The sequence below is a fragment of the Glandiceps talaboti genome, chromosome 1 (genome assembly GCF_964340395.1).
Source record: "Glandiceps talaboti chromosome 1, keGlaTala1.1, whole genome shotgun sequence".
NCBI classification, from domain to species: Eukaryota; Metazoa; Hemichordata; class Enteropneusta; family Spengelidae; genus Glandiceps; species Glandiceps talaboti.
The window spans coordinates 24,531,101-24,603,189 of NC_135549.1; the positions used below are offsets into that span (position 1 = coordinate 24,531,101).

General features: G+C 36.0%; 3 protein-coding genes across 3 annotated transcripts; all 3 read left to right on the plus strand.

The window, feature by feature from the left end:
• The first annotated feature begins 12,116 nt into the window (after positions 1–12,116).
• Positions 12,117–21,911, plus strand: LOC144434766 (uncharacterized). The gene is made up of 9 exons (XM_078123253.1): positions 12,117–12,209; positions 16,447–16,597; positions 17,069–17,238; positions 17,575–17,757; positions 18,812–19,000; positions 19,418–19,551; positions 20,077–20,305; positions 21,188–21,361; positions 21,822–21,911. The coding sequence occupies exons 1-9, from the start codon at positions 12,117–12,119 to the stop codon at positions 21,909–21,911; spliced, it is 1,413 nt and encodes a 470-aa protein (XP_077979379.1).
• Positions 21,912–32,514: 10,603 nt separating this feature from the next.
• Positions 32,515–43,360, plus strand: LOC144438187 (short transient receptor potential channel 4-like). Its single transcript, XM_078127230.1, has 9 exons — positions 32,515–32,790; positions 35,004–35,154; positions 35,432–35,601; positions 36,444–36,623; positions 37,735–38,474; positions 40,599–40,827; positions 41,545–41,718; positions 42,161–42,229; positions 42,789–43,360. Exons 1-9 carry the CDS (start codon positions 32,635–32,637, stop codon positions 42,876–42,878), a joined length of 1,959 nt encoding a protein of 652 aa, XP_077983356.1. The 5' UTR covers positions 32,515–32,634; the 3' UTR covers positions 42,879–43,360.
• A 16,267-nt stretch (positions 43,361–59,627) lies between these two features.
• On the plus strand, positions 59,628–70,293 carry LOC144434774 (short transient receptor potential channel 4-like). Its single transcript, XM_078123265.1, has 9 exons — positions 59,628–59,720; positions 61,269–61,419; positions 61,670–61,839; positions 62,140–62,322; positions 62,887–63,626; positions 64,147–64,375; positions 68,493–68,666; positions 69,272–69,337; positions 70,120–70,293. The coding sequence occupies exons 1-9, from the start codon at positions 59,628–59,630 to the stop codon at positions 70,291–70,293; spliced, it is 1,980 nt and encodes a 659-aa protein (XP_077979391.1).
• The last annotated feature ends 1,796 nt before the right edge of the window (positions 70,294–72,089 follow it).

Consider the following 72,089-nt stretch of genomic DNA (forward strand, 5'->3'; position numbering starts at 1 on the left):
ATGTATGTATGTATGTATGTATGTGTGTGTGTGTGTGCGTGTGTGTATGTATGTATGTATGTATGTATGTATGTACATGTATGTATGTATGTATGTATGTAGGTATGTATGTATGTATGTATGTATGTATGTGTATGTATATGCGTGCGCACGTGCTTGAGTGTTTTAATTGTATAATTTAAACAAATTGAATGATAATTGCCTGTCTACCTATCTATCAGACTTGGTACTGATGAGAGCCTTTTTTATAAATTGCCTGGAAATATTAACAATGGAGAAACGGACGAGGTCAAATACTGCAGTTGTTTCAAAGATGTCAGTAGCTGTACCCACGGAATTGAAGGAAAGCCAACTTTGGACACTAACACCATTGACATAACTGCATCTCTTGATGATCCTTCCGTTACACCTGTAAGGTACGAGTAATATAAATATAGATGATTGTCAATGTTAATTCATGGACGACACTAGTCTAGAATCAAAGGAGCAAGACTATCCTATAATCTCTTTCAAGAACTATCTCAGAATGACAATATGCAAGTGCCAGATTAACGGTTTTATGTTGAACTTACGAATAGCAATATAGGTCGATGTCAAGATATACTCAACTTTTGCATTACTTTAATATCTTTAATACTAGTGTCAATCGGTTTGTTTCGTTGATAATTTTTTAAGTGTAACTTGGGACTATATGTGTGATTTGTCAAGTAATAAAATATGTAACTAAAACATGTAATGAAAATTCATCTAAATATGCGAGTTCACATGAACACACTCTTTGTATACATGTGCAAAGGAGAAAGCGGAGAACTAGGGAAAACAGTGAAGACGTGTCTTGGTATCCATACACACCTGACCCAACTTTTGTACCGGCTAATGTGTCATGGCCGACACCAAGTGGCTTCACTGAACAGGAAGCACGTGAGTTATGCAAATTAGCTGTCACCAACTCATCAGCAGCTGAGGCATGCCGGGAATTTCCTGGTGTTGACATTTTTACTGGAGTTGAAGGTTGTGTAGAGGATGTTAAGGTAATTATTGATACAGTATTTTGCAAATAAAGAAAATTAAAATATAAGATGACCTACTGCAATTAATGTGTTGTATTGCCGACAATTGTAGTAAGCTGTAATAAACTAGTTATGAATTTACCTATTCGCATGGTAGTTGACTATAGGAATGACCCATGTCTGTGTCTGTCAGTCCATCTGTACTTCCACTGGTAGCCACATCTCAGTCACCCATAACTTAGTCTAGCCGTGGCCATTCCTCATCTCAATGGAATGTCAAGTCTGAAAATAACTTTTTCTAGACGTCCGGGCTAGCTCTTACTGCGAAATCCGTTCGCTTATTGTATCAGAAGAAAGCCCGAACGTCTAGCAGTAAGACTTAACTCAGTGTACCCAAACCTGGCATACATGTTAAACGCTATACAACACATATGAACGTTACTTAATTTTGTGACCTTGACATGTATGGCAAAGTGGCGGGCATATTTGTGATAAAATATGCATTTTGTTCTATACCTCAAAAGTTGCGTTCATACAAACACAATTTGAGTGTCCCTTCCCACAGCATCAATGTTTAGCTTTCTAATGAGATCTTTACTTCCATCTTTAAGGTCAAATCGAAATTTGCACAATAATTGTAGTAGTTTTGTTCATGAGGCCATCATTCAATTTTCTAGATCTATGTTATCAGAGGTAAGCTTTGCTACAAGATGCTATATATAACCCCTTTCCAGTGACCTACATAATCAGGGTCAAATAGCATTTTATCCATATATTTTAACTTTTCAATGTATAGATACAATTCAAGATTACACATCCATGCTTGTAGAGATGAGCATTCTATTAAGAAACTGATATTTGACCTTGAGTATCAATCTTCTGGCTCAAATAGCAATTTGATAAATAAAGTCGAAAAGTATTTTCCTCTATAGATGGTTTTTAACCCTCGGGCTGCTAGAAGGCTGACATTGTCCCAATACTGAATGTCTTGTACAGTAAATATTCATTTCCCAGTAGTGTGTTGGGTCATCAATTAATGTCCCTTTTTGACATTATGTACATGCTTTTAAGAATGATATTATGAATTATACGTTAATTGTAGGACCCTATCCTAGACACCAATTGGCAGTACAGTTTGTGTCTGGGGCTGTGTCTTCGATGAAGACTTGTTACTTTCACATTTGTACTCCCAATAGTTGCGTGTAAACTTAGAACTTTAAGAAGGTCGAAGCATATCAAGATATCTAGTATTGACTGTCCATGCTATGATTTAGTTATCAGATAGTATGGATTTCCTCGTCACTGTCATAAGTGAAATGCAAACTGCCTGTCAAGAACAAGTATTGAAGAATGTCGACCTTTATGAGATTGGTAAGAACGTATTTATATCCTTTGGTCTTGCTTTCCAAACATTTTTTGTCAACTTTGAATGTCACATTAGTTATATTATATCACCAAGCTGGCATTTGTTTCTTCACAATATTCAGGTGATAATGGCACTGTGATAGCGACTCCTCCAACATTCTTACAAGATTTAATCTGTCCAGGGGAGTGTAGTGTTAATGGTATATGTGTGAATGGAACATGCAATTGTGACGATGGTTAGTGCATTACGCTATGGACTTTATATGCATATAGTAATGGAACAAATATTGGGTGAAACTAATTTTTTTTGTAAACATGATCCCTAACATTCTGTTGGACAAAATGAGAATATTGCCGAAGTAACAAACCTGAGGAATATAAACTACACGTTTGTAGCATTAATTTTTGTATAATTATTTGCCAAGCTTGTTGTAGTTCCATTTTGCTAGTTACTAATTGACTCCAAAGTTCCAATTTAGATCCATGTGTATACCATTGGGATGACGAAGCTTAATACTAAAGCACGATTCCACACCACTTTATTTATTTATGTAGTATATTGAATATCAGGATTTTCAGGTTCAGACTGTTCTATTGACTCGTCAAAGCCTCCCGAAGTCTGGTTTGTATTAGGTGAAGAACAAGCAGTGTGTGATATTCGACAGGAAGATTGTACAACCATTAGTATGATTGGTGACAATTTCTTGGATTCAGAAGATCTGACATGTTACTACTTTGACGGGAATGTTAGTGGTCTAATGTTTTGATACTGATACTGAAGTGTAAATTTCTGTCACAAGGCTTAATATTTAAAGCCTCTCCACATACCTTGTAAATTTACACTTCAGTATCTTTAGACTTTCATTTACGTTATCTTTGTTTCTCCGGTATTCATATCCACCTGGTAATGTATGTTTTACTTAATACAATAAAGATTGAATGTAAAATATATACAGCTATGAATTTTCTACAATGTCATAATACCAAAGTAATCATTTCAGATGACTGGTGACTCGAGTAAGGAAGTTACTTATTACACAAAGGTTGGAGTGTCCATGAGGAGTTTCCGAGAAGTCTTTTGTGAGTTTGATGCTCCTATGGTGATTCCTGGAAATCCTGATCTGGTGAAAGGGGTAACTGTCAAACCAGTGGTGATGTTTATAAGTAACGATGATGGCCAGACTGTAAGTGAAGGGTTGCCATTGACAACCTATGATTCAAGATGCCAGGACTGCAATGATGATGGGGATTGTCAAATGAAGGTCAGTGAACTTCTCATAATACACTGTGAAATGCGAGATCGAAAACAGGATTTGTCGTGCTGTCGAGAGAAGCATTAACGGTTTGATATACTGATAAACACATATTCAATGTCGATGATGTGGTCTAGAACAAAATGTTTGGTTCCGGTTACCCGACCCACCCAGTTTTTCACTGCCTAACCTTTTTTTTTTTTACTTATTCGAGAAAAAAATAAAATCGCGAAAATTGTGAAGTCTCGCTAGAAATAGTGGATATTTAAAAAGATACATAAAAAATATATAAAATATACTTACCCCAACTATTCCAATATTGAGCGTAATCGGAACCACGCGCTTTTTATGTTAGGGCTAAATTTAATACTGTGAAACAACAGAAATGTCAGCGCAAATAGAGAATGATTTGCAAAGGTTGACTAAAAGATATGCCAAGATTTATGTGTGGTCGAATCGCACCACTAAATTTACTTGATCTGACGATTAACGTGGCCTTCTCCTTATCATTCATACAACAATACATTTCCCTATAAACTATTGCAGTTGAATTCGTGTGAAATTAATGGGCATTGTTTTGAAGACAAGGAGTTCCATCCAACAGACATGAAGAGACAATGTCAACCAGACATCGACAGATTTCACTGGACTCAAATAGTGGATGACAATGGTAAATATCTCTTGTTCATAAATGGGTTTCAAACATCACAGATTTCAAACATTTAATCTAGTACTTATTCATAAAAAAACTGATCCGACATTATGAATAGTATAGTATTAGAGATTTTTCATAGATAATTTTGCATTATTATCTCATTACTTTATTGCATGACACCTGTTTCACACTGAAAAAGAGATATGAATTTTACTTGTAGGTGGCAATGACCAAACTCCATACGTCATAATTGGAGTTTCGTGTGCCGTTGTTGTTGTATCACTGGTTATAATCCTATGCATAATCTATGTGTACTGGTCTCAAAAATGCAAGCGACATAGAAGTAAGGTACTGTAACCTTGTTTAATCTGTCCAGATAACGACATGTTACAATAGGGTTAAGAAGTCGTTAAAGGGTGTAAGGTTAACATGTTGAACTTGTCGTTAACAATGTATGAAGATGCATTAATTACAAAAGATGACCCATGTCCAACAACAACAACAACAACAACAACAACAACAACAACAACAAACAAACAAACAAACAAACAAACAAACAAACAAACAAACAAACCAGGAAAACGAACCCTGGTATGTGTTTCGGTTATAATATATATTTCTATGTGGTGATGTGATGGAAACAAAGATATCACAACTTGATAATAAATTGCATAGAAATAAAATTACATATATTACTTTGAGAGGAACAGAATATTTGCGAATAATTCCATCGTACGTGGAGTTAGTTCGTCGTCAGTTAATTGGCAAGTATTGAGCTTGATTATCATTAATGTTAGTGAAAACTGATTGACCTACATTGGTGCTCATGCTTGACCGAAAAATGAATGATTTATTCTAGGAAACGCTGAATCTCATTGGTACAGTTATTGTTACAATCTTGTACAACTTTTTTCTTTATTTTTCTTTACAGCTGATATAGAATTCCAAAAAAGGGGTCCACACCAAGATGTATCACATAAGAACGAATAAGGACACGTGTTATAGGGAAACATACACAACGTTTTAAATACAGCTTGATACTTATCCAGGAGTTTAATTTACTAAAGTAATAACTATTTTCAATCACATTAAGACTTGTAAGTTTAATCCAGAATGTCTACGATTAGACTTATGTACATGTTAAAAATTACCATAAAACAATAATATGTAAAGTAGACAGTGCAAGAACAATTCATGGTCCAAAACGCCAACTGTGGTTTACGACGTTGACGGTATGTAATAACTAACATAGTACCCATGGAAAAATACCTAATGATATACATCTATCACTAAAGTGTACCCAGCGCCATCTCGTTATCACATTCATAATTTTGTTTTCTTTTTAATTTTATCCTATTTTTAGTTCATCTCAATCAATCAATCAATCAATCAATCAATCAATCAATCAATCAATCATTTGAGTGACATGTACGTTTAGAATTCATTGTGTAAATAACTTTTTGTGTGAATAAAGTTTCATGTGAAAAATAAAAAAAATCTCTACTTTTATAATTTCCAATTCAAGAGACATGCTTTAATTTAAAGCACGTAATATTCTACGTTTTTTCGGCACATTATAGGTAACATATGAATATCAAATAAATAAGATGGATTTATGGACGATATAGATATAATTCTAAGTATATTCCTTGTGAGAGGAATTAAACTCTTTTGCGCATTGTCTATGAAGTCTTTGTAAAATCTTCAGTAGCTGTGGAGTGAAAACATACCGTCGTCGATATCGAATAAAAGTGTGTAATATACAATATATAATGTTTAAAACCGAAGAATAAAACTAATTGGTGAGGGTGTTTTATCTTATATCTCTCTTGTCTTGACCTGTCTTTCATTACATTGCTCCTTTGTTTCATCCTTGTAAATGTATGTAACATTGTGTATGTAGCCAAAGACAATCAAATCTTACTTGTCTGTGATGTAGCTCCCCACTTTTCGGATCGTGAACTTTTGCATTTATTTTTACTAAATATTGTTCATCTTTAGATACCCTCAAGACTAAGTGTTTACGCGCATACGGACTAAGTGTTCACACGCATACGGTGAAAAGTATGGAGGTCACCCTGTCCCTTCGTAGTAAATTTTAGAGGTTGATTACGTCCTTCTAAAGACTGTACATGTTTCCCACAATCCTATTTTGTCTGTGCTGCCCTCTATCTGGATGACAATACCCTATATTGGACCTTCGTTTGGTCCTGAAAATGGCAATTCAAAGACTCATCCTATGGAAGTACAGAATGTAACTTTATCGATCAACCTGATGTATTTTGCAGGTCAGATAGGTTGCGATATTCACGGAAATAATGTGTACAACAAGTACACTATTGCTGTAAGTGCATTCGGTGATAGGCATGAAAACCATAGAAAGGACGAACAATATACTAGATGTAAACTGAATCATGCCTTCTGTAGGACAAATTTCAGTACTTATATGCAAATAAAAATTATCAAAATGAAAAATTACAGAAGAAGCTATAATGCACTTTGTTTTCTTAATTGTATGCAAACAAGTATCAGAAATTTGAAGATTCCGTCCTCATACAAAATTCTGCGTAATTATCAAAGATATTTATAAGCAAATGACTCATTTAAACTAAAACCCACGCAAAGCTTTACTTACATACTTTAAAGGGGAACACCACACCAGGATATAGAAACATTTTCATAAACCGGGGTTTGAAGTCTTTTCATGATTTTACGTCACCTACAATTACTTGTCATTTCAGAAAAAAACAGCAAATTGATCTTGTGCATATATAGGGTATCTTTGCTATGGGCTATTGCATCGTGGGAGATAGTAGAAATGCATTACTCAATAGTTGAATATTGAATATTCACGACAGCTGTTTCACACTTTTCTTTTAAATTTTGTACTCATGAATATTTGAAATAGCAATTTTTGATCCTTTAGTCCCCAATGGAAAAACAACAACAACACTAAAAACATCATGAGCATAACATCACAATGAATAAAACTATATCATATTGGTTATCATTGTGCATAGTAGGACAATATACAGGGTGTAAGTATACAGCAGTGTTTGTCCACAAGAGAATCGATGTTTACGAAAAATATACACGTAAAATAAAAATAATTTGATTTAAAATTTTGTCATAAGTATAACATAGGTGTATGGATTGTAAGCTTAATTGAGAAGATGACAACACTGTCTTTTTTAGTGCACAGTAGAAATACCTGGTTTGTAAATGCCCTATAAAACAGCACCCTCACACCACACATACACCTGAAATATTATATTCTTCTACTTCATACTTGACTGACTTTCACTGGGTGTTTTCTTCGAACGTATATGCTGTGATACAAAAACCAGATGGTATAATGATGTTGAACGGAAACGGTACAACAGGACAGTCCATGTATTCCAACCAGATTTTTTTTTCGTACGAACTTCCACTCAACGTCGATGTTTTCCTGTGACACAATGAGAAGAATTCATTTACATGATATTTACATTTAAACGAGCTATAATTTATGTGTAAAATGTTAACTCACAGACTGAATTAAGTTCAACGCAAGCACTGAATATTGTAGAGCTGGAAGAAAAAACGAAGATATAAAAACTCAACGTCGATGTTTTCCTGTGACACAATGACAATTACGCACGATATTTATATTTTTAACAAGTGACAATTAAAATATAAATTCAGATTCAAATATATTAGTGTCAAGCCCTGATAGATAGTTTATATTTTAAACCCTGAAGAAGAAGAAAAGGAAAACAAATTCCCTAGTACATTTTATTGCGTATATAGTCAAACCAAGGGAAACTGCGAAATATTCTCAAATTTGTATTATTTTGGACATTAAAATTATTTCACTTTTTTTTTTCATTCTGTAAGCTGTGTTTTTCTTGCAATATAACATTTTTTGTTTTAAGTTATTTTCGTGAACTCATTTGTTATATTTCTTTTTTCTAGGAGAATTGTTCTTTGTTTTTGTACTCATTTTTTTGTTTTTAACCGGGTTTTGTTTTCTATTGAATGCAATGTGTTATAATTAGCTTTAAATAAACTTTTTAAATTTTATTATATTTTTTTTCACATGTGAGTGTCGATTTCAGGTTTTCTGTTGTTTTCAAAACGGTCTCTATATGTTGTTTAATTCTTCCTATCAGATGAACAGCCATTACAGATTGGAAGAACAGTTTTATATTGTCTTGTTAAGTTGGTGTCAGTTTCCGCATCCACTATTTCTTGCGAGACTTCACGATTTTCGCGATTTTATTATTATTTTTCTCGAATACTCGAATAAGAACGTTTAGGGTGTGTGAAAAAATAGTTGGAGTAGGATAACCAGATCCAAACAACTCTTTTTATTTGGCCTATGCGCAAATTCATAAAATAAGTTGAGTAGGGAAATAACTAAGGAAATAAACGATTTTGTCAATATGACACTACCATGTAAGATACAGTCGTTGGTGGCGCTCTCTCATAGGCAACATTTTGACGTACCATTTATTTTGGAGTATGTGTCTGACATGAGAGCTATCGACGAATTCAAAAACGTTAACACTATAACGATGACAGTACGAAAGAATACGCACAACGTCACTCTATCATCAGTAGTGGTAAAGGTTGTCGGAGTGACGTTGTAGTATATGACGTATTCATCATACGTCATATACTTGCCCGCCGGATGTACATTTAAAAATGACTTTCACCACTAACAGGTAAGCCTGATATTGGGTCTGACCAATAGACAACCATCAGTAACGACTGAATAATTGAACCAAAGCCAATAAGACGTAAAGGAGACTAAAAATGAAATGATACAAAATACCACATCAACATAAACGAATCACGGACAATAGAAAATATTACCTTCTGTTGGATTTTTTTTGGTGAATAAAAAGCCCGACCGTGCCTGACTTCACTAAAGCATACATATGAGACTATTGAAGGTTTAAAGGCCAATGATTCGATCTCACGTTTTTTTACATTAGCATAATGTTATAAGTGGCGTCATAAGGATTAGCTACGAATCTACGATCATTGTTTTGGTCTGGGCTAACCTTTCCTACAGATCTGCCAGGCAACTGTTTTTTTAATCACCTTAACTTTTAATTAAATCTTACTATATATGTAAGAACCGATAATAGTATCACCAACTACAGACAATGGTACATTTGTATATCAGAACGAATTTGATAAGATTCCGTTTTATACTATCAAATAAATATCGAACTTTACTAGGTTTTGAACGAAGGGGTGGGATAGGGTGGGGGTGGTGGTTAGAATTGTACTATTTGATGAAGACAAGGTGATGTCATTCATGGACTTTTGACGGTAACTGCTCGTGTAGCATGATATATTTGATTTACTCTACGGAGATATCATAACACTGTTCCTCGACATCATGATTTAATTTAATGACATTACTACGAGAGATTTCGTCTTAGCTTGCAAATGCTATTATAGTAATGTGACTAACCATCTAGACGCCAAGTCGTCATTCAACACTATTCAGCAACACCCAATGCTTAATAAACTGAACGCACTCAATGTACCGGCATATTTACAACTATGGATATTAGATTACCTCACTGAAAGATTACAATATGTTCGCACAATTTTTTTTTCTATTAGGCCTGATGAAGCCCCTACTATAGTACTAACAGCCCAATTAGTTGTCCTGTTACGGTTTACTTACAGCTTTTGAAATCTTAAACGCCGAGTGTTAATTTCATTGTAAATACTGAAGTGATATAGACATTTAGATTTGAAAAGTGTGTTAAAATTGATTTCCCAGTGCCTCAATTATATACTGTGAGAGACTAGGCTCATATCTCTAAATACTTAGTTTACATCGCGTATTTTGTTTTGAGGCAACCGTATACCGTAAGGCCCAATAAGAAAAATGTTTGGTTCTGGTTACCCAACCCCATCTAGTTTTTTCACGCAAACCCTACATTTTTTACGTATTCGAGAAAAAAAAATCGCGGAAATTGTGAAGTCTCGTCAGAAATAGTGGATGCGGAAACTGACATCAACTTAAAAAAGACAATATAAAACTGTTCTTCTAATCTGTAATGGTTGTACATCTGATGAGAAGAAACCAATAACACAGAGACCATATGGAAAACAACGGAAAACATAACTACCTGAACTAGAGACTCACATATGAAAAAAAAATATATATATAAAGTAAAAAATCTACCTACCCACCTATTCTAAAATTGAGCGTAATCGGAACCACTGTGCACAATGACAAACCTTTCTTTGTTTGGCCTAACGGCTACGGTAGTGATTGTGTTTTTTTTGTAATGCCACGCTTGTGCACAATGTCGTGTAAATGTTAACACTTACTTTGAAATGATTCAATTATTTTTGTATTGAACACGGATGTCTATAAATTACAAAATAAAAATGCACTTGACTTCGTACGTACGTATACCATTTTTGATTCAGAATTAATTTATTTCACCGAATTGTTTTACAAATATTGCACCGACTGAGATAAATCATGTATCCCACTATTAATCATTTCAAATTGTTGGAGATGACTGAACTGAAATATATATACTGACCGCAACAATCGAGCATTGCAACGGTACACGCTATACAACTCTTTACATTTCCTCGTCTAATTGCCATTTTGTCGATAGCGTGATTTTCTGAAATGCAAACAAATTCGCATCATATCTACCATTAATGTATTTGACAAATGAAAACAATTAGTGTCTGACTCAACCAATTAAATACTCAAAAAATAGTGCAGTAATTTTAGATGTATCGATTGATGAAATATTTACAGAATTATTTTACTTAAGGCAAATGTCCGTTTCCGATAACATGACGTCAAATGATAGGTAGGTCGGAATTTTCTTTTCTTTTTCCTTTAATTTTTTAAAAATTACTTCGAGCTCAAGATAAGATATTCGTCGGTCATAATACTTCCGTGAGAGTTTGATGAGGTCTAAACGCAGTAAATGAAGACAAAATTATAAATCTTAAACTATGGTTGGTCGTAAACACACTCTATGTTTTTTTTTATATTTAGGCTAGTCTAATAAACGCATGGTACAATGGTGTCGATCAAGAAATCGAATATTCTTTATTTTTATGAGCATGATCATGTGATGATGATGCATGTGATGCGCCTAGACTGAAAATTCTATTTTACGTGCCGAGAATTCCCGACTGTTTACCAGCCAAGTGTGACCACACCGTTGTTAAACATGAAGTATTTCAGCGAGGTGTGACCATCATAGTGGTGTTCACCGTTAGAAAATATGTCCAACGTTCCGCCAGGATTTAACTTACACAACTGTATAGAGTCAATTAATGAACACATTTCACGACTAAATCGACCGTGTGTATGATACAAAGCTCCAATGACCCTGACAAGGACGTGCGTACACAGCGATTTGTTACGAGATACTGCGACCACAGTAACGTGTGGACTACACCTCGTTCATACTCATTCTCAGTTACATTGACACACAAATCAAGTTGAGCGAAGCACTTGGTAAAGATTGTTACAAAGACCGACAAGGCTCTGTTGTTACGTCACACGAGTCCTTGTTGCCAGGGTAATGTATATACAAACGCGGTAGTGCAGTACATTGTACATTGTATGTCACCACTCATGCCGATCCGAGGCAACTGGTGCCAACTTCATCAATAGGCCGCACTCTTTTGTCCAGTCTATACAAATAAAGCTTTCCCTCTTCTATCACCCATTAAAAGCTTTCACTGTCACAACAAAGTCACTACAAGGGGACCATCCTCTTGTATTCTGTTGATATGGCTGTCCACAATCCGTCACCCCAGACAGGCCACAGCTCGAACGTCGAAATGCAGCGGATTACCACAAAAAGATCCGAAGAGGGCGAGTTTATACGACTGGTAGAAGAAGGTGAAGTTGAACAAGTGAAATCAACACTACAGGTAAGCCGAAAAACACGAAGATTTTGTTTTAATCTCTGTACACTTGTTACGTGAGAAGTTTGTTCACATACAACCATGGAAGTAGAACGCATACAACGGTCATGTGTGCTCATGACTCTGTGTTCTGTCATTGATACTGCAGTCCAGAATATTTTGTATTCGTCCGTTCATAGACATTTGAAAGACACTACGCTCTGCCAAGAACATAATTGTCTACGGTTCATTTTACTTCGATGTTCAACCAAATTGCAGTAATTCGTTGACGTGCAGTCACAGCACTGAAGGTCGAATGATAATTTATCTCAATATTTTGTATATCCATTGCATGCCGCAAACACACCTGTATCCGATCCGAAATCCGTGTATAAAGAGCGTATTTCAAAGTACGTACCTTTGTCATTCATCACAAATAGTTTGTGAAAACGTGCCAATGGCTGTTCGAGTGTAAATTTCAATAATGGGAGAAAAAACAACACTAGTCAAACCGTGTTGTTTCACAGGTACTGCTGCAGGTGATATCATTGTCATTCTATAAGAATGTTCATATCATGTTACGGGTATTGATGACTGGTATACAAAGAATACTGGAGATATATATTTTGAATGCTGGCAGCCACATGATTGAAACAGAAGAAATATATAATAATACTAAGGCAGTCCCGGACACGGTTTTGACACTTTGGTTCCCGGCATTGTTATAGGTATAGAAGGTAGACCATACAACTTGAAGCTTGTATGGGTAATATTCAAGAGCAACTTTGCCAGTAGGAGAACTCGGCCAGTTACAAATTTTTATCAGTTATACCACAAGAGGCGTAAAGAGGCATGTATTTTGACTGTGAGTATGAGTGTGTTGTTAGGTATCAAATTAACGTTCTGGTTGCATATACAAATTCTGATACCATCACTTTACCATCTAAAAGAAGTAAACCAAAAAAATATATAGTTTGCCTTCCATACTCTACTTTGTTCGTTTACGTTTTTGACTTTATATTGAACTAGTTGGCCGAGTTCCTGTGCTGGCCGATTTATCTTGATACCATATAGAATATCGTAATAGAGACGGCATTTTGATATCACTTTCAATGTTTTAGACAAAGACATCACACAAACTATCGTCACTCTATAAGTAGTAAGTTACGGTGGTGCTTTTGTATATTTTCCCGTCAGTACTTTCCAAACACAAACTTACAAGATTGGTGCAATCACAGCAATCCAAGGCCATGCCACCTTATCTAGCTGTCCGTCCATTCAAGTTGGTTTCTGTAGTGGTCTGAAATTTCACGAAATTGGACTTTTTGGGACAAAATACAGAAAATAAACCATAATCATTTCACATTATATCAAAGTACCCAGGACCTACACCGGGGTACAGTTTTAGAACATAATATTAATATTTATACCATACTTTCTCAAGTTAACGCCCTGGGTGGATCTAATTCCCCTAAACTGGGGAATTGGCAGTAACCGGCCTACCCTGACATGTCACCGCCAAGTAAAATGTAACAATTTCAGAAGGTAACGTAAATGTAGCCACACATCGTAATCGATCGTGATCACTCAATAATGACTGGCAACCATTGCTACGTAAAGTCTATGTACCAGTGTGTCATGGTTCATCGTATCAAAGTTTATTCTAACTGTCTGAGCTCAAAAGAAAAAGCACATAATCTTACACAACAAAACGTCTCGTAGGACTCAGGTATTTGCTATTAGTGGCCCCCAGCTTGGCTCCATAAATATACATTAGAGCACCTGTAGTGATAACGACAAAAAATACGTTACTCGTTCTGAAAAGAATGTTTGTTTCAAACGAAGTATTGCTAACTAATGAAAACACCCCCTAGGTACAAACAGTAACACTCGATTGGTTTCAAAATCGACGAAATACACATGACCAATCTTTGTCTTATGACCACGATTTTTGTGTACTCGTGTGCAATTCTATTTACTTCTTATTTTGTCATGCTGTTCTGTACAATTATACTTCATGGTATGGATGTGTTTTTGTAATAATTGAACCACGCCAATATACATGGAACACCGTTTGGGAAAATCACCCCAAACTCTCAATTCTATTAGGAATGGCATAAGGTTATGATATAATGTAAATGGCAGGACCATATAGTTGTCACCGAGGCCCGAGTGGCGTTCCGTCAATATACTCGTCTTTTAACGATAGTATGTATTTACTCGTATAGAAAAAGAAATTCACTATAGACGCGATATCAAAAGTAGAAAGTTTACGGCCGGCAAATGTGTTTGAAAAAACTCGGCCCAAAACCTACATCCTCGATCCCAGTTTATGATTCTTTACCCTCGATGACACATTCTTATTGAAAAGAATGCTGTGTTGTTTGATGACTCATTTTGCATATAGATCGATCGGTACTGAATCAAAGATTGCTAGGTGAGGAAAATTAACTGAAGAATCTGTGCAGTCAAAGTAGGTTTCTAATTTACAGAACTAATCCTCTGACTTTCGCTTTGTGTGCTTGCCATAACCTTTGGAAAAAATGTTTATCACGATGTCCTGTTCTACTATACTGTCGATGTCACTGCAGGCCAAGTTGTGTTATTAGGATCATGGTAGGCTATAACTAGTAAACAACAACAACAACAACAACAACAACAACAACGACGACGACGACGACGACGACGACGACATACTGCAATTACTAAACAGTTACTTTCAACACAGACAGTTGTCACGTTTTATAACTCAGTCCACAGTCCCTCTATCGATGTGTTCAGTCGTAACAATTAATACCACAATAGCTCAAGGTTAAGCTGTACTGGTCTATAATATTGTATTTCGTATTTTCAATTTACGACCCCTATTACTCATTTTATGTCCTTACACTCTGTGATGGTATGTCTAGATCTCAGACAATGGTCAACAGTGACTTACATCTATGACACGTCGTACCTGACCAACGCAGACATCGACCTTATGCCCACAGTCCCTGTATTTCTATCTTTAGATTTATAAAAGAGACTATACACTATGTTTTGCTTTAATAAGGATGTTGGATTTTAATCAGACAGGAACCGAAATTTCAGACAACATGGCATGTACGCTCAATAACGTGACACATCAAATACTTTTCATAAACATGGATTTTCTTTTGAAAGTTAATCACGTTTCAGACATGAACGATTGATAATTGAAGCGGTGATGGAGTTTGTTGGGTTCCCTAGGGTCGTAATATCCTAGTCCATTAAAAGTCCCCATACTCTTGTCTGTACCTGGTTTGATGAGTGTGATCACATAAAAGTAATTCTTACTTGTCTGTGGTGTGATTTCCCACATACTTTTCGAGGTTGGAGACGTTAGTTTACTTGTCACATGAGCAATGATGACATAGGACCGGGTCTGTTTGCACCAACGTCGTTTTCAAACAACAAACACCTATTGTTGACCTAATGAGCGTACACATTTACGTTGAAATTGTTAGCAGTGTGTGACAACTCATAGTCGGCAAACAAACTTAACTGTTCATGTCAACTTGTCAGAATAGCATATTTGACCATGGGCCCTCCACTATGATTTGACACTACAGCTTAACAAGTGTAACAAGTATCTTGGTGAAAAGATTTGAAAGGCTGAAGCATGCAATGAATACAAACAAAGAAACTAATTCAGATCCCCTGTCTGCCTGAACAGCTGGCTATATCGGACACTTGCAGTGCACGTGATAAGACATAATACACAAAGTTATGTGTACAGTGGTATATACACACAGAAACACACACGTTGCTAAATAAACGACAAACAATCACGTCAATTAGCATAAAACAATAATGTAACATGTTTACATCTTTTCACGCATTTGTTTGTTTCACTGTGTATTCACAATTATGTAGTTTTCAAGGCTGGACAGAGTAAATAGAACATCACAAAAGGATCACTCTAAATAAATAGATAAATAAATACATAATAAAACATAATTAACAATACTTTTTAGGTGGAATCTTACTGCATTAAAATAGCATTATTAACTACATTAATTGGCACGTGTTGGGCATTCTCATTGCCTACATCATCTAGTGCCGAATGTTGATTCAAATTCCAAGCAAATACCAAAATGTAGGCTACTAGAATTTCATGAAGTAAATATGAAATTTATTGTAATATATTTAAAAATCTAATAATTAATTTATTAAGGATAACAGCTTTCTATTCACCTCCATGTTCAGGTTGTCCTCTATCCCGTTACATTTTATTAATCAACAGGATGGACGTATAGACGTCAACTGCGTTTGTATCCGAAAAAGAAAACCAGTAACCGCACTTCAGATTGCAGCGAACAACAACAATTTTCAAATGGTGAAATTATTACACGAGAACGGGGCCCAGCCTCTGACGCATCCAAGAACTCCAAATGGTATGTCACCTGGTGTACAGCCAAACTGTTCTAATATTTCTAACACTCGCTCACAACATGCATGTCTAGAATTGATTTGACTGTAAACCATCGGATAGACGTAGAAGAATGCGCAACACTTTCAAGTTACTTTTCATCTTTTCAGAAAGAGAACCGTTAAACGTTGTAAATACACACAGACACACAAATATGTGATGCATGTGTTGCCTTGTGTCTCTCATGCTTTGATATGAGAAAGAGTTTCCTCACCCAAACCTGCCATTGCTTATACACACAGACTCACAAATACACACTCACAAATATGTTTTGCATGTGTTGCCTTGTGTCTCTCCTACTTTGATCTGAGAGAGAGAGAGAGAGAGAGAGAGAGAGAGAGAGAGAGAGAGAGAGAGAGAGAGAGAGAGAGAGAGAGAGAGAGAGAGAGAGAGAGATTCCTCACCCAAACCTGCCATTGCTTTCATTTAAATGTAGGTGGAGAAGAAGACGTTTCAGATGACGATCTACGATACAATATCTACAATGCTATCAGTAGTCCAGCATATTTAAGTATTTTACACAATGATCCGCCAGACGCAGCCATCGATCTCTCGGAGAGTCTACTCGAACTATCAGAAGCAAGAGAAATAGCTGACACTTCAAAGGTGGGTTAAGGGAAGGCAAAATATGTATTAAGAAAGTGTCTCCTCAGCATTACTATATAGTTTCAATGTGTTGTCTGGCTTATATTAGTCACACAGCAACAAATCCCGCCTATGTCTATGTTACCTGAATAGGACGAAACATGTTTGAAGATTACTTTGGCAGTGAAAACCCATGTGAAATTGAAAGTGTTTGAAATAACGTTAGCTATCGATAGCCTTCACGATACAGTTTTGTACAGTACGGTCTCTAACAGAAAAATTAATAATTCTTCAGCCAAAGGTATTATAGTAATGCCAAATCCATTTTCTCATATACATATATTACTTTGTTTGCAGAAGATATACCTTGATATAGCCAGTCGAATTAGAGCGTTTCTTGCAGAGATTCTGGATTGTTGTGACAACTCAGAAGAGGTCCTGACTTTACTGAATGGTAGGGGTCAAGGTGAAGAGGTCGAATCACATGACCACCAGAAATTTAGCCTGTTGAGGAAAGCTATTGACTTCGACGAGAAAGAGGTATGTGGGCTGATGTCGTTTGGTTATTCATACTATAATTTCAATTCAACGATTTCCTCTGCAAGACTGACTTAAACAAAATGTAGTATAAGCGCTATCGACCCTTAGCTAATAGTGTTCTTTCTATCAAATTCAGTGGCTTTGTATGAAGTCTGTCACGGCTCGCACCTTTTTGTCATGTTGTAAGAAGCCTTCTTCATTTAAAGTATCAGACACGTACACACTTATATGAGATTAAATGCCAATATTTTGTGGTGTTACAATCCTATGCGAGTGTAAGTCGTCATTCAGGATAAATATATTAACCAGAGTAATCTTTCGACCTACTCGAGGTTGTCTAGTACATCTCATCATGTAATACATGCATATTTTCAGAACATACAATATTTCTTTGACATTGATATCATTATCAACATTTTATATCATTCCAATTGATAATAAGTGTCAGAAATAGCTTTTAAAGCTGGATGAGATACAAGTTAATCTTGGTATACAACATGTGTTGAAGTGCATTGGGTCGCCAAAGGAAACGTAGCTTAAAAGTAAACGAACGTGAGGCCATGGAATTTTCATCTTAGTTATATATTTCTCATTTTAAAGGGGAATGCCCCAGAACAGTCTTTTCCACCAATCGTGTTTCTTGCGACCACTCTAAAATAGAGTAATGACAATTTTATAATCTGGCTTAGAATTGACTTGCTGTACACTTGGGCGAAGCATTATGGGAGGTAAATATTATTTGGAGCTTATTTTCTTTTCACAGTTTGACTCTGCTCTGTTTTGGCATTGCTTCAAGAGGTTTGGAGCTCCTATCTAAGTCCTAAGTTGCTTATTTAGTTCCTACAACACCTCTCCCAAAATGTACGTATACGGCAGGTTTCTTTCGAGTCAGAATTGCTCAGAATTTAGAGAGGTCTTGCTCGCGATGCAAGGTCGGTACAAATGTAGATTTGACTTGTCTAGGCTTCCTTAGCATGATGCAGGCAGATTTAACCAGCCATACTTTTGTTCGCTTTGATGCGTATAACCATTTTCTTTACATTTACAATTACAGTTTGTAGCCCATCGGAAATGTCAGAAAGTCGTCAAGAAAGAGTGGCTTCGAGGCCAACCAAACTGGCACACTAGGAACGGATTTCATTGGACAACGTTGTATGCAATCTATGGATTTCTCATATATGTCCTCGCTCTGCCGATTCTTTGTCTCATTTACATCATTGCACCGTGTTCACCGGTTGAGAAGGTTCTTGACACCCCAAAGGCGAAGTTCCTCACCCACATGTCATCGCATTTTTTGTTCATACTTTTCATTTTGATTGAAGACATCGTGCTGCATACTGACCCAACGGAAGATAAACATATTGTGAACGAAATTGTTCTTTGTTTGCTATTGGTCTATCTTTTATCTTTCGGATGGCTTCTATTCGTTCAGTGTTATATGTATGGGGTGAAGAAGTTCTTTACGGACATCAAGAACTTAATTGATGTGTTTAACGTGGTGATGTTGATAATGGACGTATCCATACATCTCGTCGACGAAGTGACTCAAAACGTTAATATATTCGTGAAGCTTTTCTTTGACACGGGGACATCGATCGCTCTAGTGCTTGTCTGTTTACGTTTCCTGCGATACTTCTACCTCAGTACGTTTATTGGACAGATGTTATTGTTATTAGTTGCTATGAGGACAGAAATCTATCGCTTTATGGTGATATACATTTACGTGGTTGGCACATTCACGTTTGGATTTTATTATCTTTACTATGAGCTGGTTGACAGTGGTTACTTCAGCAGGTAAGTCCGGTTTTGTTCGAACATCTACTTGGCGATTAGTACGAACACAGCATATTGCACCAGTGCAGATGCTAGTGGTAGTTTAAAATTGAACAAAGAGAGCGCTGTCCTGCATACACCCATTTGACTAGAGGCGAGAGTAAGAGATTGACGGTGATTGAAGCAGTGGATAGTACCTAGAGTACAATATCACCAAGTTTGATTCCTGTATATATTATTAATAATGCTCAAGTAACGTTATTGTTGTTTTATTTGTTACGTAATGAAAAATTGCTAGTCTCTGTTTCAACCAATCATATTCCTATGTACGTAATCATTAATGTTCCATTGATAAGATTATCCGAATGCGAGAACCTGGGATTGAATGGTTAAAAAGTCTTTAAACCAGTGATGGTTTTTGCATGTGTGCTTTGTTGAATAAGAACGCTGACTGACGGGCTTTTACTGATACAATCTAGCATCGTTTATGTTGATATGGTAACTTAAATACTTCATTTGATTGTAAGACTGTTCTATGTTTTACAGTATTGGTTCAATTGTTCAATCGTTATTGACGGTTGTCTATGGGTCGGATCCATCATCCAGCTTATCTGCGGAAATCACCGTCAACACTACATCCGGGGAAGTTCATGACGTATCTGTGGTAGTGGAGGTTATTGGCGTGACGTTGTATATATTCTTTGGTACTGTCATCATCATAGTGTTGTTAAATACGTCGATAGCGCTCATGTCAGATACATACTCCAAACTAAAGGTAGGTCAAAATGCAGTGCAGAGTGTGTTGTTAAATACGTCGATAGCGCTCATGTCAGATACATACTCCAAACTAAAGGTAGGTCAAAATGCAGTGCAGAGTGAGAGAGCGCCACCAACGACTAGTCTTACTGTCCTTGTATCATCGTGCTAAATTACTTTCGTGAAGTACCCAGGGGATGAGTGTTATAATATGAAAGTTTTAATTTCCTTTGCTACTTACTTACTTACTTACTTACTTACTTACTTACTTACTTACTTACTTACTTACTTACTTACTTACTTACTTACTTACTTACTTACTTACTTACTTACTTTACTTTACTTTACTTTGCTTATAAACGCGTTAAAACTTGCCTGCACAGTGCGTTAAAATTGCACCAAAATAAAATCCAAGTGCAAAAGATTATACACAGGAGTCATAATTTGATCATTTGAATATTTATCAAGTTTATCAGAAAAAACCCGTAAATACCTGATAGCCTAAAAAAGTAAAGAATCCATCAAATATGTGCATTAAGAAACCATGTTATAAAACGAAGTACACGTTAGTCTTTAAGGTACGCCATGGCGGGGCACTAGTCTACAGGCTAGAGAGGAGGCCGGTGAGGGCGGAACGACACGACGCATATATCTCGTATCTCGGATCTCGACGTGTTTCTGTCTAAGTACACGTATACAGAAGGAAAAACTGTTAAGAATATCCTTACGGTGTTGACGTATCAAAACAATTTATTACCGTTCTCCGTTTTGTCTTCCAGATCTACAATAGTCAGTGCTTGCGTTGAACTTTATTCAGTGTGTGATTTAACATTTTACACATACATTATCACTCGTTTAAATGTAAATATCATGTAAATGAATTCTTCTCATTGTGTCACAGGAAAACATCGACGTGGAGTGGAAGTTCGTACGAACAAAAATCTGGTTGGAATACATGGACTCCCCTGTTGTACCGCCTCCGTTCAACATCATTATACCATCCGTTTCTTGCATTAGGTATATTCATCGCAGAATACGTTCGAAGCAAACAGCGAAAGTTGGTCAACAAAAACAAGTAAGTCTTGTGTATATAAATTTGAACGTTTCATTTACGTGGTATGCTAATGGGAAGACTAGCTACATACAAGAGATAAAAGTTTTGATGCATCATAGTAAATATGAAACTGATTTTCATAATTAAAAAAATGATATTAGAGCTGGATCGTATCAGTATTTGTAAGAGTTATTGTTCATACCAAGTACCGTGCAAAATTGGTTTAGAGCTAAAAATAAATGGTTTTTCCAAAACTTTGTGTTGTGCAAAATTGACACGAGCTGTTTGACGCGTTTTCAAAATATATTTGTTATCAGGTAGAATCGTTCTTTTGCTATAATTTAATTCTGTATACGTTCTGAAGTTAAACCACCAAAGACTGCTGGTGAGATATATCGTCAAAAGCCGACATGTGTAACTTCTCGCTCTTTGTCGTCGAGAAACTACCTTTATCATCACGTCTTTCATGTTTTTTTTCTAGAAAAGTAACATGAATCTGACGCGATTTGAAGATGACGGTCCTTTCATTGACAGAAGCCTTGAATATGACAAGGTATGCTTATACATGTAATAAGGGGAGTAATAACATCGGAACTAACTATTTGCAAGTTGATAAGCGCCACTTCGATTTTAGTCAAAATTCCTTCGTCTATATCACATATTTCGAATACAGCCAAAAGAGGCAATATAAACTTCGACGTCATGGCGCAACCTTGTTGTTGTCAGGATATTATAAAGATATTAATGTTTTAGGCATTATGTCAGGAATATCATGATTATTCGAGTGGGATTTTGTCAGTTGTTATTTACCCACACACACACACACACACACACACACACATGCATACATACATACATACATACATACATATAGACAGACAGAAAGACAGACAGACAGACAGACAGACAGACAGAAAGACATACATATCAAATTATGTTTATTTCCGAAATACATTGAATCATTATGTACAGGTACAGTATTATTGGGTTCACACTGCATCTAGCAGGAAATATATCAAATTGCATTTGAACATGTTATCCACATCACAAGGCAGATATAGTGTGTTAGTTGTTATAATGCTTGCATCTTTTTCTCCAGATATTACAAGAACCAATTATTGAACTAATGCTGCAGTATTTTGCAATACAATTAGCGTTACTCTTATTAAAACCTACTTTCATAAGGCCACTTACAAATCTGTAGTGAACATTGCCAAGGCTTCCTAGTATTAATACGACAACTTCAGTACGAAACCCGTAGTTATTTATTTCCAGTGATAGTGGGAAGTATTTCTCAAACTTAGTGTCATAGCATTTCGAAATATGTGCATCGTATGGAATGGCAATTTCTATCAACCAAGTCTTTTTGCATTGTTTGTTGATGACAACAATGTCCGGACGTGTGTGTTGGTGCTGGAATGTTTCATTGTTAGAATCAAACAGCGTGGGTTTTATCAGAATGTCAGTGTATGTCTCATTATCAGCATTACTATCTAGGATTTTCTTGTAGATGATATCAACTATCCGGTTATGTCTTTGTTGATACAGCTTCTGGAATTGTGTGCAACCATTGAGTATATGGGATGCTGTTTCAGATGGATGTCGACATATTTTGCATGATTTTGTATATGTAGTTGGGTAGTACAGGTACATGAGGCTTTCACACTGGAGTAGCTGTAACCGTCCTCTCGCTACAAAGGATCTTAGTTTGTCGTCGGTGCTGTGGTTGTTCAGGTAGGCAGCTGGTAAGGAATGGTGGATCTTTCCCGCATCCCGAAGTACTCGCCCCTGTGATGACATTGCCTTGAGATTTGCTGCTTGTTGTTGTAATCTATTCTGTTTGTATGTGGAGTAGAAAGAACTTGCTGATTTGAATGTTAATGAAACCTCTTTGTCGATGTGCATTTCCAATACGTAGACGTCGTTTACTTTTAGCAGAGATATATTTTCCCGTTTGCACATTTCTAGTAAATTGACCCATTGTGATTTTGGCCAATTTACGCCGGAGTGTTTTACAAGGTTGCCTCTGTCATCAAGGGCAAATCCTGCAAAGCTATTGGTGTCGTTGTCTGTTGCTAGGGCAGCTTTTCGTTTCTGCATATGTAATGATAGTGATTGACGGGCTGCTTGAGCACGTTTTGGTCATCATTTTGAGAAGTGATAAATAGAAAGACAGGTGTTTGACATAGAACATGATATGTGGATTAATCAACCCCAATCCTCCTAGTGACTTTGGTGTGAAAAAGAATGATCTCGTTGACGACGAGTTCAGTTCAAGCCAGTGCCTAGCATAGACTACGACTGTGTCTTCGATTTCCTTCAGTTTCTTTTCTGTGAAATGTACATTTGGGTAGTAAAAGTTCAGTTTTGACATACCCATCACATTTACTGCAGATAGTTTCGCAGACGTTGGTAATATTGATGCGTCTATTTGGTTGATAGTGTCTTTAAATTCATTGATGAGTGTGTTAACTTGTTTGTTGTTGGTGGAATTTTCAATATTTATGTCATATCCAAGGTATGTGTATAGCTGGTTACGTTCTAATATTGGTATTGGTGCATTTTGGATTGTCACTTGCGTATTAAAAGTTGTGGCATTCCTTTTCCATACATACATACATACATACATACATACATACATACATACATACATACATACACAAGCTTATGTGTGTGTATAATATATATTGTATTCTGATAATATTTTCGTGTACAGAGATATATAAATCTTGAATCATACTTTTTCTCACAGCTGGTGAAAACCTTACTTCATCGGTACACGCTTGAAAAGGGTCACGTGCAAGATGACGACGAAGGACTATTTAACCCCAAGGCTGAACTCAAGAACTCTTATTCAAGTGAAACGAAAATACATACACTTGCTACCCAGGACCCAGACATAAATAAGGCGATTGGAAATACTTAAATTAAGTATACAGCATGTGGTACACATTCCAGATTTATAAGTATTGGTTGGATTCCATGCAATTCAGTTTTAACTGAAGAGGATGCTATACTAATATAGTGGACTGACAGTAGACATTTCGTACGTACAGTTCAAAGTCCGGCTTGAGGGATGGGGGGGGGGGGGGTAAAAACTAACAATTTTTAATCAGACCACACTTCTGTCGTCTTCCAGTACATGTAAGTAAGCTTACATCTGTGCATTTACATATTTATATTACACAAAGTCGTGAAGTTTAGAGTCAAATTATTTTCAATATTCGTATGTATTGTACATTCTATTTTTCGTATGGATACATGAAAGTATTGCTGCATGCATGTATACACTGCAACCAACACTTCGGTGGACATTAGGACGTTGAGGTTCTTCCTTATCAAAGTTGAGCATCAAAATATAGACAGTAATTTATGTACATAAAAATTGGTTCCATTGGATAGGATAGGACTGTATACACATATAGACGATGTCGAGTCTTAGTTAACAGTGAAATTCACGGTATCTTCTGTATATTGTGTGGTCTATGGCGTCACTGTTTATGAAATTGTATATTCACGACAACAAAGGTGAACCTTCTCGGAATACCTTTGTTTCATTAATCAAATCAATCAGTAATAATTTCCGTTAGAATGATAAAGATTATGTTTAACAACTTATTAGAAAATATGTTCAGTGTATTCAATGTATCAAACTAATATGACTTTTGTATTTCTGAATTCTTATATTGAAATGACAAGATTTCATATGATGAATGTCTTTAGCCCTTCGTCGGAAATTTGAAGTAACTCACGATGTTTCTCATTGTTTCACCTACGAAAACACACGGATTTCTTAATTTTGCTAGATGTTTAGGAATATGAGCAGAAATCTCAAGAAATCTTAAACACGATACACATGAACTATAATATCGAAAAGGTATACAGATACCCGATACATATAAGGTACATGACTTAGAAATCACTGACAATGAATGCAAGGTAAAATGGAATTGTGAAATGTAAGACCAATATCATTTAGTTCTCACATTAAAGCAAGACCCTATAACTTCGACGTGTTGGAACTACATTTTTCTATCTTTCCTGCAAGAAATATAATTAGAAACATGCTACCTGTTGGGTATTATTTCATGTTTTGGACTCACCTTTTGAAGTTGGTTAGTTTCTTGATTTGATATTACATATCGAATTAATGTATTAATTTTATCATTTACAGAAATTCAGTTTTGATTTTTTCTCAAAAATAAGCCTTTATGTAATTGTAATGCGATATGTGTGTATGAGAATTTATATATATATATATATATATATATATATATATATATATATATATATATATATATATATATATATATATATATATATATATATATGTGTGTGTGTGTGTGTGTGTGTTCATACGTAATTTACAATAAAAACATAATCAACTCTACAAATTGTATGTTGTATCATTTAGAAAGAATTCATTTTCCCTTCTAATAATACCATTCGTGAAATAACGACCACGCTGTATTTGTATCGGGTACAACAGCTTTTACAATTGAAACTCATCACCTATACGATTTTATTGTGATCGTTTCAATATAACGCTATTTTTCACAAACAAAAGGGGAAGTAAAGTGTTGATGTAAGCTTAATATATCTGTTGATGTAAGCTTAAACAATATTAAAAACTGCGCGGTACGACTGGCTGTGGTGATTATTAGAAATGTCGCATGGTGTGAAATAGATGCTGATTTAATACTAAACACTAAACAACTTTAATGTCTATGATTTACTAACCCTGAACTTGTCACTCTTCAATTTAAAGTCATGTGCTGTACGTACTTGTATTACAGATGACATATTCATAATTTTAGTAAATTACTTATTTTGACTATATTATTCGCTTCTGCGATTGAAAGGTCAGTAGACTTTCTCAAGGACATGAAATGTAGACTACAAGAGTATACTTTTTTTTCTTTTTCTTTTTTTTTTAATTTTTATTTTATTTACGTACAAAACAAAGAAGTACACAGCACACAAGGAAAAACAGAACGAAAAGAATATATAGAAAGGCTAGAGAAAATTTGACCTGCATCCAAAGAGTTTGATTTTGTGGAAAAAACAACAGCTAAACTTCAACTAATTACGTGTTCGTATTTACACAAAATTGGTGCAAAGGTAGCCACTTCATTTGATGGAAATTTACTTTATCATTTGCCCCAGCATTAAATAGTTCTATATTATATATGTTACAAAGTAATAAATCGAATTCCCTTAAGGATGGTTTCTGTTCCTTTAATTTTACCCAGTAGATATATTTCCGAATAACTAAAGAAACAAAATTTATAATCACTCTTTCTTGTGGGTCACCAAGAATCATACATAGCTTAGACGGAAATGACGACAAACTTAGCGAATTACCCATTACATTGATAACTTCGCCCCACAGGGCCTTAGTATCCTTACATTAAAAAAGGTGTTCCAACGTTTCTGGTTCTTCCTGACAAATCCCTCAAAGATATTTTGGGTACTTTGCTGGATTATAATGATAAAGTTGCTGATTTGTATAAAGAATATTATGTAAAAGCTTGAATTGGAATTCTCTTGACTTACTTTCATTGGAAACTTTAAAACTAAGCTCATACAACTTGTTTCAATTTAGGATAGTGAAAGTTAAACATACAAGAGTATACTTAAGTCTGCAAGGCAACAGGCTACATTTCACACATAACTAGAATTCATATAGATCATTTGTCAATGTTATTGGAAATAGGTATTAGGGCATGTCAACGCCCCTCTCAAAACTTAATATTGCCTGCAGTGATTATTCAGCCATACACAAGCGTTATGTAAATCTGGACGATAATGAAAAATAAAAGGGAGTTTAAACCTAGAGTAGAAGCAAGGGGGAACTTCCAAGGAGGCGAATGAACGAATTAACAGAGGCAAAGTGCTGTCATGCTTCTTAGTGTATACTTTCGTCTGGATATAAATCTGTGTTATGTCTGCTTGCTAATTCCTTTAAGTCCAAGTAATCCCGTGTACAAGTGGAGACATGAGAGAAATTCGAGTATAGTTACATGATCTGCCAGCTAGGTGCCGAAATCAAAATTGTAACATTGGTGGACAAACCGAACTTGGACAAGGACCATTATGTGCGTAAAACAAGTTTGAACTTTACGAAGAATTGCTGACAACCTAAAGAAGAAAGAAATATAACGTGAGTAACAAAATAACACTATATTTAAGTGAAAATGGATGAACTGAATCAACAGAACGTAACGAACATGAGTTTGATGATGTTATTAATGATCTGCGTTAAAGACTAAATACAAGAGATGTTGTTTCCGAACTAATTTCTCCAAAATACAGTGGGAATGAGAGTCTCGATTTCATGACCTGATAAATTTAATGCATATGTTTAGGAATATACTATTCGTGTAAAACACATGTGTTATCAATGCCAAAGGGATCAAATTGAGTTATTAAGTCGATCTATTCAAGGACTACATCCCCCGATTGTTTGTCACAGTAAACCTCATAATCGAGGGATGTAGTCCTTGAACAGGCATGCACATTTGCCAAGAGATTTGAAATTATCGACAGTTTGTCTGACACTAATGGAAATACTATATGGATTTCAAAAAGACAGCATGGGACAACTATAAACCTTTGACCTCAGTGAACTCCGAGGACAGTATACAATAAGGATGTATCGCCGTCAGACAGCTGCAACAGAGACTGGTGAATCAACAATCGCAACTGAAATGTTCATTAACTCAATGGGATGAACAGAAGGAATTCCTTAATGACATAGTCAGCGAGGAAAATATTTCTCACAATTATTTTCAATCTGACTCTAACTTTCATGAGCCATTTTGTTGTCTAGAATATTTTTGAATGTACATGTTATACTGACAGACAACAGCACAACACTTTAACGTCAGAAATTGTTTTAGTCGATAATCTACTACAAATTTAAATTCAAGACGAAAATGTCACAATTGTCGACAGTATTGTCATATTGCTAGTCAGTGACGATATAAGCAACCATATTAAGACCTCTAACGCTACTGTGAAGCATGCAGGAGGTATCAATACAAATACGCCATATCATGCACAATAAACCTTAAGTAATGGAAATTGATGACTGTACAGTGTCAAATAACAACATGATCAGTGTTGACATATACAACCACAAAATTTCAGTCACAGGTGCGTCACAGTTTCTACGAATGTGTTGAAATTGATATCGTTTACGAATTTCGAAATCACAACATCAATCTATAAATTTACATTCAGGTCATCAAATGCCAACTGTTGGAACTATAATTATAATTCAAGTCAGATGTGAGAGCCGTTGTATCAATATGCCAGTCCATCTAATTAGAAATTTACACAAGAATTTAATTATAGGGATGGAATTTTGACCAAACACAACGCTGTTACTGACATAGCCTGTCGAAAATTGTCACTTCCATTAAAGTAGAGAATATACATTTGCTATTGAGCACAGACCGGGTGCTGAAATTCCCCCATGCAGATTATCTATCAAGACGTGAAATGCAAAAGATTCCGATTTTAGTACATCTGATATAGACACAAGTCGGACCCATTCAAACTGTTAATGTGTCATTCCCTCAGTATCGACTGTGGATATATCCATCAATACTATCATACCTGAAATTACACATATACAAACAAAAAAAGCTGATGATTCTATAGTTGATATAAGGTATTTATATGGGAAATCTGATAGTAAGTGAAGTTGCAAGAAGCCAATAAAATAACTCTCAAAACTAGGAGATTAATTCTTCACTTAATGACTTTATATATGTTGATGACTTCGACATGCGGTTAGGACAGATATCGAAATTGCAAAGAGTAGACCGACATATAAAGCCTACTATGGCATATTTGGAGAATGGTAAACTGCCAAGCGATGATAAGACTTTTAGTATGCACGAAAATTAATTCAAGGAGACGCGAACTATGTGTTAATTAAAACAATGTAATGATACCATTATTGGTCAACCGCAGGAAAGTCGTCCTTAGAAGGTGAAAGGTTGTAGACAACATGTCGTGCCTAAGACATTACAACTTTACATCCTGAAGCGAATTCATGATGATGTCCCGGGGGACATTTAGGAACCTTAAGGACATTACATGTAATCAGGACAAAACACTATTGGGGTAAATTTACTCCTTATAGATGTCAGTTATTGCCGATTCCTGTTAATGGTTTAGTGGATCGCATTGATTTTGATTTCTTAGGTAAGTTAAAGACTACGAATCCTTGGAAACAGAAACATTCTGGTAGTCAGAGTGTCTTTCCAAATTTACATGGGCATTTGCTCTTCCGAATATTATCGACGTATTATTAGGATATATTTTGTATATATGAATATGTTAGCGATGTATACGTGGGCTGTATATCTCCAATCTGTGTTATTCGCATATAGGGAAACTTCAATCTTGATGAAACAGAGGCGGTTAAGAAAACGCGCTATGATGCAACAGTGAATACGGCACATAGTATATTTTCGTCATCCGGCCGTAAAGGTTGGATGCAGTCCAAAGTTCCACCATCCATTTCAAGGATCATTTCGTATTCAGGAACAACTTTCACCTACCGATTTGAAACTTCAATATATTGACAGTTCTAAGAAATACAAGAAGGCCATTCATGCAAATAGGTTAAAACATGCCTGTTTATGGTCTGACCGCCTTCTAAGTGGCAATACTAGTGGTATGTAAACTTCAGATGATGAAGGAGTTAGTCAAGGAGATGATACGATAGTAGCTAGACTTTGGCAAGAGAAAACAAAGTACAAACTACCATATACAATCAGACAGGGAATTGTATAGCATCACACAGTACCAGAGTGATCCGGAACAACAAAAACATCAATTGCAGACTACGGCTTTTAAAACTTGGCTCGACAATGTACGTACACGAGGTAAGAGACAGAGAGTGGAACAGAGTGTTGATAATGACGTAGATAAAGCCAATGACAGCAATGATGACTATTTTGATACATAGAAAATTCTGAAAGGAGGGTGTAAAAATGGTAGAGTGCAATATCTTATCAAGTGGGTCTGATCTTTGTTCAACAAAAAACTTTTGGGAGCCACGTCTGAATCTTAACAAGGCGGCATTAGAGAGCTCCAATGGGCACAAGTTCAAATCACAGGATCACCAATTTTATTCGTAATCATTTTAGATACAAACATTGCACTCATATCATCGCATGTAAAATGTTAAAGGAGAATAATTATCACTTGAGCTGTATGCACAATTTCTTGTGGTATTGATTCGAATGGGTATATTCAATTGCAAAGAGATAATGTCAACCTAATCATGGTCGATCAAATTTCTTGTAATGAAAAGTTAGTTGACTCATTGAGGTTCTACTAATTCTGTTTAAGTCATTAACATACCTGTGATGTCGAATTTTAAACATGGGAAAACAGCCAAGATGCCTGTAATGTTTATATGATGACGTGTGGTTTCATACACGTCAGTTCTACTGCGCGACTGACCTTCTTGATGACTGCAGCAGCTGGCTAGTTAATTTAACTTAAAGATAGACATTAACAGATGTGAGAGTATACATTAGTAGTGTCTACGTTTAGAAAAGTGTGTTCAACTGTTGATACCATGGTAAAATCACAAGTCACTGGAATTAGTTTAATTGAACAATATTGACTGATGAACTTTTACCTGACTAAACACAGACGGCGTCATTGATATAAAACGTTTAGGGCACAATTTTGTTTTCATAATACTTGATTTGCTCAGTTAAAAATTCTTATTTGGATATTAAATCACAGATATGGCATGCTGATATTGTTATCAGACAACTTTCAATGATGGCTTCATGAAATATTTAAGAGTTAATGTTTATTCATAGCACGGACGCCTAATGTAATCATTTTATTTTTAGGGGAAAGATAGAAGACTCATTTAGTCATAAACACAATGATTCGGATATACTTTGGTCAACATTATAAATTTCTTCTATTCATATTTGATCATGTTCAAATTTTATCTTTTAAAGATATAAAATTCCTAGCAATTAAATCTGAGAATTCTGTTGGTGAATGTATTTTTGTATGTTAGAGTTGTTGAACATAGTGGGGGCCCGTGCAGTATGTTATGAATGATTACTCAGTTTGTGTGAATGATTGCAAAATACTGACAAGTCAACGTGTACTTATGTTTGTGATGTGATTGAGAAGTACACAGTTCAATAGCCAGCTAAGGAAGTATTTATTCTACGATTCAATTTTCTACTTATTTTTGATGCCATTCAATATTTTATTTCTCTATTAATTCATTTGTTCATTGATTGAAATGCATGTTGATGAAGTGGGTGTATCTGATTCTGAATTTGGATTTTAGCAATCTTAGCTTTCAAGTGTCGCAGAATTTTATATTCCTAACACTAAATATGAAACAGTAATAATTGATTCTTATTTTCACCATATTTTATGATAACTTGATGAAAATTTCTACTTGTAAGTTAATGACAACTTTTGCCAATATTTCAAATTTTACTTTCGTGTTACAGACGACATATTCACAATTTTAGTAAGTTACAAATTTTGACTATATTATGCCTTACTTCGATTGAAAAGTCAGTAGACTTTCTCAAGGACATGGAATCCAGATAACAAGAGCACACTTAAGTCTACGACAACAGTCTACATTTCACAAATAACTAGAATTCATATTAATCATTTATCAATTTTATCGTCAATAGCCATTAGGGCATGGCAACGCCTCCTCAAAACTTAATAGCTTTTGCATTGATTATTTGGCCTGCCATACACCAGCGTTATGTCAATTTGGACATTAATGAAAATAAAAGAGGGTTTTACATTTAAAGCAGAAGTTAGGAGGCACTTCCAAGGAGGCGAGTGAACGAAACATAGGATGAGTGCTTTGCTATGCTTCGTCTGGATATAAATCTGTGTTATGTCAGCTCGCTAATTCCTTTAAGTCCAAGTAATCCCATGTACAAATGGAGCTATGAGAGTCATTCGAGTATATAGTTACATGATCTGCAAACTAGATACGGAGATCAAAAGAGCACTTTTCAAGTCTAAGCATAAAATCCACCAGCTGTGTTTATTATACAACTGATAACGGTTAGGCAGCCGCTGAATTATACAAATACGGTATATCATCACTCATATTGAGGCAACGAACGCCCACCTCATCAATACTCAAACGCTTTTTGAACAACCTATTCATAAAGACATGGTTTTCTGTCAAGCCTTAAATGTAATGTTCTCTTCTGTTACCGAAATCACTACAAGGCGTCACCTTCTTATACTCAGTTGATATGGCAGTCTACAATCAGTCATCTCAGACAGTCTCCAGTACTGACGTCGAAATGGATCAGATTGCCACTAAAATGTCCACGCAAAGATACGAAGACGACGACTTTTTACGACTGGTAGAAAAAGGTGAAGTTGGACAAGTGAAATTAATACTACAGGTAAGTAGAAGACAAACATATGCTTTGCTTAAACTCTCATGATCACTACCTCTTTCTCAATGCATGTATTCACCCGGAGACAGTACAGCAGCCATGTGTGGGCTTTCACTTCCTGTTCGCCAGAAGCCTTTTGAAGTTGACAGTAGAAAGATGTCGTCCATGTTCCGTTCCTATCAAAGATTATCAACTCCTAAACGTGGCATCAGAACACTGCATTGTGACACTTTGTCAACTGTCGAATGATTAGTTTTATCGACTTTTATCTCAGGATTTTGTATTTTCATTGCGTGAAAAAAATTCACCTATATTCGAAATCCATGCTTTCAGTTCGTATATTGAATGAAGTTCGTAAAGACGGACGTGCAGATACCATTGTCATCACAAACAGTTTACTGATGGACCGTGTCAATGGCTACTTAAGATGCAATTCAACGTGTACGTCTAATGAAACGAGAAAAAAACAATAATAGCCTAGCCGTGTTGTTAGTACGGCACACTGTACGAAAAGTCAAATTTACCCACCTTTACCCAACCTGTGACCCACCTATAGCTAACCACCATCTCTATTCTGGGGTAATACGAGACGCGGTACCACTTTTGACTTGTCTACAACCCCCAGGTGAGAGATCACCGGGGGTAAATGAAGTCAAAGGTGGAACGTCGTCTCACGCTCACCACATTTACACATCCTCTGCCCAGGATTTACTATCACTTTTCGTATAGTGGCGGATGATTAAATTAGCATTCTTTGAATATAGAAATGTTCATAGTATACGTTGTTTTACAACATGGTTTTCGCGATTGACATAGAAAGGTAGGTAGACTGACATAGATAACATAATTATAAAGCGAATTGTCTTATAATCACATGAACTTAACGCCATTATTTTGGACCATAACTGTCAGCTATGGCCCAAAGTGGCCTTCCATAAAATCCCTAGTTCGCCAGAATATTTCGGCCATCAACCATCTCGCAATCTGAGTTACGATTCTTCACGCTCTTAAATAAGTGTTAAAACAAATGATTGTTTCGGTGCCTTTTTAGACAAGGACTGCCGACAATTTTCTCAATTGTTTTCTATAGGAAATAACATAACCTTACATAACAAGGGTCATGCAGCCTATACGGACCACATATTTGTTAATTATGACCCCATGCTTTGGTCTGTTTTGTAAAACTGTCGACAGCTCCCATTTCATAATCTATAACGAGATTAGAAATGACATAAGGTTATCAAAGACACATAGTACTGTATTTAATGATCAGAATTGTTCGCTAATAAGGCCTCTACTGACGTTCTTTCAATTACCTGTCTGATGCATATAATATGCCTTATTCAATGTTGTTGAAGAGACTTGAGTAGAGAGGTGATACATGATGTAGAATGTTAATGGGCCACAACGAGCTTTGAAAAGCCGATGCTTCTCTGCCTAAACCCCGGGCTAGCACTATCACGATTCTCTCTATTCGTGTTAAACAGAATGTTGCTTCGGAGGTTGATACACTCTGTAACTCTAGGTATAAGTTACATCGAAGCCAAACTGAGACAATTGCACTTACGATATATGCAGTTCAGCTAGGTTAAAGGGTAGCATTTTCCATTTTGTTGACATGTTGTTATCTCGATCTTCAGACTGAACACTACACATAACACAATGACGCAAATGAATGCATATATGAATTACATTATTGCATTTGCTATTTTTTGTTTGCAATGTTTACGCTCAGGCAACAGCTGCATTTCCATGATTGGCATTTAAAACGGAACGTCTACTTATAAAATTGACAGTACGTTTGTCTGTAAGATACGACATGTCGTGCCGCCATTCATCAAGGCGGAACGACACATAGTACATTGTCTTAGAGAACGAGCAGAATTAAAGCAGGGGGGGACACGAAAATATGCATAAAACCACACATTGCATTGCTGGCATTTCATCATACACTGCTCCAAAACACTTATTTAATGACTACAAACAAAATAGTACAAAGAAATACCACTTTCTACAAGTCTTAGAGAAGTAATCTGGTTACAGCCATTGGTATGGGCTAACGCAAAACAAGCGAGTAGATAAATGAAATGAAATAAGATTGAAATTTACTGAAATAAAATGTTGAGGTTGACAACTTCATTTCAGACCAGCTTCAAATACACATCTCCAGGTTAATGTTGTCGCCATTATGGTATTTTTGTGTGTCTTTAAATCCATAGGCTGGAAGTGTAGACGTTAATTACGTTGGTATAAGGAAAAGGAAACCAGTAACGGCACTTCAAATTGCAGCGAACAACAACAATTTTCAAATGGTGAAATTATTACATGACAATGGCGCCCAGCCTTTGACTCAACCAAGAACACCAAATGGTATGTGTAATGCTGCACAGCCATAATGTTTTAGTAATATTTCTAAGTCTAATACATACTAACTCACATGAATGTTAGGGTTATAATTTGGTGAGTGTTGATTTTAAAGGAATGTGATCATAGATTGCAAATAATGACGAAACATTCATCAGAGAGAGAGAGAGAGAGAGAGAGAGAGAGAGAGAGAGAGAGAGAGAGAGAGAGAGAGAGAGAGAGAGAGAGAGAGAGAGAGAGAGAGAGATTCCCCAGGTTTGACATTGATTTTCTTTCGATATAGGAGAAGAAGATGATGTTTATGATGACGACTTGCGATACGACATCTACAATACTATCAGTAGTCCAGCGTATCTCAGTTTTGTATACGAGAATCCACCAGACGCTGCTATTGATCTCTCCGATAGTTTACTAACATTATCACAGGCAAGAGAAATCGCCGATACTTCAAAGGTAGGTCTCGTCGCGAAGGGGATACTTTAAAGTAGATATTAGCAATTGTTTCTTCCATGCTCCTATACATTGAGATTATAATGGACATCGTAGTTCAGCATACATCTCAAGGTATGCTTCAGTATCATCAGTTGTTGATAAATTCAGAAGGTCAACAAGCATTTACATTAATGCTGTATAATTTCAACATGGCTCTATGCATACAATGTATGCAAAATCCATACAATATAAAACTGGTCGGTAGGCACACACTTAGTGACCCCTGAAAAATTAATATTATTTTGTTTGTTGTTACTGTACTCTAAATTATGGATATGTGGTGCTCAAAACATGTTTCACTTTTACTATAGCATCCTTGTAACCATGGTAACGGCAGCCCGATGTGGCCTTACGTTATGGCTTAGTGTTAGGGATTGACATGATATCAGATAGTATCATCAAATCGCTGCTGACAACCACGTGGCATATAGTGAACAGTGTCCTCACATAAATATACTTTGGTGATAGTAGTGGTTGGAGAAATAATCAATGCCTTTAACACTTTACATGTGGAGGCAAAGACTGATTCTGGGACTGGGGTCCTTTTCCATGCCGAACAGCATTTAAACCGGGATTTTGAATTTTTTTAACAGGGGAGGGTCATATTTTAGAGAAAGGAAATTGAGGGTGGGTCACTTTTAGCACGACAGAAATGGGGGGGGGGGTTCAATATTTTACGCAACAGCCTGGACCTGATTTCCCCCACCTCCTTACATTTACTGAAGGCCCCCTTAGTCCATTCTTTCAATGTAAGATATGTTACATCTAATCCATTTGATAAATAAAGTACTTTTTTATCTCAGGGCATATACCTAGACCTGTCCAGGCGAATCAGAGAGTTTCTTGTCGAGATTCTTGATTGTTGCGACAACTCAGAAGAGGTCCTGACTTTACTGAATGGCAGGGGTCAAGATGATGTCAAATCACACGACCAAAATAAATTGAGCCTACTGAGGAAAGCCGTTGACCTCGAAGAGAAAGATGTACGTGGACTTCTGTTCTTTGGTTATCACATTGCAATCGCTGTCGAGGAAGACTGACATTCACATTGTAGTAATTACGAATTGCCAAATTCTTTTAAAGCATATTTACATGTGATATTGTAGAAAAGAACTATACACAAGCATTATTTTGGAGCTCATGTCACATTTACTATATTAGTGCATAACTCAAAAACTGTAATACATGGAAACTCCATTCAAGTGTCTAACACCATACAATCACATTCAAGTTTTCCTGTATGATAGTGACCTTTGGCCTGCACTTGACCTACAGGGTAGATCATCAAAATTAAGCCATTACTTGCATTTTGCAGACACTTTGAAGTAATTATGTGTGGCTAATTCCTTTTAGATCATGTCTACAGATAATGCAGAACAGGATAAACATACATATGCATTATTTTCTGGTGATCTTGTCACTTTTCACTCAATGGCATCCATATTTACAGTGAACAATCATGATTAACAATCATATAACTCAAAATCTTTGGTACTAAGAGACTATACATTGACCATTGGCCTTGACCCGGATCTTCAGGTTCAATGACCGAAACTAGGCAGTTTTCTGCATTATCATAGACACTTTGTAGTATCTATTGCATCATTAAAAAAACACGTCTCCGTTCAGTCACGTAGAAGTAATGTATTCATTGTCTGAATATTACATCACGACAATTCGTAATTAAGACAATATCTTCCAGTAAGTCCATGTTTACCTTGAAGGGCAATAAACAAGCTCTGTCCTGTATTATTGCACACCCGTAATAATTACAAAGCCAGGTCGAACATTACTACACAACGACTTGTTAGTCCTTCAGCCACGAAGTACATTGTTAAGCAAAGTTTAGGGCCCAATATTTTCTGGTGCAGTATATATGGAACACCTTGCCAGTTGAAATTCGCTGTCATCTTTCTCAACATATTGCCATCACCATTTTATGTCAGATATGTTTAGGCACTCTTGTTGTTTATTTTAAATACGTCCTTACATTGTATACTTTTGTACTTACTTTTTTATTTCCCATGACACTAATACAGGAAAACTTGAATCTGTAGTAGTGTATACACCCTTTCTTATCATTTATAATTACAGTTTGTAGCCCATCGGAAATGTCAGAAAGTTGTGAAGAAAGAATGGCTTCGAGGCCAACCAAAATGGCATACCAGGAACGGATTTCACTGGACAATGCTGTATGCACTGTACGGATTTCTCATATATCTACTCGCTATGCCGATTCTTTCTCTCATCTATATTGTTGCACCGTGTTCACTAGTTGTGAGGGTTCTTGACACCCCAAAGTCGAAGTTCTTTACTCATATGTCATCACACTTTTTGTTCATACTTTTTATCTTGGTCGAAGACATCGCATTGCATACTGACCCTACCCAAGATAAACACGTGGTGAACGAAATTGTTCTTTGTTTGATACTGGTATATCTTGCGTCTTACGGATGGCTTCTATTCGTTCAGTGTTATATGTGTGGGGTGAAAAAGTTCTTCACGGACATCAAGAACTTAATTGACGTATTCAACTTGGTGATGTTGATAATGGACGTATCGATACATCTCGTCGACGAAGTGACACAAAACGTCAACATATTTGTGAAGATTTCCTTTGACACGGGGACATCGATCGCGCTGGTGCTTGTCTGTTTACGCTTCCTGCGATATTTCTACCTCAGTACGTTCATTGGACGATTGCTATTGTTATTAGTTGCTATGAGGGCGGAAATCTATCGTTTTATGGTGATATACATTTATGTGGTTGGTGCATTTACTTTTGGATTTTATTATCTTTACTACGAGATGGTCGACAGTGGCTATTTTAGCAGGTACGGCAAAAATAAAACAAATGTTTGTTTCCGATTACACGACTTGAGAAATAAGGTAGGTAGGTCGGAATTTCATTTCACATTATTGATTTATTCGGAGATTTTAAAACTTTTTAAATTAAAACTTACACTCTTAAAAGACATGGACTGTAACTTAATGTAAGTGACAAGTCGACCAAAGCTACTAAGAAATTTTACACGGAAATAAGCGAAAAAATGTTGAAATTTATATTGAAAACAAAATATCGAGCAGGCATATTTCAAAGTGAAAGAGAAATAGGGCGATAGAAAAAATTTCGCGGAAAGTATTTGAAGGCAGAGAAAAGTATGTTTGCATAATTCCGGGTATTATGCCAGGCCACAGCACGAAATTTCATAAGAATTTTCGTGAACCGTATACAATAGTGAAATTCGTTTCACACGTGAACTAGCGTCCACAATATACTTATTCGAATACACTCTATCGTATAAAAGCCATAGACAAGCTATGAATTCGTTTTCGACTTGTTGTGAGACAGCCTAATTAACATCAACATGAATACAGTCTTCTACCGAAAACTACAGTTTTTCATGTCAATAGGGATAACCTCTCGTCATCTGTATTTGCTAGTGAATACTAAACAAGTCGTTCCTATTTGGTCTTGAATTTTTACCTGCAACACCTTTCTACGGTAACACTACACTACGTAATAGAATACACCGGTTCACGTCCTTAAAAGACAAAAACAAAACCCGGTTCTCGGCCGATCTCCGAAGTTAAGCGGCGTCGGACATGGCTGAGTGCTTGGATGAGAGACCGCCTTGGAATACCACATGCTGTCGGCATTACTTGTTAATTATATTTATTTTTTTATCTTGAATAACTTTTCACTTTACTATTAATCGAGATATGATTATTTGTTCTTCTATATTTCATAGTATTTATCAAAAAAAAAAACAATCAACTAGAACAAAAAACATCGAGCACATACAGGGTAAAATACCTAGAAATCCATTTCTACTTTTTGTCTTTATTATTAGATGGCACTCGTCACGGGAGTCGCAACCGAGAGGAGTTCACGACATAACGTAATGATCGTATGTGTCAGAGCAATGGTCATTGAACCTGCAATAAAATCACATTATTCTTTCTTTTTTGCCATCATTTCGGAAACAACGATGTTTATTGAATACAAGTCAGTTTTACCTGAAACCACTGTACATTGTCCGATACTTTACACATGAGAAATGACATTTGCAGTTCTGATTAATAAAATGTTGTTGACTATATCATTATATCATTATAATGCTTATTACATCTATTATAGTTTTTTCTGATGACTCCTTAAATTTTATTATTTTTTCAATAAAGGAAAAAAAAAATTTGTTTCCAATAATATAATAATAAATAATTCATTCAACCAGATAAGGGCAATTTTTTAGGCTTTCGTTCCTGCACACAATTATTAATGAAATGCAACAGAACATGTGCGATTAGTGATGTGTGAATTATGTGCCAAGCAAATTATATTGATTTTGAAGTGTGCATTTTCTTAAGATAGATTTTAATTATTGAAACTTGAATATTGCAGTTTTCATACATAGCCTAATTATTCAATTCCCTGATTGAACACAAATTAACTTTAAGGAGTCATAAGAAAAACTATAACATATATAATAAGCATTGTAATGATATAATTATATAGCCGAAACAACCTTTCACTGATCGGAATTACAAAATAATTTATCATGTGTGACGTAGGACAATAAAAGGTGAAAAAGAATATCAATTTAGTGGGTCTTTTTGAACCAAGCAAAATAATTGTGACGTGAAACATGAAATGACCGTCAAGGATCTAGGACCCACAATTCCTGTAAATATCTTTATTTCCTTGATTGGCATTCCCCTTTAAACTGGCAATAGCCTTACATGTAGATGTATGCTTTGTTGAAGTCAAACACATCAGGGCTTCTACTTATACAAACTTCTTTCGAATACCATATTCTCTATAAGTATTCATGATTCGTTTATGTTGATATGATGCATGTAACTTGCACCGTTTGATTCTCAGTTTGTTTGTTGTTGTTGTTGTTGTTGTTGTTGTTGTTGTTGTTGTTGTTGTTGTTGTTGTTGTTGTTGTACAGCATTGGTTCAATTACTCAATCATTACTGACGGTTGTCTTTGGGTCGGATCCATCATCAGGATTATCTGAGAAAGTTACTTTTAACTCTACATCCGGGGAACTTCATAACGTATCGGTTGTGGTGGAAGTTATTGGAGTGACGTTGTACGTGTTCTTTGGCACTGTCATCGTTATAGTTTTGTTGAATACGTCGATAGCTCTGATGTCAGACACATACTCCAAATTAAAGGTATGTCAAAATGCAGCCTGCTTCTTTTAGGAGTGCAGAGTGAGAGAGCGCCACCAACGATATTATCTGACGATCTCTTCATCGTAATATAAGCGTCAGACCACTAAAGAAAAGCGGTCTGGGTACTAGAGCGTAGTACTGTTAGGTGATGGAAGTTTTTATTACTTTATTACTCGCTCGCTCGCCCACGCACCCACCCACCCCCCTCCCTCCCTCACTCACTCACTCACCTTGTAAATTCATTGCGTCGCACTAAACTTCCGTCACAGTGCATTTCACAAACATTAAATCCAATTAAAAATAGAAACAAAGAACAGTCATGGCTATATTCTATTACATTGTATTTGAAAACTAGCAATGTGTAGGAAAACAGAAAGTTTATTATCAGAAAAAAACCCACAAAGAAATACATTAAAGATCTAAAATTAGATATAGAATGCATTAAAGTAATAATTTATGAAATCATATTGTAGTGTTTTATACAGATGAGAAAACTGTTTTAGGTATATTGTCTTCATGTTACCCTTTTACAATGTACTTTCGACTCATCAAAAAAAAAGTATACCGTCAATAAGGTTTTCTCTGTAATTTGTTCTTCCAAATCTGAAAGCCAATGCTTGGACCGAACTAAATTGACCCTGTGTGTTATTTTGTTATGCATATGCTCGGGCGTTCAAATGTAACCCACAATACATTATTTGTTTTATTGTGTCACAGGAAAACATCGACGTGGAGTGGAAGTTCGTACGAACAAAAATCTGGTTGGAATACATGGACTGTCCTGTTGTACCGCCTCCGTTCAACATCATTATACCATCTGCTTCTTGCATCAAGTATATCTATCACAGAATATGTTCCAAACCAACAACAGTAGTCGGTCAAGAGAAACAAGTAAGAGTTTGTATTTGATGAAAAACTAGTTGTGCAAGCTACGTCTTAACGAAAAACTAGTTGTACACGCTAATTTTTGACGTATACGGGACTGATTTGTATCAAACTTCTTCATGATATATGTTTTTTTTGTTATATCAAATACCCTACAAAATATTGAGACCTAAACAGAAACTAAAATTGTCTCAATCGGTTGTTTTTTTATACGTAATTGATTCCTGTGGGTTGACGTTTTAAAAATAAATAAATTATTGACAGTCGGAGTAAAATGGTTCACATTTTATCATATTTGTCTTATACTTATTTATGATACTGAAGAAATAAATCTCCGGGGTACAACTTCAAAATCAGAAGTACCATCTGTGTACACTTGTCGTCCTTTATTCTTGAAAAGCAACCTCTGTTATCACCTCTTTCTTCAATCTTTTCCCAAAAACATTAGATGAGTAAGAGCCTGTCGGGATTTGAAGATGATGGCCCTATCATTGAAAGAAGCATTGTATATGACAAGGTAATTTTGTTAGACTTTAAAAATATAACATTTGAACAGTGTTTAAACAATTTTACAGGGTTAGATGAGCACCACTGTCTATACTAACGGAAAACGCCTTAATTTATCACATATTGTTGTGAATACGGCGAAAACTGTAGGGCAATATAAAATTCGGCGTCAATGCTCGTTTGAGGTATATATAACATTTGAACACTAACTCTGTGTTTGAACAATTTTACAGGGTTAGTTGATGAGCACCACTGTCTATACTAACGGAATACGCCTTAATTTATCACATATTTTTGTGAATACGGCGAAAACTGCCGGGCAATATAAAATTCGGCGTCAATGCTCGTTTGAGGTATACCATGTTAAACAATATATTCCAGCTGTCTAATATTTTATAATTGTATGACTACCTACCTACCTACCTACCCCCTCCCTCCCTTCCTCCCTACCTACCTACCCCCTCCCTCTTCCACACATAGCGAGTACATCCTAATGCATATGTATATGGTGATGATACTGCGTACTGTATAACAAAATGTAAATACGGAATCACACCTTTATGTTACAGCTGGTGAAAACACTGCTTCATCGGTACACGCTTGAGAAGGGCCACGTGGAAGATGACAATGGAGGACTATTTGACCTATTTAAGAGTTAATGTTTATTCATAGCACGGGTGCTTAATGTATTCATTTGATTTATAGGAGAAAGATTCTTAGATTGCATTGAAATATGAGCACCGAACTTATCATTTAGTTATGAACACAATGATTCGAAAATACCTTGGTCAACATTATTAAATTTCTTCTTTCCATATATTATCATGTGCAAATTTTATCTGCTAAAGATATAAAATTCCTTGCCGTTTAAAAACAACAACAACAAGCTCTGAGTATTCTGTTGATGAAAGTATTTGTATGGGACATTGTGGGAGCCGTACATTATGTTATGAATAATCAAACAGTTTGGTTGTGCGAATGGTTGCATAAGACTGGCCAATCACAACATGTGCATATGTTTATGATGTGATTGAGAAGTACGTAAAATTTGACTTTTTATGTCAATTGTTCATTGATTGAAATACATGTTGACGAAATGCGTATATCTGATTCTCAATTTGGGATTTTAGCAATCTTAGCTTTCAAGGATCGCCAGACTTTTATATTTCTAACACTGAATATGAAACAGTAATAATTGATTCTTATTTTCACGATATTTTATGATAACGTGATGAAAATTTCTACTTGTAAGTTAATGACAGCTTTTGCCAATTTTTCAAATTTTACTTTCGGTATCTTTATCATGTTAAGTGTTTGAAATTTAATGTCAGACAGTAGAAACCTTACTTTGGGAGGAGGTGATCGTGTTACAGGTGACATAATCATCATTTTAGTAACTTGCATAGTTTGACTATATTATTCCCTACTTCGATTGAAAAGTCAGTATACTTTATCAAGGAAATTGAATTCAGACCACAAGAGTATATTTAAGTCTGTAAGACAACAGGCTACACTTCACATATAACTAGAATTCATATTTATCAATGTTATTGGGAATAGTCATTAGGGCATAGTAACTCCTCCTCAAATATTAATATGGTTTGCATTGATTATTCAGCCATAAACAATCGTTATGTGAATTTGAACATTAATGAAAATAAATGGGAGTTTACACTTAGAGCAGAAGCAAGGAGGCACTACCAAGGAGGCGAATGAACGAAACAGACGCCAAGTGCTTTGCTATGCCTTTCAGTGTATACGTTAGTCTTGATATGAATTGATTTGATGTTTGCTAGCTGTGTACAAGTGGAGATATGAGAGTGAATCGAGTATAGTTACAACATGCTTTTATGATGAGGCTTTAAATATAATGATCTCTTCTGTTACCGAAATCACTACAAGGCGTCACCTTCTTACACTCAGTTGATATGGCAGTCTACAATCCTTCATCGCAGACAGTCTCCAGTGCTGATGTCGATATGGATCAGATCGCCACTAAAATGTTCACACAAAGATCCGAAGAGGACGGGTTTATACGACTGGGAGAAAAATGTGAAGTTGGACAAGTGAAATTAATACTACAGGTAAGTAGAAGTAGAAGACAAACGTATGCTTTGCTTAAACTCTCATGATCACTACCTCTTTCTCAATGCATGTATTCACCCGGAGACAGTACAGCAGCCATGTGTGGGCTTTCACTTCCTGTTCGCTAGAATCCCTTTGAAGTTGACAGTAGAAAGATGTCGTCCATGTTCCGTTCCTATCAAAGTTTAGCAACTCCTAAACGTGGCATCAGAACACTGCATTGTGACACTTTGTCAACTGTCGAATGATTAGTTTTATCGACTTTTATCTCAGGATTTTGTATTTTCATTGCGTGAAAAACATACACCTGTATTCGAAATCCATGCTTGCAGTTCTTATATTAAAAGAAGTTCATGTATATATCATAAAATATCGTGAAAATAAGAATCAATTATTACTGTTTCATATTCAGTGTTAGAAATATAAAAGTCTGGCGATCCTTGAAAGCTAAGATTGCTAAAATCCCAAATTGAGAATCAGATATACGCTCTCTCTCTCTCTCTCTCTCTCTCTCTCTCTCTCTCTCTCTCTCTCTCTCTCTCTCTCTCTCTCTCTCTCTCTCTCTCTCTCTCTCTCTCTCTCTCTCTCTCTCTCTCTCTCTCTCTCTCAACCCATTGAATATTCGTATGTCACATGCATTCCTTACTTGTGTACTAGCTATTTGTACGTTCTTTTTGTTGGAGTTTAATTTAAATTCAAAGGAACAACATTAATAAACGTGTTATGCTCTGTTATATTTGATTATGTATATATTTCGTTGAAATCTTGGAAAAAAACAGAATAAAGGACCTTGTAGTATAAAATAAAGATAATACATTCAGTACCTGATGAATATCTTTTATGATATTACAAAAGAACAACATGAATATATACATGTTAGTTTAGCTATTCAGCTTGAAGGTACAGTACTAACTTTACATGCCGTTGTTAGTTCGTTCGTTGAAATTCCTCGAGGTTATTCATTCATGCATGCATGAAGACTGTACTTTACCAATGAAATGCAAAGTAGTCTGATATTGTCTATATTGTCTATGTTCTCGTGACTTTACAGTCATTTGCACTTTTTATCATGGCAAGATGGCAGTGTTTTGATGATACTTTTAAATAAGAAAACAATATTAAAACCAACAGTAGAGACACATTCTACTCACCCGTCGGAAAATCATATCTTAAATCAATCATTTTATTCAAATTGTATTGCATTGTTAGTTATCCTACTTTTCATTACTCAAAGAAAATCTGACATTCCAATCCTCTACGAAGATAACATGGAATGTACACTTCTATAAGTGTTTTTACTCAACATTTTACCTAGCTTTTTCACCATAGTTATGCAAATATATGTAAATTTGACTGTTAAAAATTACAAAATTTAACTTCGAATGCATCGTTTTTGGATTCAACACCATCTAAATACCCTTGCTTGCCAGCATTAACCCCAAAATGCCTACAGGACCATTTTCCCTCGAAATTGTAACTAGACTATTATGTTGAATACTTGTAACGTCGTACGTACAAATAAGTACAGTAAGTTTTATGTATTGTTCTATAAAAAAGTTGTGTTTTTTAAGGATTTGGCCAGAAAGAGTAAAAAAAAATGTTCAACGGGTCCTACCTAGCCATATATACCATGCGGCGTTTAGGTTTAATTTATGCCTTTTTGACAGTCAAAATGCTCTGATTAATCGTGTTGTTACATGTGATGTACGGTTTGGTGGGCTTCAGGCTTTGATCTTGTGAGTGTTTGGTTTGATTTGCAATTGATTTTTTTTCTTTTAAAATATTTTTTATAAAATGTTTTTGTTTGCATGTTGATGTTATCTAACATTTAAGCTGTTTTGTGGTGTGTTTTTGTTCTTTAGTCTAGACTCTGTGCGTTCGTAATAACATTTTAATAACAATAATGGTAGGGTTTAATAATAATAGCCGTCCACAATCAGTCATCTCATACAGGCCACGGCGTACATGTGTATCAAAATGCAGCGGATTTACACAAACAGACCTGAAGAGGACGAGTTTGTACGACTTGTAGAAGGAGGAGAAGTTGAACAAGTGAAACTACTACTATTACTACAGGTAAGTAGAAACCAAACACTCACAAGATCAAAACCTGTACACTTGTTACATGGTAGATCTGTTCACCGAAGAGCAGACTCTCGCTTACTGCTTACGATGATTTTATTAGTAAATTCGTCCATTCATAGAGAATGCAGAGATACAGTTATAGTCTACGGTCCGATGGTCCTGTGGTACTACTGTCACCAGTCGAAAGATAAGGATCGTCGAGGTTAATCTAAGGATTTTGTATTTCATTGCACGGAAACATACCTGAAAGCCATGCTCGCAGTTCAGCAATTATGCAAAACCCAAAGACAATATTCTTTCCCCACAGTTTGTTAAACCATGACAACGTGATGGAATAAGCATATTTCAGCAATAAGAAGCACAAAAATAACAGTCTGGTATTGGTTTTGTGCACAGGGTATTATGTTAGATGATTTAATATGCCATGCGCTTTTATTTGTTTACGATTGATATACACATATAGTTATAAAGTGTTTACGACGACGTGAAATAGATATAGTAGCACATCAGCGACGTAATCAGACTACTAGAGTATTGGCTTTATGTTGTTGAATGCTCGAAATTAGAATTTGATCAACATAAATAAGAAGGGATAACACGGATCTGAACTGTGGTCGTCGACTGCAATTGTGATGGGAATGTTTAGGAGGCATTTTTAGCACAGACCTGTTTCACTCTAAGCCCCTTGTTTAAACATAAGACACCAAATTGAATTACCATCATTTTATATTAATTAAAATCGAAGTAGTAATTTCAACATAAAAAAGGTACTATTCAGACTTCATGCTTGTTGGTACAATTACAACAATCATGCCGGGTCGTACCACACTAGTCTTAGATGGGCCCTTTGTTTTCATATCAGAAGGACAGTGGTTCTAGTTAGAGGGTATATCACTACGTTAATTGTTCACATAATCGTCCGTTTTGGACAGAAAATAAACCCAAAATATAGATGGCACTTTTACAGCGACTTGAAAGTTGATTAGTGATATCGAAACGACTTGGTGAAGAAACGTCACGTCACCTGCGAGGTACACCACACACACACACACACACACACACACACACACACACACACACACACACACACACACACACACACACACACACACACACACACACACATTCAGTTGTCAGATTTGTTGCCCCTCCCTGATTCTAGTCATCTTTGTGTTCCAAGACCTAAGACTGTGACATTAGTATGAATCAATCGTAAACATATGTAATGTCTTATATCAAACTTTTGATCCAAACACAAACTCGAAGACCGTTACCTGAAATTTTCGACTGCATACTTCAGTCTTTTTCAACAGATTGACCTATTATACAGAGCACGTGATCGTATACGGACACGTAAGCTTAGCAAGGAGTCATAGGGTGCCTGGAATCTTGTGGCGTCGTCCTTCGTCTCTGTTTAACGATGGTCGGTACGCATGTGTTTTGGTTCAAAAGTTCAATATAAGAAATCAAATTACCAATACAGATGAACTTTCATTAGAATGTAAACTATATGTACATAGTATATATAATGGTACAAAACAGCTTGAGAACATACAATCTAATTTCCCGAGCTGAATTTTATCTAAGATCCATTCAAAGTTAAAATATAAAGTCATCCATTTCTCTGGTTAATGAAAAGTGGCATTTTCCCGAATTCCAGTCTTTAAACTGGATGGTAAGTTACTCAATAATGGCTTATTGATAAGAACATCGTTCTGGCGTACACATTCACGATGGCGGCCTTGTCAACATCATGTGAGGAATACAGGATATCCGACATTTCAGTGGCGTACAACCCCCGCGCAAATCATGTTCGACTAAATTTACTAGGTAATTTTTTCTTAAAATGTATTACTCGGCAAATACAGTGCGTATTATATTAAATTTGCAACTTGTCAAATTAAGGTCTATGCAAATGGGTGTGGCTATTGTTGTGTCTGTGTCGACATTTGTCTGGCAGACAATGTCGGTTTTGATTGCTTGTTACAACACGAAACTTTCAGGACTAAAATATAAGTTCATATTCATTATATATGCCAAATTTGGTATCTCTCCCTTACGTAGTCTATATTTCGTACATATTTTAATCTGACCTTGCAAGTTCTCAAGTTAATGATTCTAGGTACGTACATACCGTATGTCTGTTAAATTTGCCGTGGATTGATATCGCCCGAAACAGCACAACATTTTAAAGACTAAATCTTTAGTGTATATCCATTATCTGTGCCAAAATTGGCGTCTTTACCTTATGTGGTCCTTAAATCGTACGGATTTCAATTTGACGTGCATTTGGGAAATTAAGAAAGAGTCTGATCTGTTAACATTGGTAAGGGTCTCAATTTTAGACTCGTCAATCTATTTTTTATCGATTGTAATGATTTTCAAATAGTACTCATACAATATACACAGACTTATTGGAAATGGTTAGTTTGAAAGGTCTAGGTTGTCCTTCGTATAATATTCCGATATGTTTATAATTCAACAGGCCGGGAGAATAGACATAAATTGCGTGGGTATCCGAAGAAGGAAACCAGTTACGGCACTCCAAATTGCAGCGAACAACAACAATTTTCAAATGGTGAAATTATTACATGAAAACGGAGCAGAGCCCCTGACTCAACCAAGAATCTCAAATGGTATGTGTCATGGTGCATAGCCACACTGTTTTAATATTGATAACAATCACACGGGTTTAAAGTGGCTGCAATTGACTGGGGATTGTCAGTGAATGTTACATATTAAAATGGAATAGTTAGTAAAGCTTCCTATCTCAATTTATAGGGTGTACCAATTATAGTACACATCATTGGGTATACTGTCTGTCTAGTAAAAGGTCATAAGGAAGAAGATCGGCATAACAAAAAACTTCAGCCAATGCTAAAATGGTATTTGTTTCAATATAGGCGGAAAGGATGATGTTTGGGATGATGACTCGCGATACAACATGTACAATGCCATCTGTAGTCCAGCATATTTATGTATTTTACACAAGAATCCACCAGACGCAGCCATCGATATATCCAAGAGTTTACTGAAATTATCAGAGGCTAGAGAAATCGCTGATACTTCAAAGGTGGGTAAAGTCCAATTAAACACCAATGTATGTGTGTCCATCATGAAAGCACTAAGATTCATACACAAGTTCTCTTCGTCAACTTTAGATTGAGAAACAGACATGTTTCGATCAAATCATGACATGTTTTCAAGTGTATGGATTATGCACACAGTAAGAAACCCAGACTATTATTATCATTATTATTTAGTACGGACGCATTGTCCATTATTAAGACTTTATACGAATGTGAGAAAATTTCCACAAAGGTTGATCGGGGAAATGACAGAAAGTTTTGTGGACGACTTAAAATATACATATTTTGATTTTCTAGCATTGCAAATGATATCATGATCATCAGCCTATTGTTGGCAAGGACACAATTATCATGTTACGTGATTACACGAAATGTATGTCGTTTGAAGAGGGCAATGGTAGACAAAACATGTTGCTTCACAGTGTATCATTAAGGGGCGACCAGGAACTTGTGAATCTCTTCGAGTTCTTACCTTCTATCCACTTCCGGTCTACAACTCTGTGGGGATTTCCCAGCATGCATTGTGGCAAACGCTAGCCATTGGGGACCCCTATCTCGTCGCTATTTGTGCAAGCTAAAAACTTCTGATAGCTGACAATATCGTGTCAGAGGTGGTACTGTACTAAAAGTTGTGGAGTTGAGGGGTTGCATTTAAATGCTGACTCATTACGAAGCACATGGTTAACAAAAACGTTCTGGAAGCGTGATTAGTTATCACAGTACAGCAAAGTTGAGTTTACGATGTGGGAACCTGTTTTGATCGAATTTGTGCATCATTGGGTGTGATTTTGTTAAATTAAGGGACAGATATATTGGTATCACTCAGATTGTATCTGTGTACATTGTATCAAAACATTGTATGTAGTCGGTAGTTTTGTGCTCGACTACTTCCTTTATCTTTTGGAGTAATCCTATAAAATATCGTGCTACTTATATATGTGCATCAACATTGACGTCGGTATTTCTACATCGCCTCCAAAATTGTGCTCCTTTTGATTTTTTTCTTAACAAGTTTAGTTGCCGTCCTGTTGATAAGAAACACACATTGTTTGCATGCTTCTATGTATGTGTCAAAAGACTTTCTTATGCATTCTTCTGTGACATCGAATCATCGGCTCCAAAATTGTGCTCTTTTTGATTTTTTTTTCTTGTCAAATTTAGTTGTTGATAAGAAATGGGCACTGTTTGCATGCTTCTGTACTATGTGTCAATACTACAATAGACTTTCGATGTGCATTCTTCAGTGTCATGAAGAGAGTTGAACAGACTCGTGTACTATCTTTTGGCGCAATCGTATAAAATATCGTGCTACTTACTTCTACATCAACATCGACCTCGGTATTTCTACATCGCCGCCAAAATTGTGCCAGTTGAGAAATTCATGTCCAGCTTCCAGTTCAATCAAGTTATTAAAACAGCTACCACACTCAAAGGCACCCTAATAGACCACATCTATGTCAAATCTGCACACTCACCTATTGGTAAATGCCCATGTTATGCAAACATATTACAGCTACCATGATCCTGTAATATACCAGATGTCTCCCAATCCTTAGGTGTGTATTAAACCTTGTTTCACTGCCACACTATCCTACCCTCAAAATATCCACTATCGGCCAATTTACACCAACCCAAACATCATATAATTGCCTCTTTATGTCCCCAACTGTGCCCTGAAACTTCGCTTTTGCTTGCAAATGCATACTAGTTAGACTTTGAGACAGTGTTCTGTATACATGGTACCTGATGGAAAATAAGCAAATTATTTCAGCTAAATTCAATATCTAGCTATCTTAAAGACAAACGCACTTGTTTGCAGGATATATACCTAGACCTATCCAAGCGAACCAGGGAGTTTCTTGTTGAGATCCTTGATTGTTGTGACACCTCAGAAGAGGTTATGACTTTACTGAATGGCAAGATGAGATCGAATCGAACGACCAAGAGAAACTGAGTCTACTAAGAAAAGCGATCGAGAGCGAGGAGAAAGAGGTATGTGGACTAATGATGTATGGGTATTCATATCACAAACGATTTCAAGGATATCGTTCGTCTAGGTTTTGCATTCTTAATATAATAAAGACGTTCGTTCTAGTCTATGTGGGTGTTGTACGCAATACATTGTCATTAGTTAACATTTTTCTCACTTTTGTGTCAATCGAGCAATGATTTTAAAAACATTCTTCAATGCAGGATATATGTTACTAGTATTAAGTAGGATCTTCAAGAGGTTGTGCAACGATTGGGCTCATCCCATCGTGCAATATCTCTTTTTGTGGTAAACACATCATACTATCCGTCTTTTGAAATCTTTTTAATGGTTTAGTTAATGAAATAGCGCTCCAACCTGCAATAATGAAAACAAATGTTTGATACACAGTATGTGTTGAATTGGTATTTTATTTGTTCACTAAATTCGATAACGTTGTGGTACATTGTTTAGTCGTTTGCTGATACCTGGTACAACAAAAATGTAAGCATCTCTTTTCATTCTCAATTACAGTTTGTAGCCCATCGGAAATGTCAGAAAGTTGTCAAGAAAGAATGGCTTCGAGGCCAACCAAAGTGGCACACCAGAAACGGATTTCACTGGACAACGTTGTATGCAATCTATGGATTTCTCGTATATCTGCTGGCTATGCCTATTCTCTCTCTTGTCTATCCTTGCACCATGCTCACCAGTTGCGAGGGTTCTTGACACCCCAAAGTCGAAGTTCCTTACTCATATGTCATCACACTTTTTGTTCATAGCCTTTGTATTGATTGAAGACATCCCACTGCATACAGACCCAACCCAAGATAAACACGTGGTGAACGAAATAGTTCTCTGTTTGATATTGGTATATCTTGCATCTTACGGATGGCTTCTATTCGTTCAGTGTTATATGTATGGGGTGAAGAAGTTCTTCAAGGGACATTAAGAACTTAATTGACGTATTCAACGTGGTGATCTTGATACTGGACACATCCATACATCTCATAGATGAAGTGATACAAAACGTAAATATACACGTGAAGCTTTTCTTCGACACGGGGACATCGATCGCTCTTGTGCTTGTCTGTTTACGTTTCCTGCGATACTTCTACCTCAGTACGTTTATTGGACAGTTGTTATTGTTATTAGTTGCTATGAGGATGGAAATCTATCGCTTCATAGTGATATATATATTTATGTGGTTGGCGCATTCACTTTTGGATTTTACTATCTATACTTCAAGATAGTCGACAGTGGCCAGTTTCATGGCCAGTTTCATGGCATGAATACATGCATGCCGTTCATCATTGCAGGTACTCAACCGCATACAGAGTTATTTTTTCAAAACATCTCTTGCACCGTCAACTTATCATAAATTTTATTAAATGCCAATCTTATTAACAAGTAATTTTGTGTTGCATGTTTTCCGGTTTTTTTTGTGTGTGTTTCGTGTGATTCGAGTGATGCGTCTGTAAAAGGAGCTCCAGCTATATATGAATATACCGAAATCAATCCGCCAGGCCACACATGTGATGAGGCCTTATTAGCATATGTCGAGATTTACATATATGTAATACGACGATTTATGTTCAGTATAATGTCCAATGCTCTCTCTCTAAAAATTCCAAATGATTGATTGCAAACGCATTTTAGCATTTCACGAGGTATATGATAAAACAGAAGACTATGAATGTATTATATTCATTTCATATTGTCTTGATTCGTTTATATTGATGTTGTTGCACTTTATTTGGAACGTTTACATTTCATTTTAACACTAAACTATTCTTTTTTAGCCTTGGTTCAATTATCCAGTCGTTACTGGTGGTTGTTTATGGATCGGATCCTACATCAGGCTTACATGTGGAAGTCACTTTTAACTCTACATCCGGGAAAGTGCATGACGTATCTGTGATAGTAGAAGTTTTTGGAGTGACGTTATACGTATTATTTGGTACTGTCATCGTTATAGTTTTGTTGAATACGTCAATAGCTCTCATGTCAGATACATATTCCAAATTAAAGGTATGTCAAGATTTAGCTTGTGCGTTAAACTTTGCAGATTTGGGGAGTGCCACTTATAAGATGACTATATGATACAACCTCGAATAATGAGCAGGCAATGACAGATTCACAATCATAATTCTGGTAGTTCTGGTTCTTTCTGGTTGTTTGGGCAGAATGTCAACGAGACAGAAGGAAAAAAAACGGTCCACATTCTGTTTGTCTGCTTGTTCTGGTTGATATCAAATACACTTAAAGAAAATGCGACCGAAATTCTTTCAGTCCGGATGACTATCAAACAGACAAAGAAAAATCCGTCCAAATTCTTTCTGTTTGAAGAGACCTCGGGGTAACCCATGCTGGTCAGTTGCATGGCTCGACATCCATCAGTGTTGTTGTTCTAATCGCAAATTTATTCCCCACACCCCCACCCCCAATCTGTACCCCTAACCCAGAATCTATTATGTTTTTTTTACACAAAAACGTCTAATTTTATTTTCCATCTATAGCTCTCTCTCTCTCTCTCTATATATATATAAATATATTTAAAATGCGACCGAAATTCGTTCTGTCCGGATGACTATCAAACAGACAAAGAAAAATCCATCCAAATTCTTTCTGTTTGAAAAGACATCGGGGTAGCCCATGCTGATCAGTTGCATGGCTCGATATCCATCAGTGTTGTTGTTCTAATCGCAAATTTATTCCCCAATCAGTACCCCTAACCCAGAATCTATTATGTTTTTTTTACACAAAAACTTCTAATTTTGTTTTCCATCTATAGCTCTCTCTCTCTCTCTCTCTCTCTCTCTCTCTCTCTCTCTCTCTCTCTCTCTCTCTCTCTCTCTCTCTCTCTCTCTCTCTCTCTCTCTCTCTCTCTCTCTCTCTCTCTCTCTCTCTCTCTCTATTGTTCTAAGACTTCTGGCAGGGGCCATTTATTTAAACTTAGTATCGTATAGTTATTTGCTGAGAGACTGTATTTGCATTATCTACTTCTCTATATTAACTTTTTGCTGTGACCGTACTGTTTAATTTTTGTATTGAATACTATATACTCCGAAATTGTTATCCTCATTGTGTGACAGCAAAACATCGACGTTGAGTGGAAGTTCGTACGAACAAAAATCTGGTTGGAATACATGGACTCTTCTGTTGTACCGCCTCCGTTCAACATAATTATACCATCTGGTTCTTGTATCATGTATATCTATAACAGAATATGTTCGAAGAAAACAGCGAAAGTCGATCAAGAGAAACAAGTAAGAGAGTTTGAATTTGTATGAATATTTGACTTACTTGGCAAACATCAAAGCGAAAACTAGCAATAATGGATACAATTATAGAAAATTGTGATAGTGTTTGAAAATCTCAACGTTCAATTACCCAGTCAGCTTGTCGTTACCATGGAGTATTCAAATGTATCCAGATGGTATACATGCAAATGAAGTATTTGCAGATTAACACGTGCAGTAGACACACATCTGCATATATGTTATTTGCATGTGTATCATCTGCATACATTTGAATACACCATGGTAACGACAAGCGGACTTGGTAATTAAACGTTGGAATTGTTCAAACCTTACTATACTGTCTTCTGCAATTTTAGTTACAAGCCTATGTGGGCAATTGAACGGAATTTACCGTAAGCGCCGTAAACATACTAAATTATCTTCGACCACAGTCGGTGTTTTTTTTAAAGAAATCGATACTGATAGTTTAATGGCGTATTTGAAATAAACTGTTGATACATTAAGTGAAATATTTCCTTTCATTTTAATCACCTTTCATTTCAATGTCTATAGAGTGATTAAGCTCATCATTTTGCAGTGTCACCGTATTTCTTTTCTAGACAAGCAGCATGAAGAGCATTCATGATGATGACCCTATCGTTGTGAGAAGCATTCAATATGACAAGGTAGTTTTTGTTATATTTGTAAGTCTTGAATGTTGAGCAAGTTTGCCGTGCTAGTTGTTTAGCGCCACTTTCTTTCCAAAAGAAAATACCTTTGCTTAATCTTACATTGTGACTACAGTCAAAAGTGGCAATATAAATTTCGACAATGCTTAATTTACATACACACATATATACATACATACATACATACATACATACATACATACGTATACATTCATTCATTACGTATGTACGTACAAACGTATATACGAATGGACATACATGCATATACATACATATTTACGATCTAAAAGGGTCGAAATTGAATGTTTGAGGCAAGAGTTTTGAACTGGGGTGTTGATTATCGAACTCTATTAAAAACACAAGCTACACTGAATTATGATAAAATAAGAATTGTGAAGTGATGAGTTTGTAAATACATGATAATAAAATTGTTTGATTGATATTTATTTTGTGTGTGTCCTATAAAAGATTGTCATTTCATGTACTGGGCATATCGTACCATACCCATTTCATAACCTGGGCAACACGATTGACTACTTCATGAACTGGGCAAAGTTACCTGCCCATTTCATGAATTGGGCAATTTCACAGATTAGGTGTAACACATACGTACATACATACATACATACATACATACATACATACATACATATATACAAATGTACATACATACATACATACATACATACATACATACATACATACATACATACATCAAGCTAGGGCCATATATCATGATAAAAGCTACGTGCCTTACAAAAAATAAAAATATCGAATTATACCCTTTTTCTTGCAGCTGGTGCAAAGATTGATTCATCGGTACACGCTTCTAAAGGGACATGTGAAAGATGACGATGATGGACTATTTAATCTCAAGGCTGAACACAAGAACCAGCATTTAGGCCAGACGAATACATACTCAAATACTACAGAGGTTTAAGACATAGAAAAATCAATAAAACATGTCTAAATTATTAAAGTCAGTTGGAAATCCAACTTAAAGAACGGAGACGCAATTCGCGGATTCCTTGAGGGCCTAATCCCGGAATCATTAAAATCTATTTTAAAGAAAACTTGATTCTGGTATTTTTGTGAAATGGTACAGATAGAAATCAGGGTTCACTGTGGCATACTAGTAAATCCATAAACTTTCACTTTGCCATAGAGCTGATACAATATTCGCGATTGAATTCTAATATGATGAATTTTTCATATCATTTCACTTCTATCCTTTTGTTTGACAGTCGTGATGAATATTTGTTAATTCATTGTTACTTTATGGATCAAATCGTGATGCATACTGTACACACAACTAATATGGTCCTGATAAATTAGCGTTTATTCTATCTAGATCAGGATAGCTAATACAAATTATTAGACAATTATTTTTCAAGGATATGATGTTCTCATTTTGGGAACGAGCTGAATTTACGGCAGGGGATGGGGGGTGTGTGTGTGTGGGGGGGGGTATAGATGAAGATTGGGTGTTTGTTTTGGATTTTTAATTCATAAAATATTTTTATCATGGCTTCTTATTTGCCAAGTCCTTGTTTGTAGTTTAATTAATTGCACACAAATAATAAAATGTGTAAACTATTTGTTATTGTGACAGTACGTAGAATGAAAAAACGTTATACATATTTTTTTTCAGCTTTTTGCAATATTTAAAAGACTTGTACAGACATATTAGTGAACGTTGTTTCATATTGCTGTTTCAAGATAAAATTGTTTTATAAATTGAAAATCCAAAATAAATACCAAATCCTCATCCACATGGCCACTTAAATATGAAATTGATGAACTTGTTTACTTGAAATTCTCGGAAACTGAAAATATTACAGCAATTTTGCTAGTTCACCGTACTGTTGTGAAGTCATGATGCTCAAGTTGTGAGTGGTCAGCTTGGAATTCTGCAAGTTTGTTTCTAAATGGCTAAAGTCATATGTGGTAACATTTGTAACACGATTGTCAGAATAGGTCGACCTAGGTGTAGGAACCAGGTAGCTCGGGTAGGAGATGGGTTGCAACGTGAATTATTTAATGAAATATAATGCATACTAAATACCCTAACTTGTACATTATATAATTACTTAAAATCATGAATTATGCAAACGACTCTTTCAACGACCAAGAGTTATATCAATAAGCTTTGTGAGACATGTGCACCCGGGTATCAAGAATGTATGTACCAAATTATATAAGAACTTGATATACAACTTGAAGCTTGTTTGTTCTTCATATATAGCTAATTAATGAAAATCCAATTATGCAAAGACTTATTAAAACTGAAAGGTACATCAACAAGCTTTTCAGGACACGCGCCCTTTGCTTTGTTTGAAGTATGAACCAAATTATTTTCAATTTCAAGCGTGCCTTTTCAAGATATAGCTTATAGCCCAATTATTGAAAATCAATAATTATGCAAATGAATCTTTAAAACTACAAGCTATATAATCAAACTGTATATGACACATGCACTTTGTTATCATCAATGTATGAACCAAATGATATTGAATTTAGATATGACCTAATTACCGAAAGGATATGACCTAATTACCGAAAATTATTTATTATGCAAATTGATCACTAATATTCATGAAATGTTTACCAAAACTTAATCAATTCTAGCCATTACCCTATCAAAGAAATATGTGCACCAAATTGTTGTTTGAACTAAGCCGGTCGTATTTGAGACAGTAATGACACACACAGACAGACAGATAGACGGACAGATAGACGGACAGACAGACAGACAGACAGGCACTCATGCATACAGACTTTCCATCGCTAATATAGAACTTTCTCTTACGGAAGGTATAAAAAAGATGTAGAAAATCAACGATGTGATTGCTAAGTTTTAAAAACACAAAGGTCCAATATGTTGAAAGCAGCGGTTGTTCGAAACATGAAAGATGTAAGTTCAAATTTTCGAAATGAATACAAGTAAGCCACGACACAAATTCATGCATGTGCTACAACACGACCATTAAGCCCTTATTTGGAGTTGATCACCAATGAGGGCGCGAGGTAAAAGGAATAAGATATGGAACCTTTTTCAGCTCTACGAAGGGATGCTTATTTAGTATGTCTGTCCATGATCGAATGTGTGTATCTGTGTCATCATTTTCGAAACCATGGCGTCGGGTGGAATTGATTTTGATACCTATATTCATGTCAAGATCGATCATTCTTAGGGTAAAATACATGCATACTAATCCTAATTTGCATACTGTTTGGCAATATCTCAATTTCCTTATAACTGAAGAAGGATTTGATTACTTGAGCTAATACTTGGTATTTGTGTGCGATATGAGGACTACGTCAGATGACACAATGTGTGATAATTTTTTTCAGCGGAATAAATTTGCGTAATTCCAGAAAACAAGAAAAAGTGTACCAGAACACACGTGACACGGGAATAGTTATAGTTGTCGAGCTACTAATGGAGTTCAACCCTTGTAAACACACATTTTTCAAAGTTAGGCAGGGTGCAATTGTATCTTTGTTTTTTAAACAACTTACACACTCAGCTACGATACAGATACAGTTACATGCATATACATTTTAACACGTCTACTGGTAATTTAGTAAAAATGGAGTATTGCAGATATACTTAATTATTCATCTACCATGTCTATAATACGACTTTAATTCTCAGATTGTTTAAAAGTATACATCTTGGTTAGACTTGAATTATTTTATCGAAGTAGAGCCATCATGATGATGTTTACCCTAAGGAAAGTTGTCAAAGTATTTAAACACATTCCACGACAGTCACTATCGATCTTTTGCATGATACAAAGGTCCCTTGATATTTATAGGGGAAGTAAAGCGGTGTATGAGATCCGACCACAGTAACATGTGGACTATAATTGGCTTATACGCACTCTGACGTATATTGAAAAGATCATAAAAGCAAGTATACATGTATTTGTATATAAAGTTTAACAATAATCGAAAATTCAAGACCGACAAGTCCCTGTTGTTACGTAAGATATTGAGTACAGTGTAGTTGTCACCATGGTAATGAATAAACAAATGAAATGTATGTCGTCTCTCACACCAGAGCAAGTTCGCTCCGCCAACAAGCATAAACATACATGTAAAAAACAAGGTTTTCACTTCTTTCAAACATTAATAGTTTCCCAGTCAACAAAGTCACTACAAGGGGGCCATCCCCCTGTCGTATTCTGTTGATATAGCGGTCCACAATCAATCATCTCATACAGGCCGCGGCGTAGATGTCAACATGCAGCGGATTGTCATAAAACCTCACGGAGAGGACGAGTTTTTACGACTGGTAGAAGAAGGAGAAGTGAAACAAGTGAAACTACTACTACAGGTAAGTAGAAGCCGAACACTCACAAGATCAAAATCTGCACACTTGCTACGCCCGTAGTAAATCTGTTCACCCCAGAGCAGCGACAAAGACTATTGCATACAGTACGTTTCAATGATTTGAAATTGTTTCGTCCTTTCATAAAGAATACAGAGATACAGATACAGCCTGTAGTTCGATGGTCCTGTGGTACTACTATCACCAGTCGGGAATTAGTCTTGTCGACTTTTATCTAAGGATTTTGTATTTTCATACCTGAAAGCCGTGCTCGCAGTTCAGTATGCAAAACCAAAAGACAATGTTCTTTACCCACAGTTTGTTAAATCGAGACAATGGCGACTTTTTTAAGGTTAAAATTCAACAACCACATATGCATATTCACGTGATGAGAGAAGCACAGTTATAGCAACCTGGAATTGATTTTGTGCACACAGGTATTATGCTAGGTGATTTAATATGCCGTGCGCTTTTGTTTGTTTACTATTGATATGCACAGTAAGTTATAAAGTGTCTCGGGTATTGACCGGTTTACGACTATAACTGTTACGGTTGCACACTGGGCGCCGTAAACAGACCACTAGACTATAGGCTAGATATGCTATTGAACGCTCGAAATCTGAATTTGATCAGAACGAATCAGAAGGGATAACAGGCATTTGAACTGTGGTCATCGACTGCAATTGAGATGGGAATGTTTAAGAGACATTCTTGCACCAACTTGTATCACTCTAAGTCCGCTAGTTTAGACACAAGACACAAAATGAACTACCACCATTTAAGAACAATTAAAATCGACCGAAGTATTGATTTTGAAATAAACAAGTACTTTTCACACTCCATGCTTGGTGCAATTACAACAATCATGCCAGGCCGTACACAATTGTCTTAGATGCCCCTTTGGTTTCATAACAAGGACAGTGGTTCTAGTTAGAAAGCGTTATTACGTCGATTTGTACACAAAATCAATCGTTTTGAAAGAAAGAAAATCATGTCATATGGAATAATTATAAAAAATCAATATCGTACTGTAAACTTACAGCGAATTGGATGCTGATTAGTGATAACGAAACAAATTATAGGCCAACATGCCTTGGTGAAGAAACGTCACGTCACCTGGGAGGGACACACATTCAGTTGTCAGGTTGTTGATGAGCCGCCCTGATTCAAGTCTTCTTCGTGTTCCAAAAATATGTACAAAGACGGTGACATTAGTACGAATCAATAGTAAATATATGTACATTTTAAACATAATACAGAACAGCATTGTAAAATAAAATAGAATTTTCCGAGCTAAATTTCATTCAAGTTAAAACATAAAGTCAAAAGTCACCTATTTAACATATTTAATATGATTAGTTAAAAACAAAAGTCAGTTGAATTCCAAATGGTTGCATGTATAATGTTTGAGGTGGTGAGCTGCTTATTTTTCGATGCGCTTATATATGTTTTTTGGACTTAGATGTTTACAAGTGTTTCATACATCTCTGATTATCTTCAGGAAGGTTCACGTTGTCCTCTTTATGATATTTGGTTATGTTTATGATTCAACAGGCTGGAAATATAGACATTAATTGCGTAGGTGTAAGAAGAAGGAAACCAGTAACGGCACTTCAGATTGCAGCGAACAATAACAATTTTCAAATGGTGAAATTATTACACAACAATGGGGCCCAGCCTCTGACGCATCCAATAACCCCAAATGGTAGGTCTTGTGGTGCATAACCACACTCTTTACTGTTGCTAACACTCACACATTTGCATTAGTTGCAACAGACTGTTGATTGTCAAGGAATAGCGAGAGTAAACTTTCATATCTGCGTTCATAGGGTACCAACTATAGTACACATGGGTATACCGTATGTCTTGTAAATGGGGTCACAGAGTAGAAGATAGGGCTGGCGTAAAATAAATTCTTTATCCAATGCTGACGTGTTTTTTTTGTTTCAATACAGGGGGAGAAGATGATGTTTGGGATGATGACTCGCGATACAACATGTACAATGCCATCTGTAGTCCAGCATATTTATGTATTTTACACGAGAATCCACCAGACGCAGCCATCGATATATCCGAGAGTTTACTCGATTTATCAGAGGCAAGAGAAATCGCTGATACTTCAAAGGTAGGTAAAGTTCAATTAGGCACCAATTGTCAATGCGTCTTGTCATTACCGTTACATTATTTCAATTGTATGGATTGGACACACAATAACAAACGCAGACTATTGTCCTGTGTGATTAACATACACGAAGAGTTACGAGTACATTAGCCGTGAAAACCAACATCATGATGTTGCAATTGCGTCACAGTAGTGTATGAGACAGTGTTTTGTATACCTGGCACCTGATAGAATTATTCCAGCCACACTTATAATATATCTAGTGTATTTTAATAGACACCCAACCTTAAACTTTCATTGCAGGACATATACCTAGACCTATCCAGGCGAACCAGGGAGTTTCTTGTTGAGATCCTTGATTGTTGTGACACCTCAGAAGAGGTTATGACTTTACTGAATGGCAGGGATCAAAGTGAAGGGGAAGAATCGTACAAACAAGACAAATTAAGTCTACTCAGAAAAGCAATCGATAGTGATGAGAAAGAGGTATGTTGACTAATGCTATATGATCATTCATGTTATAGTCGTGGTTCAAGGATATCATTCGTAAGTCTGAGTTATCCATGCTTAGTAAAAGACCATCGAGTCCGAAGTGTTCCTTGTTGAAGATTAGCATTTTGTACGTTGCTGTTTTGGTATCATTATCCATGACAGAAGTCAATGATATTCCATTTTCTACCTATTTAGTGCCAATCGTGCAACGATCTCTGTAAACCTCTTCAATGCCGAGAGGGGATGAGTAAGTCTTAGGTATCTTCAAGAGGCTGTACAACGATGGGGCAAATCCCTTCATGTAATATCATGTAGTATAATTTGTTGCGGTCAAATATTACACTATCCGTCTTTTCAAATCATAATTAACCAATCTCCGAAATAGAGTTTCAATCTGCAAAAATGAGCACCAAATGTTGTGTTACACAGTACGTTGAATTGGTATCTAAAAATCTCCATCTATATTGAATAACTTTATGGTACATAGTTGCATGTTATTGAGAAACAAATGCCTGGCATAATAATAGTGTATACATCTCTTTTCATTCTCAATTACAGTTTGTATCCCATCGGAAATGTCAGAAAGTTGTCAAGAAAGAATGGCTTCGAGGCCAACCAAAGTGGCACACCAGGAACGGATTTCACTGGACAACGTTGTATGCTTTCTATGGATTTCTCGTATATCTTCTCGCTATGCCGATTCTTTCTCTCATTTATATTGTTGCACCGTGTTCACCAGTTGCGAAGGTTCTTGACACTCCAAAGTCGAAGTTCCTCACTCACATGTCATCTCACTTTTTGTTCATATCCTTTGTGATGATTGAAGATATCGCACTGCACACTGAGCCAACCATAGATATACACGTAGTGAAGGAAATTGTACTTTGTGTGATACTGGTGTATCTTGCATCTTACGGATGGCTTCTGGTCGTTCAGTGTTATATGCATGGGATGAAGAAGTTCTTCACTGACATCAAGAGCTTAGTTGATGTATTCAACGTGGTGATCTTGATAATGGATGTATCGCTACATCTCATAGATGAAATCACACAGAACGTCAACATACTTGTGAAGATTTTCTTTGACACTGGGACATCGATCGCCCTAGTGCTTGTCTGTTTACGTTTCCTGCGATACTTCTACCTCAGTACGTTTATTGGACAGTTGTTATTGTTATTAGTTGCTATGAGGACGGAAATCTATCGATTTATGGTGATATACATTTATGTGGTTGGCGCATTCACTTTTGGATTTTATTATCTATACTATGAGTTAGCCGACAATGGTTATTTTAGCAGGTAAGTTGGTTTGGTCGTAGATGTTAGGAGAAGTATCATCATGTCTAACATCTGTGGTTTGAGTTGAACCATCTGTGGAAAATAAGCAATGATTACGACGTTCATTAATGTTACCACCTTGTCTTCTTTTAGGCAGTGTACGACATAAATTGATCATTTACACCTCTTTGTTTCAACCAATCATAAACCTGTATAAGCCCTTGGCAGAAGTCAAGTATGGATCTATAGGGTGACACACCTATGCAGACTGCCTTGAATTTTTATGAAGTGAATTTAATACCTGTTATCTGCTCTATTTCAAATACTAACTCTTTAATTTACATTGTAACTAATGACTATCACAGAGCAACACAAATCCTTGTCTTGATATTTAAAAAAAACTATTTCGTGTCTCGCATGCGTGATGCAAAACATTCTTTGAGAGATGAATTTGAAGAGAGCGTTAAGCTCATGGTTCGTTTATATTAATGTTACACTTTGGAACATTTCATTTTAAGACTGCACTATTATTCCTTTTTAGCTTTAGTTCGATAGTTCAGTCGTTACTGATGGTTGTCTTTGGATCGGATCCAACATCAGGCTTATCCGTGGAAGTCACTTATAACTCTACATCCGGGGAAGTTCATGACGTATCAGTTGTGGTGGAGGTTATTGGAGTTACGCTTTACGTCTTATTTGGTACTGTCATCATTATGGTATTGTTGAATACGTCGATAGCTCTCATGTCAGACACATATTCCAAATTGAAGGTATGTCAAGATTTAGCTTGTGCGTTAAAGATTTTGAGAGTGCCACTTTTAAGATGACTATATATGATGATGTAACATTTGCGTCATATTTATATTATGCGCAGAGCGAATGGAATATAGTTGACGTAACTCAAGCTCGCGAGCAATAATAGTCTCGGTCATATGTTTGCACGCGCTGGAATCACATTCGGAATTCGGGTTGTTCTGTTTCTTTCTAGTTATTCGGGTTGAATAACAAAAGACAGAAAGAAAATACAACCCAGATTCGTTGTGTCTACTTGTTGGGAGTCGACGATCAAACAGACAAATAAGTCCAAATTCTTTCTCTGTCTGATTGACATGTGAAGAGACATAGGGTAGTAGTGTATGCTTGTTCAGGTTGATTTTCAAACAGACAGAAAGAAAATTCATGTCCCGGACATTTTTTTTTCTAAAGTGGTGCGAGTACGCGAATTGTTTTATAATTCTCAAACCAGTCACGCAATCTACTGTTTATAGCAGGTACTTTTCTTTTTAATTAGTACTTTAGAGCAAGTGTGTATGTGGGGGAGATGTCATGTACTTGTTCATAATTGGCTCTGTAGTTGTCTTCACTGAAGTAGGGAGGGTTATTGTTGTGTTCCCCCCCCCCTGGATCTGCAGACTGCATGGGCTGGACAAACACGAAAAAAGACTGACGTGGGGGTATTTAAGTGATGCGTGCGATGGTCAGAAACAATTCTTCATTTTTGCTTGCCTTAGCGAGACATATCACAGTGATAGATGTACATCCTGCAATACATGTACCCATTTCATATCTTGCAGTGCATATAGCTAGTTTCGCCTTTTTTTTAAACTGGGTGCTTAGGCTGCTTTCACAAAAACTTGTTGGGGGGGGGGGGGGTCGGGAGATTTTAGGGGGGGGGGACTTGAAAATATATGGGTAGTGTGTGTGTGGGGGGTACCTGAAAAAATGTTATGGGTTGTAGGGGGGTACCTGAAAATAAATTGACATCATGACTTTTCAATCATGGGAAAATAAGCTTTTAAAATGTTGGTCTTCCTTTTTCAACAACAACAACAACAACAACAACAACAACAACAACAATAATAATATTTATTTCTTTAAAAACGCTTTACATGTAAAACAAAACATCTCAAAGCGCTTCACACAACTTTGTAAAAAGAATTAAAAAACCATCAATAAAATACTTTCATTCAATAAAAAGGTGCGTCTTAAGATTTGATTTAAAAACATCAATATTTACGCTAAGACGGATTGAAACTGGTAGCCGATTCCAGAGACGCGAAGCACACACCGAAAAAGCCCTGTTTCCATAAAAAACCGTGTTGGCAATTGGCTTGGCGAAGTGTATGAGCACCTTCGGTAGAGGAACGAAGGATACGACCAGAAGAACGGATTTCTAACAGTTCTCTGAGATAAACAGGGGACATGTTACTTAAAACCTTGTATGTTAAACATAGAATTTTGAACTTTATCCGTTTTTGTATGGGCAGCCAATGTAAATTATGAAGTACTGGTGTAATATGGTCTGTTCTGGGTGTTTTCATGACTAGGCGTGCAGCAGCATTCTGAATTGACTGGAGCTTATGGATTTGATAATCTGGCAGGCCATAAAGTAGAGAATTACAGTAGTCAAGACGAGATGTAACGAACGCATGCACTAATTTTTCTGTGGACTCTTGATCTAAAAGATTACGGATTTTTCCTATTTTCCAAAGAGCAAAGGACGCTGACTTACATATACTAGTAATGTGAGATGTCATTGTCATTGATGCATCAAGTGTGACACCAAGGTCTCGAACAATCGAAGAAGAATGAACTATGACACTCCCAACTTGTATGTCGCACTCCCGTGGCCTGTCCCCATTTCCAAACTTCGAGGAGAATTGTATTACCTCCGTCTTGCCATCATTAAGTGCAAGCATGTTGTTAGCCATCCACTGACGAATTTCGTAAATACATCCCTCAATTTGTTCACTTGGGACGCAACCACACGACATACAGTTGGGAGTCATCAGCGTAGAACATACTTTCTAAACAGTGTTTACTGATGATGTCCTCCAGGGGCGCTGTATAAAGACTAAATAATACTGGTCCAAGGACAGAACCCTGGGGGACCCCACAATCAAGTGACTGTGCTTCCGACACCACCGAACCAAAGAGTTGGAAAAGGTTCATCTCAGCCTGCCATCAAAATGTAAAATATGCACCTGCACTAAAACATACTTGACAAGTATCAAAAACTTCTGTGCAAGGTATTTTTTCATCCTATAGATATGACTATAATTTTCAACATAAACTTTTAATAACACATTCTAAATATTTCCTAAAATTAGCATATTGGCAACGTCTGCTACATGTGAAACAGAAGACAATATTTCACAAGCTGAGTTAACAGAGAAAAATTAAAATAAGTTTTGTGCACATACTTTTCAACTTTGCATGAATATACTATTACTTGTAAATATAAAGATAAATAAATATAATTTGACATAACTCTCAATATAAAGTTACCCTAAAGATACATGGCAGGAATGGGGTAGTGAACCTGTATAGTAAAGGGTTAGTGTCAAGTAAAAATGTTGAGAAACTTGACGAATTGAGCAAGAAACTGTGTGTCAAGAAAGAGACATTAAAGGGAGCAATCCTTCATTTAGAACAACAGAGAACACTTGCCTCTATGAGGAAAAGAAAAAGAATGAAAGAAAGGGAGCAATGTGCTGAAAAAAAATTTGATGAATATGACTGGGATGTGCTTGTCAGAAACAGTGACATTTCCAAATTGAAAGTGAAAGAACTTGAAAAGTACTTTCCAACTGTGAAATTCCAGCTGTGGCAGGAATGCACAAAATAGACAAAGTTGAGGCTGTAAGATGCCACTATTATAAATCTAAAGAAAGTGAGAGTGATTTGTCATCTGATGACAGTGACAGTGAGAATGATGATACAGCTAGTTCCAACTCTGATGAAGTTGAAGGAGAAATTGGGTCTGATGATGATGATGACAATGCCATGTTTATATACACAAGATCTGGAAGGAGAGCTACCACTTGGAAATCAAAAATTTAAATAAACACATTCTGAGACTTTGTTTAAAATCCTGCATTCACCTTTGTAACTTAACGTCAAAACCAGTCCAATAATCAGGCTCTTACAAGGTAAGGTACCAGGTTCATTAAGATATAAAATTACTATGATAATAGGGCCATCTTAATTATCATTACCTCTAATATATATCACTTGATTCATATTCTGTTAGATGAAATGTGGCTGTCATTTTTGAGTCATACATTTATTTTCTTTTGACATTATATTGAACTAATTTACATCAAACAAGAACGGGATACATGGCAACGCATTCATTTTATTAAGAGTTTTTTCAGTGTTATTTAGACCAATTTGATTTCTTTTAGCACACATTTAGGAAACTGAACTGGAACAACACAGTATAAAACTCTCTTTAGATAACATGTGCATCACAATATTTGCAAATACAATTAAAATGACATTCAACTGTAACACTACTAGTATAATGTACTAATACAATATTGAACAGAAAACAAAGACTCAATTGGTCTGCTGATCATTTTACAAGAGTTATTCAAAGTGTAATTCATTTACAAGTATATGTTGTTTTTTGGAAAGGCAATGCACTGGTTAACATAACATTTTGTTTTTATTATTTTATTATTCGGGTAGGAGGGGTACTTGAAATATTTTGGGCTTTGGTAGGGGGGTACTTGAAAAATGTTGGAATATGACAGGGGGGGTTACTTGAAAAAAAAATTAGGGTTTTACAAAAAAATCTCCCGACCCCCCCCCCCCCCCCCTAACAAGTTTTTGTGAAAGCAGCCTTAGAAACATTTCTTAGCGATTCTCAGATTTTTTGTCAGGCACGGTGTAATTTACTTGTAACTGGAAAATCCTAATATTTCTAATTTTATCTTCATCTCTGTCTTTACTGTTCTTCTGTCAATGTCAGGAACCATTTAGTTGAACTCGTAGTTATTTGATGAGAGACTATATTTGCATTGTCTACTTCTTTGTATTAAATTTCTGCTGTGACCATATAGTTTACTATACTCCGTAATCGGTTTCCTCATTGTGTCAAAGGAAAACATCGACGTGGAATGGAAATTCGTACGAACAAAAATCTGGTTGGAATACATGGACTGTCCTGTTGTACCGCCTCCGTTCAACATCATTATACCATCTGGTGCTTGCATCAAGTATATCTATCACAGAATATGTTCGAAGAAAACAGCGAAAGTCGGTCAAGAGAACCAAGTAAGAGAGTTTCTGTTTGTAAGAACAATACACTTACTCAGTACACGCCAAAGCGAAAACTAGTAATAATGGATACAATAATTTTTCTAGAAAATTGCAACAGGGGTTGAAAATCTCAATGTTTAATTGCTCAATCAGCTTGTTGTAATTGTTACCATGGAGTATTCAAATATATGCAGATTATACACATGTAAATGAAGTGTATGCAGATTAATACGTGCACTTGAGATGTGCGTTAATTTGCATATACTTCATTTGCACGTGTCCTTTTGCATACGTTTGAATACTTCATGGTAAAGATAAGCGGATTGGGTCAATAAAGCCTAAGGTATGAGACTCATGAACTGAATATACCGTAAGCACCGTACACAGGCTCAGTTATTAACAATGAGTACCGACAACCTTGAAATCGATAGTGGTAGACTAATTATAATGGCATATTTGAAATTAACCGTTGATGAATCAAGTGAAATATCCCCTTTCATTTTAATCTCTTTAGAGTGATTCGTTCGAACTTTTCTTCTTATAAATTCCATGGAAGGTCTCACTCTTTCGCTGTGTCCTCAAGATCATCATTATTTCGTGCATATTGTCTTTCCTTCTAGACAAATAACCCAAATGGAGTTGAAGATGATGACCCTGTCATTGTGAGAAACATCCAATATGACAAGGTAGTTTTGTTATACTTTTATATTTGTAACACTTGAATCTTGAACGATTCTTCAGTGCATGGTGTTTAGCGCCACTTTCTATCTTAAAGAAAATTCTTTCGTTTTAATCACATAGTTTGAACACAGAAGAGCTCTGGAGTGACAAAAGTGCGACGTCAATGCTCAACTTATTTTGTCAGTGTGGTCTCGATTTCCAGTGTAAGGAATGGTACAGAATAAATATCACTGTTTGAGGGATTTTATAAGAAAAATAATTGATTTGTCTTTTATCTGCTATAATTGTATTCTGATGTTATAGAAAATATTGCACATACGCGTATACATACACGTACGTATGATACACACATGTACAAAGACATGTACACACACACACACACACACACACACACACATACATACATACATACATACATACATACATACATACATACATACATACACACACACACACACACACACACACATACATACATACATACATACATACATACATACATACACACATACATACATACATGCATGCATGCATGCATGCATGTATCCATGCATACACATACATACATACATATATACATACATACATACATACATACATACATACATACACATACATACATACATACATACATACATACATACATACATACATACATACATACATACATACACATACATACATACATACATACATACATACATCAAGCATTTGCCATATATGTCATGATAATGCTACTTAAGTTATAAAACCATATAAACACCGAATCATACCTTCTTTCTCATAGCTGGTGAAAACATTGCTTCATCGGTACACGCTTCTAAAGGGACTTGTGAAAGATGACGATGACGGACTATTTAATCTCAAGGCTGAACACAAGAACCAGCATTTAAGCCAGACGAATACATACTCAAATACTACAGCGGATCGAGACACAGAAAAATCAATAGAATATATCTAAATAGTGGGTTTTTTCGGGGACCAATTCCAGAAATCCTTAAAATCTCTTCAAAAGAAAGTTTGTGAAATAATATACACATAAAAATCAGGGTTCACTGTCTTGTTTACAAGGAAATCGATAACCCACAATGTTAATATTTTATCTAGATCAAGTAGCCAATGAACATTGCTAGAATATTGTTTTTCTAAGATATTATACCCCATATAGACAATATCGAATAAATTTCATTACGCTGTACATTGTCAACTATGTGTGCATTATGTTTCCAAAATAGTGTGCTCCAGAGGGTAACGCGAGCTTTTTTTTCCAATGCTGTAGTTTCTACGTGTGTGTGTGTGTGTGTGTGTGTGTGTGTGTGTGTGTGTGTGTGTGTGATCAATGGTGGGAAGGAGGTTATGAGATATCTCAAACACAGGGTCCACTCTTCCGTCTAAAGAATTCCCTAAACAAGGGATCGGTGGGAGATATCTACCTGAAAAAAAATTCGGTTTTCGGGGATGGTTCCATATTTATAGAATGTCTTCAATCACCAAGTACAAATATTAAGACAAGGTTGAACTCGCCAACATGGCATTTATATAGTTTCTGTTAACCCTCAAGAAGCGAAGTCACTCTATAGCGCCTCAAACGGCCGAAAATCTTTATTTAGTATTGATTTTCTCTCGCCTGTTTAATCAAAATTGTGCGTGTCTCTCCCGTGTGAAAAAATGTACGAGTGCCCTTTGGACTGTGAAATGTAAGATTTATATCATGCACTTCTCAAACTACAAAATACCTGGATTTCAATGTAATGGAAGAATAATGTTTTCATTCCAGGCTGAAGAAAATGTTTCACCTTGAGTTTAATGTGCTCATTCACGGAGAAGTATTCCATGCTCTTAACTTTCTTTTTGAAGTTGCTTGGTTTCCTGATTTAAAAATTATAGTAATCATTCACGCATTTACAGATAACTTCAGTTTGTTTTTTGACATAATTAATAGATTTGTGATATGTGTCAGTGCATAATTTACAATGAAAGCATAACAAACTCAAGACTACATTTTTTACGTTTTATAAGTCAAAAACAATACACGATTTCTTTAATATGAATTACTACTTGTGAACTTCTGTTTGCTTGAAAATGACGGAAGCTGAAAATATTACAAGATTATTGCTAGTTCATCTTTTCACCGTTGTGGAGTCATGATTCTCGAGTTGTTAGCGTGGTCGGCCTGGAACTCTGTAGATATGAGTATTCGAGCTTCACCACTAGTACTATAGTCAGTTTAAGTGGAAAAGAATGTGTACCACTATTGTCACAGTAGCCCAGTTAACCTAGCTATAGAGACCTGGTAGCCCGGGTAGGAAAGAGGTTGGAAAGTTAATTATTTATAATGTAAAATTCACGCATATTAAATAACCCTAACTTGCATATTATATCAAGAAGGAATTTATTAGTTGACAATACGTGGCAGATGTATATAGTAGTCACGTGACTCAATATGTGATGACGTTTTTGACAGTGACATTAATTTTCACAATGATGTATTCGAATTCCAAGAGAATTTAAATATTGTACACCAGTGTATAGATGTGAATCAATACAGGATAGCAGGATAAGGGGATTGGAGGTAGTTGGCTAGCTGCAGCTAATCAAGTCCAATCCCTGTAAACATATCTAAAATTGAGCGTAATCGGAACCACACAATATATTTCGCTAGGTATAAGTTTTAATCAACAATAAGCCTAAATAAGCCCTGGGGTAAAGGTCAAGTGTGAAGACAAAACACTACAAAGAATCTACCTTGCAGTTTTA

Coding starts and splice junctions, on each gene's coding strand:
- LOC144434766 (XM_078123253.1), top strand. CDS start 12,117: ATGCAGCGGATTACCACAAAAAGATCCGAAGAGGGCGAGTTTATACGA. Junction 19,001..19,417: donor CGTGTTCACCGGTTGAGAAG/GTTCTTGACACC, acceptor TTTATTGGACAG/ATGTTATTGTTATTAGTTGC. Junction 21,362..21,821: donor AAGTTGGTCAACAAAAACAA/GTAAGTCTTGTG, acceptor TTTTTTTTCTAG/AAAAGTAACATGAATCTGAC.
- LOC144438187 (XM_078127230.1), top strand. CDS start 32,635: ATGGCAGTCTACAATCAGTCATCTCAGACAGTCTCCAGTACTGACGTC. Junction 35,602..36,443: donor AAATCGCCGATACTTCAAAG/GTAGGTCTCGTC, acceptor TTTTTATCTCAG/GGCATATACCTAGACCTGTC. Junction 36,624..37,734: donor TTGACCTCGAAGAGAAAGAT/GTACGTGGACTT, acceptor TTATAATTACAG/TTTGTAGCCCATCGGAAATG.
- LOC144434774 (XM_078123265.1), top strand. CDS start 59,628: ATGCAGCGGATTGTCATAAAACCTCACGGAGAGGACGAGTTTTTACGA. Junction 62,323..62,886: donor TCGATAGTGATGAGAAAGAG/GTATGTTGACTA, acceptor TCTCAATTACAG/TTTGTATCCCATCGGAAATG. Junction 63,627..64,146: donor GACAATGGTTATTTTAGCAG/GTAAGTTGGTTT, acceptor ATTCCTTTTTAG/CTTTAGTTCGATAGTTCAGT.